This window comes from Quercus suber, unplaced genomic scaffold, assembly GCF_002906115.3.
Source record: "Quercus suber isolate HL8 unplaced genomic scaffold, Cork oak 2.0 scaffold_205, whole genome shotgun sequence".
NCBI lineage: Eukaryota > Viridiplantae > Streptophyta > Magnoliopsida > Fagales > Fagaceae > Quercus > Quercus suber.
Genome location: NW_027069663.1, coordinates 476,323 through 545,339, shown reverse-complemented (window position 1 = coordinate 545,339; position 69,017 = coordinate 476,323). Strand labels below are relative to the sequence as shown.

Here is a 69,017-nt window from a genome sequence, read left to right as displayed (position 1 = left end):
TTTTTTTTTTTTTTTTTTTTTTTTTTTTTTTTTGAGAAACTTGATATATTATAAGTTTTTTTTTTTTTTTTTTTTTGAGAAGCGATATATTATAAGCTGGTTGTTTTTTTTTTTTGAGAGGGAAACACATCAAGCTTTATTAAGAAAAACCAACAATATCATCTCGAACAACAGAACGTATGGGTGGTGGAACATCCTCCATCCACACAGAAAAATCTGAAATATTAAGAGCATGTCTTGCCAACTTATGCGCAACCTTATTACCTTCTCTCTTTACATAAGAGTAAAGTAATTGATTAAAAAAATTAGCATTAAATCTAATATCCTCCATTAGCAAACCATCCGTGGAGAGGTAGGGGTTGTTCTTGATCAACGCCGTAATCAACACCATTGAATCAGACTCCAAGATGCCGCTGTGAAATCCCACCTGTGTTGCAAAGGTCAAAGCTTTTGAAGCTGCCATGGTTTCAATCTCCAAAGCCGTGTATAGCTGAGGAACCTGTTCAGCCATTGAAGCCAAAACCATACCATTCTCATCTCGGATCACCACGCCAATACCTGATTTGTTCTGGTCTTTGCAAGTAGTGCCGTCACAGTTAATCTTCACCAAGCCTTGTGAAGGAGGACTCCATCTGGTCTGGGAGGGAGTGGCTGTTACCCGTGGAACTGAAGAGGGTGGTCTAGGATTAATCTGCACAAACTCAGCTATACGTTCTCTTGCCGTTGCAGCAATCTGATGAGAGCCAATGGTTGCTTTGTTCAGACGTATCAGGTTCCTTTGAGTCCATATAAGCCAGGCCGAAGTGAAGAACAACTCCAGGTCTTGCTGGTTGGTAATGAGCCAAGATAATAACTCTTTGAAGTCCACAAAGTTGTGGGTTCTTCTGCATTGCCACTGCCTATCCTCCTCCCAAACCACATCAAGCTGGTTGTTGTAATTGGTGTTTTCTATATGAAAAATGCTCCATTACTTGTGAAATCATATGGTATATAATAAAATTTGGATTTTAATAGTAGTGGTCGCACTAAGTAGCTATTTTTTCTCCATGACAAGTGGTTACACTTTCATTAATTATTAAATTTGTTTATCTCATTTCTTGTTAAGATAGTTTAATTTAGTTAAAACTCTATTACCTAATAAGTTTTAAGAAATTAAAAATTCTTCCCTAACTATAAATATCTATTTCTTAAAATTTCAAGATATTAAAACTAAAATTTTATTTTGTTTTAATAATCTATCATAATCCTATATTTGATATAATAAAACTTGCACACTACATATTGTAAGTGGGTCAAATGAGTATGTAGTAGGGTAGGTAATTTAGTTTCAAGTGACTCACTAATTATTATAATAATAATTTCAATAATATTTGTAAAATATTTTTTTACATAAAATTTTTGATTAATCAGTCACACGAGCATACTATTAGTATGATTGTATCTCTTGTAATACTTTGTCTTTGCACTTCTAGTGTTATATATATGGCTTGAATTTTAAGGTATGTGCACGAATTGCATCTCCATTTCTACCAAAAGATTGTTGCATCTCCATTATTTGGTTTTGTCCGTTACTTTCTCGGCATTGAATTCACGCCTTACGTTTCACTTGTTCGATCTTTAGGCAAGGAATGAAGGAAAGTACATACTACATATATGATTTGTTGACTAAAAATCACATGTAGGATGCTAAGCTTGTGTAATATGTTTGTTTATAGGTATTTAAAAAAAAAAAAAAAAAAAAACTGGACTGGACAGAATCTGAAGAGAGTGATTTTTGATTGAGTTCGTTTGGTTAAGGTGAAATGGGGGTGAATAAAAAATCAAGGGAAAAAATGCATGAGGTTTTTAAGTTTTCCTTTGTTTGGTTAGATTGAAAAAATAGAGGAAAGAAAAAAAGGGGGTAATTGGACGTTATTTCTTGAGCCCATCAAAATGTATTTATCCGAATTGGAAAGAAAAAGAGAGTAAAAAACAACTGGATTGGGAAAAATTAGACCCAAACTCATTAACCCCCAGAATTTGAAGGAATATCATATATATATATATATATATATAGATAGATAGATAGATAGAGATTTTTGGACCTGTGAACAAAAATAGGTCATCCTATACCCAAACCACTAAAATGGCTAGTTGGGTCAAGTTGCGGGTCACATGAGTTGAAACTTTTTTTTTTGGTAATGCATGATTGGCTACCTAAACTAAAATCATCATAACATTTTACCCCCTTCCATTTGTTTTGGGGTTAAGTTTCTAACGAAATTGAGCATTAAAAGACCAATTTACTCCTCCCTCCAAATAGATGGTGTAGAAGACTAAATTTCTAGTTTGAAATTTGAAATAAATCAAACAAGTAAAATAGTTTCACAAATGCGAAGCTGTATTGATGAATGTGTGGTACAATTCTCTGAAATTACAAAAGAATGATTCTCTGATTCGTTCTCCTTGAAAGACTTGTTGATTGGAATTGTAATAATGTAATTTTGACTCAAACACAATATATTCTTCAATTTGGTTGGAGGATGGATCAAAGACCCTTGAAACAGAATCACAATGAATCTCTGGAAGTTCTTCAGTGCTTTAGAGGCTTGAATCCATAAAGTTTCATTGATTTATGGTTTGTTGAGGTTTATGGAGACTTTTGAGCTTGATTTCAACAAACTTTAGGATCTAGGCATGTAGTTTGGATAATTCTGCTTCGAATGTTCTTCGATTTTGAAGTTGAAGTTCTTGAAGGCTTTGAGGCTTGATTCCTACAGAGCTTCTATATAGTGCTTTTGAATATTCTTTGATGCTGCTTATGCTCTAGAAGGCTTTATCTCCTTAAATGTCTTAGGAAGGCTTCTATTTATAGGAGTTTGGGGGTGGGTGAGTGACATGTGGCAGAGTCTGATTGGTGACACATGTCACAGCTTGATTAGTTCGCTTATGTCATCGCTTACACGTGCTGGATTGGTTTTTGCATGACACTTGGCAAATTTCTGTTGGTTTCTAAGTAGTGATAGCAAAACCTAGCAGCAGTACGTGGCGCTTTGTGATTGACTGTATTTTGTGGACTTGGTAGTATAATGTGTTAGTTTGTGATAGGTTGGAAATTTTCCCTCTCTACAGATGGTTGAGGATAAATTGATCTTTTAATGCTACATTTCATTGGATTTAATTGAGAAAGTGACAGGAGGGAGTAAAGCATTGCAGGTCACATGAGTTGAAACTTTTCCAAAGCAATTTTTATTTTTTTTTCCTATAATGCATGATCGGCTCCTTAAAGTGAAATTAGCGTAGCATTTTAACTCTTTCCATTTGTTTTGGGGTTAAGTCTCTAATGATATTGAGCATTAAAGACCAATTTACCTCTCCTTCCAAAATAGATGGTTGAGGGTAAATTGATATTTTAATACTACATTTCGTTAGATTTAATTGAGAAAGTGACAAGAGAGAGTAAAGCGTTGCACGAGTTTTAGTTTAGATGAAAAAGTGCATTTTTTTCATAAATAAATAATAATAATAATAATATCGCAACAAATACAAACACACCATGAAAACACTACTTTAAACCTTTAACTATGAGGTGGATTGCATTATTATTACAGCTGAACAAAACTATAATCATCTTTAACTAAAAAAAAAGGCAACATAGAGATGGCATGGCCTCTCTTGTCTCTATTGCTTTCAGTGTGCTTTCGCAATCAATTATATGTTAGTTTTTTTTGTTTAAATTATCTATTGTTTGTGGGTCTCACACTACCTTTTGTCTTAATTTTATTCAAATAATCTAAGTTTCAGCTTTTTAATAATAAATTAATTTTTAACTTGTTGTCACACATTATACAAATTAGCTACCAAAAATAAATAATTTTCAAACATGTACTTAATTAGAGCCACTAATATATATGTATATATCTTTTTTGAGAAGGAAGTCTGAACTTTCATTTAATCGAATACAAGCTAAATCAGATGAATCAAAAAATCAATTTCTGGGGGAACATCCTCCACATTCAGACTAAATATCATAACATAAATTTGCCCTCTGTGCAAGCACAAGATCTACTACATTTCCTTTTCTCTCTACATGCTTGAAGCTACAAACCTTCACATCTTGAGCTAAAACCATAGCATCATCAATAATCTGCCCAAACTGTGTAAACAGAGCCGACCCTTTCTGCAATGCTGGAACAATGAAGAATCGCCTTCAAAAAGTACTTTTGACAGTCCGATCTCCCTATAAAACAAAATGGCACGACTTCGCCGCAAGAGCTTCCACAACATCCACATAGTGAGGTAGAGGGATTTTTTGAGTGAGTGCAGCAATAACCAGACCTTCGTGATTGTGGACGACGACCCCAATACCTGTCATGTTGGACACTTCAAACGTAACTCCATCAAAATTAATTTTGGAATGCCCCTCTACCAGAGCAATCCATTTCACATAACTTGGATGAGAATTAGGAACCACCTGAGAGCAGATAATGTGATCTTGGAACTCCAGAAGTCGCTCTTGAGCTTCGTTCACCGGTACCACAGCCTTATTGTGTATAATATAATCGGCAAATTCTTCAATAGAGGTCAGGAATGGAGCTTTTACATGCACAATGTTTAGCTCCATATATGTTTGGAGTTTTGAGTTCTGACAACTAATAGAAAAATTACATTTGTTCCTAGTGGCGGAGTCAAAAATTTATCATTGGGGGGCCATATATAAATTTTTTTTTTTTGTGTATATGAAATCTAAAATAGTAATGTACATTATTTCATAACTCAATATGTGCTATAAGTAACAACTAAATACATGTTATTTTTTTTTTGAAGTGCTAAATATATGTTAATATAGTAGTATATATTGTATATTTTAATCAAACTAATCAAGTACATTTATAAATTATAATTCCATATGGTATATAATATATCGATTATTACAATAACAAATAATATATTATAAGGAAAATAAAAAAGAAAGCAAATGAAAAGTAAAGTAAAGAAATCAAAAGAAAACAAATGAAAAGAAAAGTAACATAGGTGCACTGTACAGGGTTGATGGGCCTATAAAAACTTTAAGCTTGTCTTTCACTCTTTTTTGTCTAGTCTAGTCACATAGAACTTTTACTTTTATATTATAGACACAAAATTGCGGCAGTAGTGGGAAAAGGAAAGAACTGAAGAAAAAAAGAAGAAGGTAAATGCTAATAGAGACAGAGAGAACAAGAGAGAGAGTCACTTGTGAGAGCATTGTAAGCAAAATTTTCTACAATTGTGTGGGGACTTGGTGGTGTAGCGAATCAATGAAGCTACTGAAAATTATAATTTTTTTCCCTTTTATTTGTTGAGGTAATTGTTAAAATACCTATGTGTTCATTTTAAAGATGCTGAATGTTTAATTATTGTAATTTTCATACACACACACACACACACACACACACACACACACACATATATATATATATATATATATATTTATGGATAGTATTTTATTTTACAATATTTTACAAAATGTTGATGTGACTAACCTTTTATTGGTTTTCATCTAAACCTACCATTAATACCACATTTTTATTTACCAATAATCACTCATTACATCGACAGTTTGTAATATTTTTTGTAAAATAGTTTGTATCTCTAGTGTGGGGGGAAAATGGCCCAACCCACATAATGGGCCGAAAGCCATAGGAGAGCTATTTTGCAACCGAGAAGAAGAAGATGGAAAAGGCAGGGCCATCTGGAAGTGGGACCCTCAGAAGGAAGACTTATTACAATCCGAAGAGGATATCTCTTGTCCGAAGAGGTTGTAATCTCTGACGCAAATATTATAAATCAATTGAGTGTGTGAAAGGCAAAATGACCTTCCGAGGACTCTACCTGATCAAGAATAAGTTCTGAGTATGCTGTGAAACGATAAGGATGGAGAAATATCTAAGGGGAAAGATGCTATCACCGCATTTAATACTCTGCAGCCAACTTTTCTGGCCGCATTTATGTGGAGAAGACCCTGAACAGTGCATCCTAACCTACGCCACTCACACAGAGCTAAAAAAGATGCTTGACGTGACATGTACTCAAGCAATTCTGGATGAGGAACAAGTGGACAAGAGATGAGGAGAAGGGTGGCTATATAAAGGAAGGAGGCTCCTAACGAGAGAGAAAGAAGAACAAAAAGAGAGAGAGAGAACTTGACTGTAACCCTAAGACCTTTGTTCATCAGATAAATAATAATATAGCTCTTTGGATTTTCAGGTTTTACGTGTAAATTCATGTTGGCTTGTGTCTAAAAGCTGTGATTCGTTATTGTTAATCCAATACTTAACCTAGCTCTTTCACCCATACTCTACAAATTTATTATTTTGGGTTTGGGCCACAAATCCTAACCCTACAATTGGCGCCGTCTGTGGGGAGAGCTTGAGTGTAAGGGGAAGTAGCAGCAGTTGATCATGACTGAACCAGGGCAACAACCGGCAGAGTCTGGGGCGTCCCAACATATCGATCCTTTTCTCAATTTGGAGCGGAGGCAAGACCGTGAAGGCAGTGTGCATACTACACACACTGAATGAACTCAACCTCGTGGCGAAAGTCATGTTTCTTATGCAGAGAAAAACAGCATGCAAATAGAGATTGAAAGGTTAAGAAGGGAGCTGCGTCATGCGAAAAGAAAACGTGCTGCCTCGCATTCTGATGATGACTCAGATGACGGACAAGACATCACCTATGAGCAGAGGTCTCGAACTCCAATCAGCGAATCTTTTTCATATGAGGATGAGCACCCTCGTAAGAAGCAACCTCAAGGGCCACCACATGGAGGGGTGGGCAATGATGCCATGAGCAAGACTTTGAATCAAATCTCCAGGTCACCTTTCACGCGTAGGATTGAAGGAGCGAAGCTTCCTCGGCGTTTTAACCAGCCAACCTTTACTATTTACAACGGTAAAACTGACCCTGTGGAACATGTGAGCCATTTTAACCAAAGAATGGCTGTCTACTCCAGAGATGAAGCTCTGATGTGTAAGGTATTCCCTTCTAGNGATGCAGGGAGACCTTTAGGACTCCTTGCATTGTTCAGGCTAGTTATTCAGTAATAAATGCAATTATGCAAGGCAGGTGGGCTTCATTAATACAAAGGTGATTGTAGAGCCACCAAGAAGCTTCAAAAGGTTTCTTCAAATAATTTTGTGTGTCCTAGAATCTATCTTCAACACCTTGGGCAATGCTTCATCCTGTGTTGCTTGGTAGAAACTTATCCTCGAAGGTTGTAAGGATAAGGACCCAAAATTATATATTGGGCCTTGGGCCTCATCTAAGGACGTTGCATATCCGAGGAGGGACAAATAGGTATAAGGAATTCTAGTTTAGAGTCTCATAAGTAAGAAATGAGTAGAAGGGTCCGAGGAGGAATTCCTCCTCGGCTATGACAAATATAGCTTAGACACATATTCCAACGACGAAAATGACTTCTATAGAAGCTCCAATGTTAGAAACGTGCCTCATGAACACGCGAAAAGGTAGGGAACCCAAAAATATCTAAGGGAAAGCTGTTACCTCCGCATTAAATACGCTGCAACTATTTTTCTGGCCGCATTTATGTGGACAAGACCCCTGAACAGTGCTTCCTTCGCTACCGCAACTCACAAAGAGCTAGAAAGGGTGTCTGTTGGGAAGGCACTTAAGTGATGGTTTGGACGATTGACAAATGAAGGGCCAGGATCACCGAGAATGAGATATATAATGTAAGAGACCCTTGAAGGAAGGAGGATCGGAAAAATAGAGAAAGAATACTATAGTAATCAAAGTAACAATTTAATTAGTTTTATCTATTTATAATAAGATTTGCCTCGTCAGACAGAGAATTCATTCAATCTTATGTGCCTTGTTCTTGCCTGATCATCTCTTGAATCCATACTAGTTGTTGTCAAATTCATTAGGGCCTAGTTCTCCACCCCCTCTCTACATATTTATTGTACTGGGCTCACTGGGCCAAGACCTCATACATTTTGAGCTTAGACTGCAAAAAGTGTCCTTACAAAGGTCATCTCAGATAAACCATGTCCTCAAATAGAGGGCAATGTATCATTCTATCCGTAGTCCGAGGTTTTGATTTAGACCTTATTGTTAGGGCTTGCATTGGGCTTTATTTTCACATACAGTCCCAGCGGCCCAAGGCTGTTTGGGCCTTAAATGAAACCTTCCCCTATAGAAATATTTTTGATTGTCATAATCTTTTACAAGTTTTACACATATTTTCAATCAATGAAAAACATTTTACAAGTTTAATCACATTTTACTAGTAAACAAGGACTCGAAAATGCAAAAAATGTTTTCTAAAATATAATTTATAGTAAAATTAATAGATCGTAAAATATTTATATCATAGTTGATTTTTTCATATATGAAAAATGTGTTTTTTTATTTTATTTTATAGTTTTTATTATTGCTATATTTTTGTTTTATTGACTTGTATATATTTAGATATACAAAGCAACTTTATTATTTAAATTATTTAAAATTAATTAATTTTTTATATATTTCATAATCTTAAAACTATCCATATAATCTAAATGTGTAATCTCTATTTTTTTTTTTTTTAAATCTTGATCTAAAATTTAAAAAACATATATAAACTATGGTCAATATGATTTAAAAGACAATTCACATTTTACAAATTGATTGGCTGAAGAAAAAAAACACTTTAAATAATGTAAAAACTAACTTGATGTGAATATTTTTGTTATACATGAGAAAACAACATATGTGCTAAATTCCCATTAAAAAAACATATGTGTTAAATTTCTGGCTCCTGTCAAGAAATTCAAGACTCCTCCAAGCTTCGCTTCACAGTGTAGTAATGTATTCTCAATTTCCCGTTTGATGGCTTTGAATTTTGATTAATCCCTGCTCAGTTCAAAATAAGGCTTCCCCGTTCGTACGTTGACCATTACTTTCAATTTGTTATTAACAAGTAAAAACAACAAACAAAAAAGTTCGTTGAATGCTATCCGAAGGACCAAGTCAAATTTTCAGTTTCTTTTATAAATATATATATATATATATATATATATAGACACACACTAATATCATAATTTTTCATTCATCTCAATTTTTAGATTATAACCCAACCAACAAAAAAAAAAAAAAAGCCTTAGAGCTATCATTTAATGATTTCATCTCAATTTTTTTTTTTTTTTTTCATTCTTGTCGTTACTTATTAGTGCAAAATGAGCAAGATGTTTGAAACTCTTGGCCCTCTTGGCCTGGAATGGTGTTGCAGCAAAATCGAAGATTCAAAAAAAACTAATATACGAATTAAAAATAAATAAATAAATAAAAAAGGAGAAAGTAACCAAAAAAATAAGGTGCCCAGCAAAAACCATTATGAACCAACCATGGAACTCTTATCTTCTGTGTGAGAAAGCACCCATTTATTACAGGTAAGCGGAATTCTTTTCAAAATTGAAGAGTATTGAAAGAAAAGAAGCAAAGAGAGATATATATTTGTAAAGTTGTGATTTTCAATTTTGTCATTGTTGGCTTAAAATCTGTTTTATTTCCATACCAAATTTGATTGTATTTTTTCAATCATTTCACTATATGTTTGTGGGATTCAATGTAATGGGTTAGTGCGTGAAATTGGTGAAGAATAGAGGATCTTGCAACTGACTCATGAGTGGAGCAACCCGCGAAAGGTCACGTGAGAAGCACATGCTGGAAGTTGAAAAGTTTTAAGTGCTTGATGGCATCTCACAAGTGGCGCGGACCTGACTTGCGAGATGCACCGCCAGCCTATTTGTGTGCTTTTCCTTATTTCTTTACCCACACTATATAAGCCCACATTACCCATTGTAAAGAGATTTTCATAGAGAAAATCCTAGAAATCCATTTAAGAGTTAGAAATTGCACACCCACAATCTTCTACAATTTTTCTTAGTTTTCCTCTATTCCTATCTCTTAATTACATATTCTTTGAGAGAACCTAAATGCATACCTCACCCATTTTGAGTGTTGTGAGTTGTTTTTGTTAGGACATATATGTTTTACTTGTTAAGAACATATGTCATTATTTTATGTAATTGGCTAATCCTCTGACAAAACGCACTTTACTTGTAATTGGGTAGATCTAGGTGTTCTTAATACTTCAAGAAACTGTATTTCAAGATCAAGTGTTGAAGTCATCAAGTTTGTCCAAGAAACAAGCTGAGAAATTTCGAGGAGAAATAACAATATTAGAGACCCCCAATTCACATTCACATGTTAAAATAGTAAGTGGTGGAGAAAAATGGATGACCCATATACCTATTAATCTATATATATATATATATATATTAATAGGTAAAACTAAGAGAAAATCCAATTAGATTTCAAATTGAACTTCAATTAGAGTCTAATTTTGTGCTATGTGTCTCATTTAATATAATCTTTTAAATTTTTGTACCAAATGAGCTAATTTAGTATAAAAATGAAAAGTCTAATATAAATAAATCTAGGTAATATATATATATATATATTTAAAACCAAAGCTTAGAGAAAATTTGATTAGAATTAAAATTAGATTTTGTCTTTGTTAGCTTTTCATACAAATTAAATTGTTTAGATTTTGTTTTTGTTTTTTTTAATACTGTTTCTATTTACATATTTTGTACGTGGAAATCTTGAATGTAACAAACTATAATTGAGCCAAAAGATCCCATGCACCTATCCCCATTCAATTTAGGAGATACTATTGAACCAATTTATTCTCTTATTTTGTGTTGAATTTAGTAGAATTTCATGGACAATGATAGTGAATTGATATTGTATATGTAGTGTCCAATAGTGATTTTCATTTTTTTTTTTTTTTTGTAGTGATTTTCAAAATTGTATACATAACAGTAGTATAATGAGAAACTTAGTGTAACTAATATCATTAAATTGCAAAAAAAAAATTATTTTAATATCTCCAAATGTCCTAGTCGAACCAATGTCAATCACCCACATTCAACAACTTCAGCATATTGAAAATTTTTTATAGGAACAAATTGTAATAGCGAATGTGAAATTGATCCCTGAATTTATTGAAAGGGATTATATTAGGTATACCAGAATGATCATGTCGCTATAGTTCAGTGGTCCTCCAAACCAAAATTCAAATAGTTGGGTCATGTCTAGTTAGAAAAGCCGAGAAAACCCACTTTTTTAATGCTTACTGACGTTAGAATTATAAAAGAATTTCTTTTTAAGGAAATGTTAACAAATGTTTAGAAAATATTTTTATAAATTTTTTATAGTAAAAGAAAAAATAATTGATTTTTTTTTTTTTTTTTTTACTTCCTATGAAAGTTGTATTAAAATTTTTCTAAAAAAATTCATTAACAAATGCTCTAACAGCACCGGTTAACAAGATCTTTTTTTATTCATTTGTCAATGCTCACATTTTCTATGGGCATGAACCATAACTCGTAATCGAGCATAGCATCCGATCAATGAATGTTTACTTGAACCGGAAATCTCAATCAGCAGTAAAACAAATCCCAAAGCAATCATAAGCTCAAAATCAAGTCATAAATTATACAATAATAAAATATTTTAATCGAAACTAGGAAAGCAAATGAAAGAAATCAACGTCCCTTTTCTTCCTATCTGTTTGTTGATAGACATATGAGAAAAAACCTTGTCATTAATTTTCCCCCTCACCATGCAGTCAAAATGGAAATCGCATGGATTTGACGAGTTTGTCGACACTGCCTTCTAGCCTCTAAACTTTATAATGAACTACAAATCTTTTTGGGACTAATTTAAGGTCGAGACTTTTTTTTTTTTTTTTAATTTAATTTTATTTTATTTTAAAGACCAGATTGAATTGCCGACAATTATTCTCGCATGCTTTCACTAATTAAACGTGGACATCAATAATAATAAAAAATGTGTACATCCCGCGTGAAATTACGGACATTATAAACACAGTGTATAATAATAAGTGCTAAACAATATTTTCCATTTGGTTAATACTTAATAAAAATGAAAATAAAAGCAGGAAGGATGGTATGCACAATGATACAATTAAGTTGAGAATCAAATTCACTTTCTAGTCGTAAAGACTTTATGGTGCTGCAACGATGAGTTAAGATTGCTATGAGGGTTAGGGGGACAGGTTTGTTCTGCTGCTGGTGGGGATTTTAGTTTCAGTTACCTTAATCAGTTACTATGGTCTTTGTTCGGTTGCGGTCTTCTTCATTGACCGTTAGGGAGCCCTGGTTCATGTCCTCCTAGTCCAGGTGCACCCACCCAATAAAATATGTAAATGTGGAGGTTGATTCCTCTGCCAAATAGCCCTACCCCGTTTATGAATGGCCCAGTTGACACCCTCATCCAAGGTCATTATTAATTATTAATGCTCCAGAGACTATGTCCAACATTTTTTTATTTTTCAAACCATTATAATGCTTTTTATCACTTGGAACACAAAGTCAACACTCGCCGCTGATACAGACCACACAATGTTGTTTAATAAGAAAAACTCAAGGCATGGCTGGAGAAAAGTTTAAATATATTAATTTGTTTAGTAACAAGTTAAGTTAAAGCCAAAGTTTAGACTCGACTATTAAACAAGCTAAGTTCAAACATTATTATTTGTTTATAAACAAGTTTATGAACATGAAGCACAATTTAATTATATATAATATTATATTTCTATATGTAGACTTGTCTAAAAATACACTTAGGTAAACTTGAGATTGAATTATATGAGTCTTTAAATAGTTCCATATAATATCAAATTATTATTTCTACTTTATTTATAATATAATCAGTCTATAAGTCTATTCATAGTAAAATTCCATAAATTTGTAAAAGGGTAACAAATTTTAGTCACTATTTTCTATATATGAGAAAAAATAAGTTAATGAAATAACTTGTGAACAAACTTAAGCTTATTGGACAAGAAAATGAACCTAGTGTGAACATGTAATCTTGTTTGGTAATAGGTTCGGCTAGTTTATAGGTTTATTTATGACATAACAAAATCTCACAATATTTTTACAACTTTATTTTGAGTTGTGATTGGTCCTCATATAATTTTTATTTCATTGTATTTTGACCTATGATGACTATTGACGCTCATTTTCGTGACACATTTTTTACAAGCTCAATTCAACTGAGTCCAACTGCCTTGTGGGCTATATTCATGTATTATATTTTACTTTATTCTTTTAAGCATCACCCAAACTCATGTGACATATTGGGGAAAATTGAGGAAGTGTGATTTGGAGGGTATGAGTCAGTTTCTTTCAGACTTTTTGCATGAGCTTAGCCCATGCGTGCTACCAAGTGAGTAAGGGACACTAGTAGCACCTCAAGCTCAAGGGGGAGGTCTTGTACCCGAAATTTCTACCCCAAAACAACTTTTATACTCTGACTAACTGTGACCCAAATTTTCTATCCAAACCCATTTTTCCTTTTAAAAATAATTGGCTCTCATTGGCCAACTCCTACTACTAGCATTCACTTAGATGAGTATTCCAATAATCTGAAATGGCTAACCAAAGGTTGCCCATTAGAGCAAACCCCTTTTATTTCCCAAATCATGTTAAAAGCATGTCAAACTCTTCTCTAAACAAAAGTAACCCAAGCCAAGACACCAAATTAGTGTCATGGGGGATAAAAGCCTCTTCTACTACCAAAAAACCAGTAATTAGCAACACTCCAAACTCTATATAAAACTCTCTTCAACTCAAAAATCAACCAACCACGTTTTCCTCACAAAGTTGAAACTTTAGAGCAAAAGCCCATTCAACCAGTTAACATACTCACAATTCTAAAGTTTAGGGGTGGAAATATGGGTACGAGGGAACCTTCCCTCTCTTCCTCACAACATCTCTCAATTTTCTCATCCCGCTAACTATGGGCTGAAATTTTGGACCTATTGTGTACTTTTTTGCATTTTCTTGTATTTCAATTTTGACATTTTGATTTCTCTCTTATTAAAGCACCATTAACCTTTTGTTTATTATATACATTTGGAATTTTGGGCTTGATTCTCTACAAATAAATATTTCTAAAGAACCCAAGGGAAGATTTGGGTCAATCTTGCATTTTTGGCCCTTGTTGCAAAAACGTCCCCGACAATGACCTAACATCTCAGCTTGTCATTTTAAATTTTATGAAATTTTGTTGTGTATGTTGGATATGTTTAAAATTTTTAAACCCTTTTCTTAGAAGCCCAAGTACGTGTTTAACTAGCCCAAGCCTACATAGTAGAAACAAATCCCTAATATCATCTATTCCCTTTCATAAAACTTCTGATTTGGGCAGCTCCGGTGTCAAAGGAATGAAATCCCTCAAATCACTCCTTTGTTGGTAGAATTTCCTAAGTCCACCATCCTTTTTCTTTCCTTATTCACTCTTGCAAAATTCATTACTTTCAACATCCAGAAAACTACTTGCTGCAATTGGGGAATTCTCTATGGAAAGTAAATCACAAATGAAGACAGTCAATTGTGCAAGTTTGGTTATTTTTTATTAGCTCTTCTATATAACCAAAAGGCCATTCCTCTTTTCAAATGGGTGAGAAAAAAGAAAAAAAAAAAAAAAAGAGTTCATCTAATATACCATTTCCTCTATCTTTCTTCAATCTTTATACTGGGCATCACATGACAAGTTCGAAATTCTATTTATGAGTGCATACTAATAGAGTTGCCATTGTATTTTGGAGAGCGACCGCCTGAACCATTTGCACCGACAAAGCTATTCTAGTGGGGGCAAAATTGCTTCTTTAGGACAACAGATTAAGTTCCGTGCCTCAGCTCAAATCAATAAATTTATCTCTCTCCACACTCATCTTATATCTCTAATCTGTTTTGTATTTTGTTAATTAATTTGAACAATCTTCAAACATCATTTCCAACAGTGTAACCGTAAAAATAAAATTATTAAAAAAAAAAAAAAAAAAAAACCTTCATTGGAGTTTTCGGCTTTTGTTTAGTTGTAAATTGTTGGATTTTTCCAACAGTGTAACCGTAAAAATAAAATTATTAAAAAAAAAAAAAAAAAAAACCTTCATTGGAGTTTTCGGCTTTTGTTTAGTTGTAAATTGTTGGATGGTCTCTTGGATTTTTCCCACCCTTGAATGGAAATTGTTTTTCAAATTTGGTTCAACATCAGGCCCACACCTCCTATGAGAATTGAGAAGAGGAAGGAACTCCTCCAGTAAGAGTAAATAAATTCTCCAAAGGTAAGGGATAAAATGTAATGCCCCACATACTTTTATTTGAGGTTATTATTAAGTTTTTCCTTTAAATATAATTGTTGGGCCATAGGTATTATTTTATTAATAACTATAACCTGCTACCCCACTAAGCCCACATCTCTAATACAAACTATAGGGTAGAGGAAGAGATAGTTAGGGTTTTCATAGAAAGAGTTTTATCAAAGAGGCTAAGAGGAGTTTTCCTTGGAGTTTAGAGCACATACAATTGAAGGAGCAATCAGAATGTTGAAGGTATGATTTCTCATCGTTAGAAACAAAAATTAAGGAGTTAGAATTTTATCATGGAAAACTTTAGTGATGTGTAGATTGTGAGATTGGTAATTTCTTAGATTACGATTTTTACACTATTTCAATTATTCTTGAATCTTAGAATGCCACTGTTCAGAGTCTAAAAGAACATCCGAAATTATTTAAAGCATGTATAAGGCTACATCGTGTTGTAGGACTATAAGGGCTTTAAGGTCTATAAGAACTTTTGGGCTGTTGATCAATGTCGTGGGGTTAATTATGAATTGCTGGAGAAATTGCAACCGACCCCACACATGAAATCTCATTTTGTCAAAGTCCAAGTCCTTTGATGGATGATTAATGGCCTTGGTAGTCTTTGCCTAGACTTTGACTATTTCCCTACCACAATGAACCATTAGAAATCATCACGTCTACAATTCTTTAAAGGATAATGGCAGACTTGTGTCTTCTATCAAATTCTAATTTATCTCAAAATAATGCTTAGATATTTAATACATTAGGGTCATTGATATTAAGTCCATGAACAAGTCATATTAGTTTTGCCCCACGGTTTTCATTGGGATATATATTAAATCCTAAAGTATTGGCTACTGGGTCAGAGTTTTGATAAATTCAAGGAAACATATTCTTGGGTAGAGATGCTTTGCATTAGTGTTATCATTTAGTTCAGTAAGTATAATTTTAGTGAGTCAATTTGTACAAGTCAATAAGATTTATATTTTGTGGAGGATATTAAGTAATTTTCATGATTGATTATAGGTTCTATTTAAGAGTATTTTGAGACTATTTGGAGGGTGTTTCAGCTGGACTTTCAGAGTGATTCAAGTGCTGTAAGTAATTATGCATAATATGCACAAGTTTTGTCCATTAGGTTCTTAGAAGTTAAAAATTTTCAAAAGTTTTTTTATTTTTATTTCAAACTTATATTTTCTAATGTTTGTCAAAAGTATTTTTGCATCATTGAAAGATAAATTTCGACTATTAAATAATGTTTTAAAGAGATACTTCAAATTTTAAATAACGTTTTGAATGTCCAAATCTTTTTAAAAGATGATTTCTAAACTAAACTACTTTCCGAAAATAATTGAGCTTCAATGTAAGTTTTCTAAAAAGGTTCTGGTTCTTTAAATTTGTTAAACCAAGTGATTTCAAAGTCATATTCCTTATCTCCAAATGGTATTTAAAATGTTTCTTTTAACAAATTGAATTTTTAGATTTACTCAAGAATTGTAATATATTTATATAAATTCCTCAGTTTCTATTCGTTCCCCATGAGAGTCAAGCATCCTTTAATTTATGTTCTATTCGATATTGTGATCTTTGATATGCCTCTGTATTTGGAATAATTGTTAATATCAAGTAAATTATTATATTTTGTATAAACTTTGTTTTTGTGATATGTGACTCAAAATAAGTGTTTTTAGAATTGATTAGATAAATCAAATATATGTGTAAATTCACTCACAGGATTGTATGTGAGAATATGTGTTGATCCCTCACCAGTAGGGTTAGATGTTGGTATCCGCTCACAGAATTGTATGTGAGAATATGTAATGTGTATATGTGACACTGTGCTCTGATCAATTATATGTATGTGATTTCAAATGATTTTAAGATGTTATTGCATATGTATTAAGTGATTCATTATATGTTTTGGAATAATTATTTTGATATCATTGAATGAGTTTGTGAAAAATCAAAATACTCGTGCTTTACTTGACTCTATTCCGTTGTGTATTCTGTATAATTACTTACTGGATATATGGCTCACCCATCAATTACAATTTTCAGATTAAAGTTTAGTTGGAGAACAGAACCATTGGACTGTTTCGTAAGGTGCAAGGTAGAGCGTGGGAGTTTTTAGGCGAAGTCAATAATACTTGAAGCCTTAAATGATTATTAGTTACTTCTATTCCGCTTTAAATTTTACAGTATTTTAGAGATTATTCTAAATTGAGGATTTTAGTATTGTAAAAGATTTATTAAGAGTATTGTTTACTTGGAGTTTTATTGAATTATGTTTAATTTTTTTTTTTTTTTTTTTTTGAGTTATGTAAGCTGGCCGTGACACAAAACCCTGATTTTCAAGACATTACAAGGATACAACCAATGATTTTCTTTCTCATTTGGTTCTATACCTTGTTTGTTTCCCCAAAAAACAAAAACAAACTATTTATTCTTGTGGCCAATGATTTCTTCAAGGCACACCAACGAAACCTTTCCATCACCTGTACATGCTCTCAATGCCATGGTACAGCCAAATTATTTTATATCCTTGCGGTAACCATATTCTTCATTTTGTCTTTAATGTTTTGGCCAGACAACTTACTACAAGCACTAAAAAGTACAAATTCTTCTATCAATTAAATCCAAATCTTATGGCTAGACAACTAACTACTAGTACTAAAAAGCTAAAAAAGGTACAAATTCTTCTATGGATTAAACCCAAGCAATACTGGGGCTATTCTTAGCAAAGGCTCTAGGGTTCTTGGTTGAAACTTCCTGGCGAAAAGAAAGCAAACTGTAGTTGTGATACCATTATAAGTACAATTAAAACCTTGTCTCACCCGATTCAAAAACGCTTCAGAGACATCCTTCCTCTCAAACTTTGTTGGATGCGAGCCACCTCTGGACCAATCAACCCAAGTAATGCTCCTGTTGGAATTCATGCTCGGTTGAATTTTGGTCACAAGGGTTGCCAAGTAGTGCTCATCCATGTAACATGGAGGCTTGCAATGGTTTTCAAAAATGGGGTAATACGTGACATCTGACACTATCTCTATGGCTAGCTTCCGGTGAACTTCAAACCATTGGTTGCCTTTACGCCAATCCGACAATGATACCATTGGCCACATATGTTTATTGTAACGGCCGCGGCCCATCTTTCTTGGATCATCAATTGAGCCTACAAAACTATGGTTAGAGTTGATCAGGTAGTTGTAAATTGTTGTAAAATTGAATAAAGGAATGCATGTTTCAGAGAGTAACACAAATCTCTCGTTGGAGAAATCAAGTAGGGCATTAGCTAATAGGCGCCTCTCTGCATCTACCATTGTGGCTTGTCCCCATTCCACTTGCTGCAAAATACAGTTTCAGTCAAGATGAATGAAGGAAAAAACTTGGCTTTGTTCATGTCTTGGTAGGTTTTTAATTTGAGATAGGGCAATAAAAATTTCTAACCTCGCTTGGTATCCTGCGCTTATAGAACACTGAGGATTTTGGTGGTTCTTCAGTGAACTCTGGTGAAGTATGGAGGTAAATTGAGTAGAGCCCTGCATGTCCCTTGAAGAACTTTTCCCATAATGGTCCCAAGGGCAATTTTCCTCTAGTTAAGAACATGAATGCCACCTTTTGCGTCCGATTGTAAGGGTATTTTTCGATATTTGGCACCATTGAGGCTAGCCACATTAGCTCCTTATCGCTCATTAAATGTGAAAGCTCATTGGGAGCAATCCAATCTCTCAAACCTCTACTCCCATTTGATAATTTAAATGGGTGCAAGGAAGGATCAGATGAAGAATTGCAAAGAAAATTAGAATATGAAGGCCTGGGTGACTTTGGATAAAATGCAGACAGTTGGGGGAAGTAAATCTCATCTGAGGATAGGAATTTCCTAGCACGATTGTTGATGAACATTCCTAGTGTCATTATGAAAAACGCCAGTGACAAACATAAGAATATGGTGGTTGTGATACTTCCCCTAACTCTTTTAATACGTATGGAAAGTTGTTCTACAAACACAGTGATCTTACACTGCTTCATCTCTTTCTCTAGCCTACAGTATAAGCAAAAGCTCGGAAATAGTTTTCTTCATTTATGCAAGAGGAAGTCTTCAGAAGTGTTTTTAAGCTATGAAGCTAGACAATGGACAGGGTCTAAAAAAGGCTTGATTCGAGCAAGGTTAAGCAAGGGCACATGGGAAGTGCCAGGAATAGTGTGAATGGTAAAGCCCTAAACGTTATGGTATGGAGGAAATAATGGGCCTTGGAGTTCACAAGCTCACATACACGAGAGAAATACGCGGGGGGGTGGGCGGTGAGGGAAGAGAGAGATCACAAACATCACGAGTTTGGTTGCAGAAACGCAGGTTAAAGAGACAATTGGATAACTTCCAAGAATTAAAGATCAAGCTTGGAACCCGTTAAACATAAAACACGAGTCTAGAAGAGAAAAAACAGAGAAAGTTTTTCGTGTTGATTTTTACCTCTTTTCATTTTCTTTTCTTAGAGAGAGAGCCTGCTCAGTTCTATTCTTGACTTTTCACAATCTAGTCTTATTATCAATGAGCAACACTCCTTTATTATGAGACGGGTGTCAGTCCATTTTAAGGAGCTCTAAAATTTACCACCAAGCCAATTACATATAAATTTTCACAATCTTATTTATATCACCTACGGACTCACTCTTCGTATATGCTTCACAACACAGCAAAACAATGAAGGTCATCTAAAGTTGTAAACACCAATGACCTTTACCATAGCATCATATCAAGTATAAACCAACCATTTAGACCCTGTTCCACTAACTTCTGGAAAATCCTCCTCTACAATACAATATGAATAGAATAATTAGTAATTACTGATATATACTTAGATTACATCTGAAACCGAATTCCAGATTTTATGCCCTTATGGGTCTTATTTAGCACTGAACTTATTAACTGAGTACAGAACAGCAAAGCTAGCCACTGCACCAAATACAAATAATGTAGATGTCCATAGCTTCTGATAATTTAACTGGAGACCCTTACTAAGGTATGCCCAAATCCATCGGGCAAGGAAATACAGACCACAAGTTTTCTGGAACTTCTGAATCGAAAATGCCTACACAACAATTCAGCAGGCTCTGTCAGCATTACTAGAAATTAAAAATCACAATCACAAACATTTATTTGTTCTTAGAAAATGTATACCTGGATCTACAATGAATATATTATAATAGAATTAAAGTTTTATGTTCTGGGGTCTTTGTAATTGGTTTTTTTTTTTCCCATAGTGCAGCAAAGGAGGTGCCATTTGACCTAGAGCTCATTAGTTTTTTTTCTCTTTCATTTTGACAAGGTATAGTTCACTGATTCAATAAAATTACATATAAAGCTTTTATAAATTCCAGGGAAATTGCAAGGGAAGTGAGTCCAAACCTAACGAGTGGCCAAAGAAGCTTTCCTCACTTGGTTTCAAATTTACCCACCTTGTCAGCAAATGCAGCCAAACTGCAACTAAAAGTTTCTAAAGAGAAGCCCTGCACACTCTTTCACCCACCTTGTCAGCAAATGCATCCAAACTGCTATTAAAAGCTTCTAAAGAGAAGCCCTGCACGCTCTAAGATGAATTTTTGGAATTTCACTTTTTGTCACTAAAATATGTATGCTTGCCAAACAATTTGTAATCATTTCAAACATACATAGTGAAATATTCACTTCAAATTATTCCACCATACGGTATAAGTTATTTCAAAATTGCCTAAGACAGAAGGTACAACAGCAACTCCATGGATTGCAGGATGCAGGGCGCCCAGGCACCAAGTGAGAATGGGCAAAATTTTCCCATCCTCCAACCCACTACGAGGCTATGCAAATGAATATCACCATATGCTTTTACTCATATAACTATTAATATTTAATAGTTATGTAACTTGTTTAAATGACTTAAAATTAAAGTATATACAGATAATTATTATAATGGCAATGAGTTGAAGGAGATTCCTCCAAACCGGAGGAAAATTTTATCCTCAAGAGAAAGGGGAGGAGAGAATAATCAATCATAAAGCAAATGCAAATATGCAGGGAAGATAACACAAGCAAGGTAATCATGTGTGCTTCATTTACTAATATTCCAGTACACTCTTACATGGTAGGGTCCTCAAATGTAAGGCAAAACTTGATTCCTTCTCTCTATTAAGTCAAAATTACAACATTTAATGGCAAGACTCTTTCATGGCAAGGGTTGACTGATCCTTTTAAAGGTTGGCCCAAGATAAAGATCAATTCCATAGTAAAAAAGGTATCTTTAAGCAAATCTAGCATTTTTCCAATAAGGAGATAATACGATATTATAATGACTTTATTTGTTTCTTTGTTAAAAGAGAGAGAGAGAGAGAGAGGGGAAATTAACTTTACCCCTTTCAAGAGTAATATATGGGAACTACCTAACTAAAACATTTATATTCAAGCTAATATGTGTTGATGTATAGCCATGGGAAATGCTGGTGTTGAAACAAGCAAAAGTTACCTTTGGTAGCTTATCTTGCTCAGCGAGATGCTCCACATGAAGCCTCACATTTGATGCAGCAGGAATCCATACACTACGATCAAGTTCAGAGTATACTTCTGCAACTATGTCAAACAAAGTTTCAGCTCCATTTTCTATAGCTTTCAAGATGGATGTTTCTCTACTTCTGCGGTTTCTGAATATAGGAACAATGCCATGTCAGGATTTGGTAGACAATATCGTTACATATAGTGTAAATCTTAGATGTAAGAAGACGAAGCTGGCAGAAGTCAAACTCTTGGGCCCAACAATACCGATAATAAAAGAGTTATTGCAGATAAAGGTGATGGGGGATTTTTTTTTTTTTTTTTTTTTTTTTTTTTTTTTTGGTGTTTGGGGTGGGGTGGGGGAAGTGTTGTTTACCTGCAAAGGAGTCATTGTCTAAGATCCCATGATGGGTAAAAAGTTTGTAGGAAATTTAGCCTAAATTAGGAAAGCGAGAAATAGAGAAAACGACATGTGCATACTTGAGATATCCACAAAGCATGTGCTTTGGCCACAGGTTAACTCTCCCATGCATGGGAATCAAAGTGTGTGGGGAAAGCTCCATGAATTTGTAAGTTGTTTGGAAGTATTGCTGCATAAACAAGCAAACAAAATATTCAGCAATCTTTAAGGTTTTTTGAAACAGCAATTACAATTACATGTATAGAAACACTCAAATAATTAAACCACTGTATTATCATTATTGGTAAAGTATGAGTATCTATATGTCTGATTGATTTATGCATTAATTTATCATGTGTTAGTTGTGCCATTTTTGGTAATTAAGGTATGCTAGTTTCTAGGAGAATAGCTGAAATAGTTACTCCATATAATAGATTTAGTACATATGGAGTTTGCAAATCAACTTCATGAGTTTTAGACAGAAGGGGGTGGGGGAAACCGATAATTTACTATGACCTACCATGTACAAATGTGAAGGATGCAGTAATGACTTTCTTTTCTTCTTTTACCAAACCTTGTTTCAGTGTCAATAAGACACAGGAACTGCACTCAAAATAGTGCTGCTTAATGCAAATAGAAACTGAAACACGGACCTAATCTATGCTAATTATATATATTGTCATCATATAACCAAAATGAAATCCAACTACCAGGCTATGATAATTGGAAGAAATTAAAAAAGATAATTTAACATCTCCAAAAAGAAAACATCTTTAATACTAAAATGATACATTGGGGCACAGAAATTAATACACAAATAATTTCTTCAAAACCATTGATCTCTAAGAAATTAAAATCTCTTACAGGGTGCAAGGATCATTAATTTGGCAAACCCCAACATATAATGCCACTTTATATGAGACAGAGGAAGGGTGACAATACAAAACCTAAGATAGACCAACTCAGACCTTTTAAAAAGATGGAAAAATATCAAATGGTATTACTGATATTTGTCAATTGTATTTTATTGATTACGGAATAATAAGTAAATCTGATTATGGAAGGTCCAACTTTAGCCATATTTAGTGTATAGGAAATAAAAAAGAAATGCAATAGCAATGAGAACACTTTAAACTTAAACGTATAGCACAACAATATTGGTTCATAAGAGTAGTCCATAATGGAAAGGAGAGTAATTATATATCATTATTAGGACTTTCACATGAACTTACAGTCATATTTCCACCAGAAGTAATGTCCAAGACGGCACTTCCTTGACTGAAACAAAGCACAGATAAATTAGCAGAGCACTTTAAGTCCAGCCCAAAAGAGGAATTAGTTTGGAGCTTTCCTGTTGATTTTAGAACCAACATTAACTAGAAGAATAATAAGCAGATGCATTAATCCATATTAGAAGTGTTACCACACTTATAAGAAAAGAAGTAGGGAGGTGTGATAGCCCCAATAAATAGAGTGGTAAAGCCTTTGTAGGGTGCATGAGAATTAGAAAACTTTTTCCAATGAGAGAATTAAAGACTAAGCTTTGGTTTCAGTTTTTCTATGTTTGTGAGGTCTGTGAGAGTTAGTGAGTGTAATTGTAAGCTTTATCATTGATAGTGGATTTTTTTTTCTGGTTGGCATTGCCTGTGAATATAGCATAGAGTTTGCCAAACCATATTAAACTTTGTGTCTTGTATTGTTTTTCTTCTATTATTTTGCATGTTTTTCACAATAAATTGATACTAGCGTTTCCACTATCACAAAAAATTGGTAACAAAGCTATTGGTTTGGGATCCTAGGGATTTCGAGCACAAAGTTTGGAGTAAAGCCCTTTTGCTTCAACAAAATAAATACCAAGAACAAAACCAAAATTGATGGTTAATAACTGAGTTAAGAAGAAGAAGTTAAAACTAAGTTCTTTAAATTTTCCTCCAGCCAAAAGCAGGGCTTTGTTCATAATCCAAAATAAAATTTACTGTTGGAAAAAAGAAGCTGCTTCTTTCATGCATTTAAGTTGATCTACATCCATTAAGCCTCCTATCAACAATTTCCTAGTGAACATCATAGGGTGTTGTGGTTCTTTGAACTGCATTCAACTTCACTCATTTGAAAGAGTGGTTCTCTGAATAGCATTCAAATTGACTTACTGGAAAGTGTGCATTGGGATATAACAGAGTAACTAATCAGTTTTCTCCACATGCTTACCCCCCCTTCCCCCAACCGCTTCACGCAGACATGGAAGAAGTTTTCTAATCATCTTAAACAAATGCTTGTATCATGGTAACGGTTGGATCTTAAATATACGTGCTATAGAATTAGCACTGTATGCATTTGGAGGTTCTAAAATCTTGTTACAATATTTCACCTTGTACTAAATCAAACAAAATAGTAAATTAGCTGAAAAAAAAACTCACTTCTTCATCAGACATGTGCCAACACGAATTTAAACAATTCAGCTTAAAAACTCTACAATGTATAAACATATAGTTGTACTCATTTAATTTGGAAGTCAGACTGCAATCTCAAAAAATTTCAATCATTTAATTTGGTAGCTTAAGTTGTTAGTCCATGAGCCAACCCCCTGCCCCCTTCTTTTTCTCAAAAACCTCTAGAAAGTAAAGGTCTTAACATTGTTGCCAGGACACACCAAACTGTTGTGTTTCTCCCTCTAGCCATTTGTTCTTAAATATAATTAAGAAATCAGGATAATAATAGAGCGTAGTCCTGTTTACAAAATTTTGCCAATCAGATTACATGTAAAGATGCCATAATATAGTAGAGTAATTATCTTAAGAATCTTACCCAACACAATGATCACCAACAATCAATGAGTGAGTACTCATATGAAGCAGTGCCATGTGGCCATCAGTATGACCCTGTATTAAGAAGAATCTTTCATATTCAGACAACAATATAATGCTGGTTTACATTTAGAACTTCATTTAAAGAAACAAAAGGCTAAAATTAAATCAGTATAAGATGATGAACTCTCAAAATTCATGTGTTTGTTTCTCCAAGAACTCTGTGCAAGCTCCCCCCACCCCACCCCTCTTTCTGTCTCTCTCCCCTCCTCTTTTTTGCTTAAGCACATTGAGAACTGGCTCTTGGCTGTAGTGAACTACCAGTTGATAGGGTAATTTGAGAATCAATAATGTTAATGTGACTTGGAGACATAAGCAGCAAGCTGATTAAGGAAGCAATACCAAGACAGAAAATCAAAATAAGCCATAAAATCAACACATCCTTAAGAACTGACAGTGATAGGTCTCCATTTATGATATTGGTTCACTAGCCTGTAGGCTGTAACACTATACTAACTAAAGAACCTACTGGGAAATTGTTCCTTAATTTTTTTTTTTTTTTTTTCCATTATCTCATTGCTATTGTTTAAATGTATCATGATGGATGATGATAATAATGTCTGTAAGGAATAACAAAGTCATTTTTTGTTTAAATCACTTCTTGAATTTGCAAGACCCATGACCAATAACTTAAAAGGTGCATAATAGTATGGAAGAAGCAAACATGACATTTTGGTCATGATCAAACAGTCATAAATACTGCATAAAGCCACATGCAAGCAAAAACTGAAAATATCTATATCATTCTATAAAGCACCAATGTGCTTAGTGATGCTCAAACTCTTATGAAATCAATTTGTTATTTAGAGTTACCCAAACTCATGAGAATTCAATTCATGAATTCTTATCAAGTTATTGCTCAGTTTAGGGATTGTTAGACCTAAGAACTTGAACCCACAATTAGGTTGGACAATCAAAATTAAAAGGAAATTGGTATTTGCAAGATTCTTAGAAGGATAAAGTATTCAAGATTTCTCGTACTAAAAGGACTAAGTCCATATGATGGAATCCCCCTCAAAAAATTAAACATAACTTTTTCATGTAGGAAAAAATTATTAAAATAGTAATTGTTAGGAGGGTTTCATTAATGTATACCCTTAAGCCATCCATTACTAAATCATTTTAGAAAATTTTTTATGGGAAAATGAAAAAGTGACTAACTTTTTTGATAACGTTTTCAATTTCCCATAAAAATTTCCTAAAATGAATGATTAATGACCCTTGTTAGAATACAATACTCTATACCATAGATACCATAAACCATGGTTTTGTAGAATACTATAGGCTACAGTAGTTTTACAGTACGACAAGATACTGTGGTTTTAGGGTTACCATATTATGCCTAATATCTGCTCCTATAAATGCCCTTCAATGAGTTTTTTTTTTTTTGGGTGCAAATGATTCAATATAATAAAGATGTAGCCATTCAGAACTTATTGTTGTGAATGTAAGCTATCAGGCCAAACTAGGCTTTCCTTTCTTCAAGTCTCTATTTCTCTCTCTTCTCTCTCTCACTCATAGACCCAACAACATTTTTAACATGGTATTAGAGCCAACCCACTATCCGATTCCCCTCTCTCACTCTAACATCCTTTACCTAAAGCAATGCGCCTTTTTCCAACAATTTCACCACACTTTAGCACTGTGTTCTTCACATATAAGCCTTCCAAGAACTCTTAAAACCAAAATCCATATCATTTAAAAATCAAATGCCACTCTCCAAGACACCATCAGAATCAGCTCCAACGACCACTACATGCGCCCTCAAGCATTGTCCAAAGGTTTTACATATGTTCCCACTCACCTTCTCCAGCCTTCATGCACCCACATGCAACGACAATAGGTTTCCACAAACTCTCATGCATCCAACATGCTATCAGTCATACTACCTTACATGCTGTGGGCTAGAATGTGTGATATATGCGCCAGCCACATGCCTGCATACATTACAGCCATGTAGTCCCAAGCAGCAATTGCCATGTCATCACAAGACTCCACCACATGTCTTCTCCTTCATCTACCACGTATTAGTGTCCGAAACATGCCTAAATCAAATTATGTCACTCATCTTAACTAATGCTAAAAATGTGTCCTTATCTAAAGATGACATGTCAAAATAGTCCACGTCTACCCTAAAAGTCAACAGCTACATCACCATACCACATCGTTGACTTTGATTGTTGACCAACATTGACCACATCAATTGTCTTGTGACAACCATTTGTACTCTGACAGGCCTTTTTTGCCTAGATTCCAATTTTTGGATTTGTTTTCCCATTTAAGGCTCCCAAATAACCCAAATGACCTATCACTCATTATTCAAGGGCCCAATTTATGCAAAAATATTCCCAAAGACCGCCAACTCACTCATGAACCTCTTAGGGATAGACACACCCCATGAACCAATCGTCAACAATCACCAGTGATGATGTCCACAGTCAACATCATCATTCTCATTGTCAATATCATCTTGCCATTCGTGACACTTTCATTTCTAATGTCATCATTCCAACCACCAGTGCAACCATCATCCAGGCATAGCAACCATTCGTCACCAACCGCCGACGTATATCTTCTCTGTCTCACCCATAATCCAATCATCAATTCTGACAGCTATCAATTTGCCAACAAAATATGGACAGATAATTAGCCTGACCACATCTGGAGTAAGAACATGCAAGTTTGTAATGGCTTACACCAAATGTTACTTAAGCTTCCAACAAAATGAAAACTATCATTTATATTTGTGTAGTAAAAAAAGATGAGGAATACCGGTGCAAAAATGACCCTTAATCGCTGACCGCCAATGCAAATGTCTTCTGCTCCAGAAACTGAGGTATAGCCAAGAGACCAGTCACCTGTGATTATATAACATCAGTTAAAGTTTTATAGATAATAAAATTGATCTCTAATTATGATGGGTGAATCAACTAAAGGTCTAAACAACCATGTCCTAATGAAGTAAAAATTTACCAACCCATGTAGCCAAGTGGCAGTTTTGCATTGTAGGGCTAAGGGCACATTTGGTACAATGTAATGATGATTACAATATATTAGGAATTAGTATTATAAGGAATACAATAAGCTGTAATGGAATGACTATTACTATTCATTTGTTTGGTGACAACACATGAATAAAACCTTAAATGAAATTATATTTAAGTTCAATTTACCAAATTACCCTTATTTATAAATTTATATTTACACTTTTTATAGCTCTAGCTTAACAATTTATTATGTGTAAATTGAAAAAAAAAAAATTTATATATATATATATATGTCTCCTTTGTTCAAAATTTGTAACTCTATAAATGTTTAAATAGCATGATGTTCATGATATGATAACAAAGTTTCAGAATATTATTTTTTTATTCGACATGGAACTATAATAGTCTTGAACTATTTTATAGGACTGGGCTTTTATTTTATAGAGGGTTTGGCGAATAAGAGCTCTAGAATCTACCAAGAACAATTGCTTATCATATGAATATGGATAGTTTTAAAGCATTTTGGAGACTTGAATTTTGATTGATATATATGGGTTTTATTCTAGAAATTCATGGATGTTAATCCACTGTGGGTGATCTTTGCAAAATGAACATATTTTGTTGGAAATTTTATGTTTAATAGGTGGAAAATCAGCCACATAACTTTACATACCTGTTAATTTCTATATAAAGAGAACCTAATTTAGCAAGAAGCAGCGGCAGTTTTTTGTGTGGGCATTTTAGGAATTTTCTTTTAAAAGAGTACTGAATAGGTTAAGGAATAGTTATTACATAGCTTTTGATAAGAAATAGTTATTCCTCATTTTAAAGAATAGCTATTTATTATAAATGAGTATTCGCTGTAATAAAAGCATAGCCAAACAATTGAATAGCTACTCCTTAGGAATAGCTATTATATTACAGCATCTATTACGGTGTACCAAATGTGCCCTAAGAGTTTCTCCATTTTTTGAGATAATAAATTTTTACAAATAGACCTTAACAAGAAGGAAACAGAGACCATAACATATATTTTTTACTTAAAGGACATAAAATGCTAAATCATATTTTTAGTTTTACAAATTAATATAAACATCATCAAAGACACATGCTCTAAGCTATATAAACGGAAGCCAGGTTGTCATCCAAAAAAACAAAGTGCTAAATTGGTTAAAATAAAAGCTACACAGTCAAAAACCAAACCATTAGACTGTTAATATGGTAAAAATATTTTAAAAAGGCAACAGCAACACCAAAGATATCAAAGAGCTAGGAAATAGACTCACAAGCACTGGGTTCTTAAATCAAAATTACTTCTTTTGGTTTTAGAGAAATGGACTGCTTTTGCGCTTGATATATACTCAAGAAAATGATGAAGAGGTTTGTCATCCAAAACAACCATCTTTTTCCATACTTTAACTGACCATGCCCTTAAGTTAAAGTTCTCTTAAATCAAAATCATTTCTTTTGGCTTTTGAGAAACAGACTGATTTTGCCCTTGCTATATACTAAGGAGAATGATGAAGAAATTTGTCATCCAAAACAAGCATATTTGCCACACTTTAACTGACCATCCACTTAAGAGAATTACTGCATTCATTGTATGACACGAGAATCTCCACACCTAGCAAACTTTAGTGTTCAAAGCTTTTACGATTGATTTAAAAATATTTATGGTTGTTTAGAGTTTATGGTTTGCAATGAAATTCTAGAGACAAAAAGGGCTAATAATGATACAAGAGTGCAGAGAATTAAATATAAGAAAAAGAAAGGGGATGAATTTCTAGGCATTCTATCAAGATTCCTTAGGTTTCACGGCCAAGTTAAAGACTACATCATACAATTCTCAAAAAATATAAATAAAAAAAGCCCTTTGGCTTCATAAAATATCCTCCCAAACATATTCTCCCTTGAATTAAACTAATATATATATATATATATTTCTAGTAAATCTAAATTCTAATGGGGCATATAGTTCAGATTAGAAAGTGTAAACAAACAGAGTTGTAAACCACCAAGTACCAAGATAAGGACAAAAAAGCACAACTTGACTCAAAAATAAGACCCATGAACCACAAAAACACAACCCAGGTCCAGAATTTCTCGGAATTACAAAAATTGCCTCAATACCAAAAACTTTAAGAACAGAAATAAAACAAGGTCAGAAATTTACTATTATGAAGAATGATAAAATAATAATAATAATAAATAAATAGTTTGCTTTTCCATAACCTTCTAGTTGCTAACCTCACCCTCAAACAACAACAACAACAACTACAATCAAAGCCTTAAAGGTCTTACCTACTGCACAAATCTCCCACTTTTGTTGGGTTTGGAAGAGGCATGGTAGGTAGCTTGGAGAGGTTGATTCCTAGACTCAAACACACAACTTGTTGCTTTTGGTAAAAGGCGCAATCGCACGAAGGCTCGACCACAACAAAAATCAAGTCTTAATCTCAAAATTTAAGGATCAACTATATATCCACAACAGACTAATCAAGGTCACATGTATTTATTTCCACCATTGTATCCAATATTAAGACATGCTCTCAATTACCTCCTTAATTAACACGTTCCTTTTAATTACTTCTACTAATAAGAGTTTCTTATTTTTTACTACTTATACTAATGATACTTTAGGTCTTCCTCTAGGGTTTTTTGTTCCCTCAACTTGAATTAACTCACTCTTTCTTACTGTTGCATTAATCGCCCACTTCTACACATGACCGAACCACCTCAAGCGACTCTCCCTCTTTTTTTATCAATGGAAGTAACTCCTATCTTTAAGCAAATTCCTTTATTTCAAATTCTATCTTTCCTTATATTTTCACTTATCCATCTTATTGTTCTCATGTCAACTACACTCATTTTATGAACGTTCCTTCTTAATAGTCCAACATTCATTACCATAGAGCATAGCTAGTCTCATAGTCTTAACAAGTATTCTATGATCACATAATACTTCTAATGTGCTTCTCCATTTTATCCATCCTGCTCTATCCTATGATTCACATCTTCTTCAATCTTTCCATCCTTACAAATTATTGATTTAAGTTATGGAAAGCTCTCACTCCTTGGTGTCCCTTGACCATTAAGTCTTCCAACCCCTTCATCTTTATTTTTTATTTTACTAAGCTTACATTCCATTGTGTCAACATCAAACCAAAATTCTAAAAGGAAGCCTTCTCAAAAATTTCTCACTTTGACTTTTGTGTAATATCATGAAAAGACAATGCTTTCATGTTTGTTCTTCACATAATTGAGCTAGGAGCATTCTGGCATGTCATTACTTTTGATTGAAAAATTTCCTTGCTTGAATGTTAGTATGTCGCCATTCTATTGCAGAAATATCTTTCAATTGTGTGCCCCAAATTAAAAGCAATAAAGGACAGGAAGATTACTAACTGGAAAAATGCAGGAAAATTCAATCAAGCAAGGTGCACTGGCAGCTGGCAGTAGCAGCAAACACAGTTTGTTCGGTCAAATTCCTTTAAGTAGATACAGCTGCACAATTTTTTTTTTTTTTTTTGATAAGTAAAGGAAATTTTATTCAAGAACTTAATGAGTCACCCAAGTATACAGGAAGTATACAGCCGGGGACGAGCATAATCAAATACATAAATTACAAGCATCCATCAAATCATAGACTGAAAAAATAGAATGACTTCCTATGATAGACATCCAATCCGATACAGCTGCACAATTAGCATCTAAGTCAAGTATATTCAACTTAAGCTTCTCACTGTAGCTGGTTTGAGTTTACCTGTACAAAGAATATTTTTTATTACATACAACTTATCTCAACTAAGCCTTAATCCTAGCAAAATTAGTGCCGGGTTCATGCTTTAAATCCGTGAATTTGATAAAACTTTACCTCTTACACAATTCTTAACTAAGACCTCATGTATTGGACCCTCAAAGGTTGATATAGGCTTTCTTTAAGTTATGAGATTATTTTAGGATTATTACTGCAAATCCACACTGCTCAAAGAGCTTCAATATTTGAAAAGAATCTTTCCAGGAGCCGTAATGCTCGGGCATGGCATCTACTTCTTTTTTAATTGATAGATGCAGTTAAAGATTCTATGAACACTGGTCATCAATTTAATACACCAAAATAATGAGTAAAGATAGAAGATCTAAGAAATAACATTATATCTTTAAACAATCAGTAATCTCAACCATTAGACACAAAACTATAATGTTAGGAATCATAACCTTTTCCAATGCGCCGCATTGTATTTTCATGCACTAATAAAGTAGCATTGGGGTTGCACTTTTGGACAATTGAAAGGCCTGAAACAAGCCAAGAAACAGAGAATTACTACCCAGTATAGCATCCGGTTAAAAAAAAAAAAAAAAAAAACACATTAATCAGAATTTTAGAATGCAGATATCCAGCTAAAAGTAATAGTCTGAGAGAGCACCAAATAAGTTTTATAGAGTAGAGAAGTTTTATTAGAGTAGAATTACTCCAAGAGATTAAGGGGAGGCTATTTTCTTTAGTTGCTTTCCCCCTTTTTTTCTCTTTTTGTTTGCTTTGATAGGTAAACACAACTTTAACTCACTGTCTTCGTTTTCTACATTTTCTTTTCAGAAGAAAAGCTAAGATTTCTTGTTTACTGACTCAATTACCCGGCCACCAATGGTCCATCCCTCCCCAAAACAAAATAAGTATGATTATTATGGCCCTACTTGGTTCTTGTTGGGTTTGTTTTCATTTCTATTCTCATTTTCTCTTCTCAAATCTTGTACTCATTTTCAGTTTGGCACCAATTTTCGGGTCTAGGTTTTTTTTTCCCCCCTTATATCTTTTCAATTAAAAATTCACCACCACACCTACACCAATGGTAAAACCAAATTAAAAACCAAATCCATCAGCAGCCACCTCCATCACCACCACATCCCCCACCACAACTAAACCGCAATAAGTGCTCCATGAAATTTGCAATAATGGTGTGGCTTCCCACTGGCACCATCCTTTCAATTTCATCTTCCTTAGTTAATAGCCAGTGAAAAGGCAACGCTAGGATTACAAACAATTCCCAATTCATCAATTCAAACAATTTACTCAAAACATCAACCAAAACAAAAGTTCCACCCATTGATCATCACAAATCAGAATAAAACCAAAATTTCAAACTTGAAAAGAAAACATTCCCAATTTGTATATCCCCATAAATTAGCTAAAAAATATGAATTAGCAATCAAGTGAGAGAGAGAGAGAGAGAGAGAGAGAGAGAGAGAGCTGACAGACAGGGAGTCAGAGAGGAGTGAGAGAGAGAGAGAGAGAGAGAGAGAGAGGGTGAAGGAAAATGAGAGTGAGCCGTTGGGTGTGATTTTAGTATTTTACACAGGTCTTGATAGTGACAGATGGGTCACACTCTTATCCATTTTATTACAAGAATGCCACTGACTTCATATTTGCCGAAAATGAAAATGCCAAAAAGTTGTTTTCATTTTTTGTAATCATACCCACATTTTTGGATCTTAAAAGTGAAAACTAAGAACAAAAAACAAACTCAAACAAGTTTTTCACTGGTGAGTCCCACAGAAAACAGGAAATGAAAACAAAATACACCTTGTTTTCAAAGGAACAAAACATGGTACATCCTCCACAGAATCGCAAGAATTATTTATTCTTTATCAGATTAATAGCATTTTATACATAAACTATTTTTTAGTAAACCATTTGGAACTAAATTTTGTAGTCATCTCCTAATTTTCATGGTTATACATGCAAAAATAATCTGGTGTTTAACATGTGTGTGATATATCATATCTCCTTTTTTTTTTTTTTTGAGAAGAATATATCTCCTTACTTATGTGTAATCTACTATTGTAATTGGCATTTAAAAACACAGAATTAAACAAAAAATAAACCTTTCCTCTCAGTTATGTTACTTAATACTATAAAAACTTACCATCCACATGATCCCGATGATGATGGGTAACAAAGACAACTAACTTCCGTGGCAAAGCAGCAACTATTTTTTGGAGCTGACATGTAAACAACAATTTTATCAACACCGTTACAAAACCCAGAAGAAAAAAATATTTTTTAAAAAAATTAGAAAGCAAGCATCATCTGCTGTAAGGGTGACTGCATATCACTTCATAGGCACGTACAAGGACACATCTCTAATGGGTTGTTTGGATGGAGGGAAAGTTGCAGGGAGTATAGGGGAGGGGATGGGAGGTGTTTAATAAACCTTGCTTGGATTTTTTTTCAAAGGGAGTAGGAAGGGGTTTGTGGGGATTTGGAGGGGTAAGATACCCCTCCAAACCTCCCAGTTTTTAATTCCCCCAAACTGGGGGAACTTGGAGGGCAACGGAACGGGAAGGTAACCACTTAGATTAAAAAAAAATTAAAATGTCAATTTATACCTATTTCTTTTCTGTTATTTTTTTTTTTAGAATTTATATCTACTTCTTTTAATGAACATAGAGGGCTATAATTGTTAATTTATATGATGTTTATCATGTCCTCCTTCCCATTCAATTTTTAATACATCCAAACAAAGGGGAGGGGTATAGATATCCGTCCCCATCTTAATTTGTAAAACATCCAAACAAGGGAAGGGATAACCATTCCCCTCCCCTCTCCTCTACTTACCCCCCATACCCTCTACTCCCCTTTCCCTCCAAAACACTGTAAGACTACTGATCATTTTAACTAATGAATGTAAATTAAATTAAATAAAATAAATATGAATTAATCAACAGCAACATACATCATCAAAACTATGTCCGATTAAATGATTATTCATATTAAAAAGTTTTAATACATAGCAGAAGAGAACCAACATTTCTGTTAGTTAAATCCTTAATTTTGTCAAATATAACAAAAAATAAAAAGAAAAGAAGTAAAGAAAACCTTAGAAAGCATGGAAACTACCAAGGATTTGATTACTGATCTCTTATTGTTCACAGCCTTGACAGCTGACAAGTTTTAAATAGGATCCTTCCTAGGAGAGCTCCAGATCCCAATTTACGGTTACAAGTCAACCAAAATGAGCTGAAGGACAGATACACAAACTCCATGGGAAGCCACATGACCTCTTGAAAAGGACCAATAGATTCTGTTGATGGCTAACATTAATATAAGACCAATTGGAGCTCCCAAATATCCAATAGCCGAATGGCATCCAGCTGATGTGAGACCAATTGATCCTCCAAGACCCACTAATGGCCTGAAAGCCACAAAAATGAGCATTAGGCTCCATCAAAAAAAGTTGTGATGGAATGTCAGGATTAATGTTCGTACAACCAAATGTCTGCCAATTAAAAGAGGAAGTGCATTCTATCCATACATCAGACAAAATAAAGGCTATATGGATTATTAGAAAGGGCAATTGATCACAAAAGGAATGCTCTATTGGATGGAGCTCTAGTAAAGAAGCTTATTCACAGCCCTACATGAAGAGTTGTATTGGATCAAAACTGTTAGAATTTATCCAATACCCTTCCTTTTCTTAGGCACTCCCATTTTTAAAGGGACACATCAAAAGCCTGCTAGACACAAAACTATAATTTGGTTCAGAGGTGGAGGAACTTATCCAAAAGCCACTAATTTTCTTTGACGCTTCCATTTTATAAGACAGCATTGTTACTTAGGAAAGAGCAAAGATAGCTTCCGAGGACATAGAAAATGTTGGAACTCTGCCAAGCAGGTAATCCACAAGAACGAGAACAGGATTCTTACTTTCTTTTATAATACAGCACTGTTACTCAAGAAAAAGCAAAGGTACCTTCCAAGGACAAGGAAAATGGTGGAACTCTGCCAAGCAGATAATCCACAAGAACGAGAACAGGATTCTTACTTTCCTTTTTTAGGCACTCCCATTTTTTATGGGACACATCAAAAGTGTGCCAGACACAGAGCTATAATTGGTTCAGAGGTGGAGGAACTTATCCAAAAGCCACTACTTTTCTTTGATGCTTCCATTTTATTAGACAGCACTGTTACTTAGGAAAGAGCAAAGATAGCTTCTGAGGACAGGGAAAATGTTGGAACTCTGCCAAGCAAGTAATCCACAAGAACGAGAACACGATTCTTACTTTCTTCTATAATACAACACTGTTACTCAAGAAAGAGCAAAGATAGCTTCCAAGGACAAGGAAAATGGTGGAACTCTGCAAAGCAGATAATCCACAAGAACGAGAACAGGATTCTTACTTCCCTTTTTTAGGCACTCCCAGTTTTGAAGGGACACATCAAAAGTATGCCAGACACAGAGCTATAATTTGGTTTAGAGGTGGAGGAACTTATCCAAAAGCCACTACTTTTCTTTGACGCTTCCATTTTATAATACAGCACTGTTACTCAAGAAAGAGCAAAGATAGCTTCCGAGGACAGGGAAAATGTTAGAACTCTGCCAAGCAGATAATCCACAAGAACGAGAACAGGATTCTTACTTCCTTTTTTTAGGCACTCCCATTTTTAAAGGGACACATCAAAAGTGTGCCAAACACAGAACTATAATTTGGTTCAGAAGCGGAGAAACTTGTCCCAAAGCCACTACCTTTCTTTGACGCTTCCATTTTATAAGACAGCACTGTTACTCAAGAAAGAGCAAAGATAGCTTCCAAGGACAGGAAAAATGGTGGAATTCTGTCAAGCAGGTAATCCACAAGAATGAGAACAGGATTCTTACTTTCATATAAATCGAAAACAATGGTTATAAAATTAGCCTCATGTTTCTTTTTTCCCATTTTATAATTTGAAAGTGACACAAGTTTTTCCCATAAATGTATTCAAGTAGGAAATCCTCGAGTATGTAAGAAGCCCACAGTATGGTACAACAATAAAATATCCTATTTCAAACATTATTGAGTTCACTAAATCCACAGATGGTATTTGAGAATGAGAATGTCAAGCAGAATAAAATACTAAAACTCATCTGTCAAAAAGACAGCAGCGTCTCAGCATAACAAAAGAGATTATACCTCTTCATGGAATTCAGACCTACATCCTGGATCCACTATCAATGCATCCCCACATGCAACAAAACTATTGTTCTCACTTTCATTTGAAACATTTTCAGGTGCAAATATGATCAAGTTTGTTGTACAGAAAGGCTTTGCTGTCTTACTTCCAATTGGTACAAGTTTAACACCAGGAGGATACTCCTAAAAAAAAAAAAAAAAAAAAAAAAAAAGAAAAAAAAAGAAGAAGATATATTAACATTATGCATGTGGACAACTATACAGAGGAATCCCCTTACAATGCATTTGGATAACAGGATTTGGATTTGGGTGATTAAAATCTAAATAACTTGTTTGGATGCTTTAAAAAAAAGCCAAGGATTTGGATTTGACAAATCCAACAAAGATTTTAAACATTTAAAATTCTTGGATTTGAAATGATATCTAAAATAAATGGATTTGAAATCATGGCATTTCAAATATATTGATTTAGAATCAAAATCCAATCCAAATTCAAGTTTCCAAATGCAACCTTATGTTTGAGTAGACGTCTAAATGTTAAAAATGACAACACTATCAGTATTTGAATATGGTATACATCTTGATTCAGAATCTGTTTCTTGAACATCATCTTCAAAGTTTAGCCAGATAGGTATTAGATTTAGGCAAAAATAGAAGCAACTTTATGGAATAGAACTTGCAATAAAGCTCTAGTCAAGAACTTTTATATTGAACATTAGTATAAGAATTCTAACTTACAATTAGAATACCAAGAAGCAACATGAAATCATCGTTTGTCGGAAAGGGGGAAAGGGGGCAATTCTTTACGTAATGGCAAAGGGGTGTAGACACCCCTAAAATATAAAAAGAACTACCAAGGGGTTTCAGACACAATTCTGTTGGAATTTAATTGTCTAAGCACCAAATTTCCTTTCCATATTTCTGCCTCCAAAAAATTTACCGAAAGAAAAAAAGTAAATTTATGGGCCATTCAAAATCATTCTAATGACCCTCAAAAGTCAGGGTCATATCACTGCTTCCGCATTCCAGATTATCCCTGAACTTTTAATACGCAGTGATTTGACAGAAGATCTTTCCTTGCAACTGAATGTTTTATTTTTGCTCCATCTAGAAATGGCACTAATTCACAAGAAGGCAAACCTGATGCCGTAAGATGGATGGGACTTTCTGATCTGCAGGTTGAATTGAGTCATTTACAAGACCAACAACTGTCAGAGGCCCCACACGATCACTGCTTGGTTTCACTTCCAGAAGCCAGCTTAGGCAGCTTTGGACTGACATCCACTTGCACCGCTCTGCTAATGTGTGCTTCATATTAGTTCCATATCACATACAAGATATAGCATTTGCTATAAAAGTAATAAACTGCTTAAAATGAGATTCAAATATTCACATCAAGGAAGGATGGCAATTATTTATTAGAAATACCAAGACTGTGATCAGCAAAACATGCTAACTTGTTTCTTCTTTAGATAAGCAATAAAATTTTGTCAGCAAAGTCCGATAACACAGAACAGATGACATAATTTCTCACTAAATTTCTACAAATCTTTACTCAGCTCCAAAATTCTTCATGTGATTAAGAAATTCTCCCAATTAAATTAAGATATAAAAGTGTCAAAGACCCAGAATTCACATGAATAGACAAGCTCTTAAAGCACAAGCACTAAAAAAATTAGTTTGTTTCTCAAATGTGTTTAATGTCAGACCCAATGAAGACATCCCCCATATTTATCATTGCAAAAATTATTAAACTTGTATCTGATAATTAAAAAAATTAATAAAGCATAGATATATATACACAAACCTTGTAAATTTCGATCCCCTGCCAGCAATTTTCCCATAATGAAAACAGTATGAACCGGCGGCCCTGGTCCAAACTCAGCTTCCTCCACATACTTCCAGAATTTCCATTCCCCACCATCAGTTACCTCAAACCCCACTTGTTCCAATACCTATAAATACCCCAAATTTGCAACTGTAAAATTCAAAGCAACTCACATCTTCTCTGCACTGTTAAAAAATCAAATACAGCTAAATTTTACACACATAAGGTTTAACTTCTTACTAAATACTAACCCAAAATCATTATAAAAAAAATTTAAAAAAAAAAAAAAATTGAGCGCTTAAATGGCTTTATTAGAAACGTAAACTCAAAATACAAAAATTACATGGTTACAATCTGAATCACATTATGGTGAAAATATAACATTTTGAACACAGTTTCCAAATAAAATTTATAAATAAATAAATAAAAAGGAAAAAGGGTTTACCTTTGTGAGAGCAGAATGGAGATCGAAGTTGGTCAAATTGATGGATTGGGCGCCTTCGACGACGATCGGAGACTCAGAATTTCCGCCAAGAAGGTTTAATTGCGTGGAGGGCAAGTCCCAGAGATCAGAATCCACGTAGGAATCGTACTCCTCCTCGTCGAACTTGGGCGGGCGCGTCTGTTTGACGAGAAGGAATTCGGCGTCGTTTTGTGGTTGCGGGTGGTTCTTCAGGATCACCGCCAGGTTGTGAATTGCTTCTGCCATTGGAGAATTGGAGAGAGAGATATTTGGAAAAATGGGGTTTATAACTTTAAGTGAAGGGTTAGGTGGAGAAGAGTAAGTAAAAAAAATAAGGGGGTGGTTGTACCACCGTACGGGAGTTTTATGACCTTTCGGCACTAAAACTGATCCTGAGCGACCGTTAATATAAAGGGAGAGAAGGAACAATTGAAGAAAGCATAGCGGTTAATTATTTGCCGAAGAAATCGATGGCCTTGCGCGGGAAAAAAGGATACGGATGTTAATTTAGGTGCCAAAAACAGTTGAGGACTGTTATTCTTCAAATTTCTCTCAGTTGAGTTGAGGATGTTATTCTTCCTTCTTTCTTTCTTTCTATCATTCTTGGCGCACGTGGAAAGAAGGTCGGAGTTCAAATATAAGAGGAAACTTCACGCACAGTATGTTCTTAGATTAAGTAAAGTAAAATTTCTATCTCGAATTCAAAAAACAAATAAACAAACTGTGAAAAAATGAATAAGTTAAAATAAAAATTTTATTTTATGTTTTAAAAATTGGTTCGGTTAATATATGCATTTAAGGTATAGATTAATCATTCATTTTAGAAAAATTTTTCTTAAAAAGTTGTCAAAATTTGACAATTTTTTCAATTCCCAAGAAAAATTTTCCTAAAATGGTTTACTTAGGGCATATGTTAGTAAAATCTTTTAAAAATTTATAATATATATTATAAAATAAAACTTTGGATGAAAATTTGTTTTTCATCTTAAATTTCAAAAAGTTGATTTTTCTTGTTTCCCAAGCTTTTGAAGATGTTTCAAATTATGCCATTTTGTCGACCTTTGTTAATTTTTAAAGTAATGTTAATACCATCGAAATGACACACATTTACTAATCACAACTCGCCTAGTGGCGAGTTGTGACACAAAATTATGCTAATTTTGGTAGTACTAGCATTACTCTAATTTTAATCCTATGTGATCTAATGAGATGATGAGGTCAGGTGGACTAATTTTTTATTTTTTTTTATGTGAAATAGAATAATATTATTCATAACAAGACAAAAACATTATATCCTGGGTCACCAAGTTCTCAATACAACCTGGTGTCTCTTCTACCCAAGCATGCAAGGACGTTAAGCCTTTGGCATACTGTGCTAACGTGTGGGATACTTTATTTCCAATGTGTGGTATATGACTGAATTGGACAGAACGGAACCTATAGAGATGGGACAAGGCACCAGCTATAATATTGGCTATGGACGAGGGTGGGTCCGTAAGGCGAAGCACTGCATTCGTAACTACTAGCGCATCACTCTCAAACACGCAGTCCCTAATCCCCATATCCCAAGCAAACTCAATTGCTTCCTCCATTGCCTTAGCTTCCACCTCGAGAGCACCCAGTGAAGCTGTAAACTTCTTACTCAAAGCCACCATACTGCACCATGGTGATCCCAGATAACTATTCTGACACCGGTTTTCTTTTGCTGTTCAAAAGTTGCACCATCCATATTCACTTTGTACCAAGGAGGTTTAGGGAGTTGCCACACTTCTTCCACAGATTCTTGGTAAGGTCGAACTTCATGGTTGGCTATCAAATAGTCCTCCAAGTAATTCTTTGTCCACCGAGCAAGTACAGAGACCGGCTTTCTACCCTTCCCATGTCGGACCTCATTCCGGTTTGTCCAAATACCCCATGCTGTCGTGATCATCAACCCGATATCCTCCTCTGACCACTTTTTTACATTTCGACCATACCACAGCAGATCCAAGAACTAGGGGCAGTTATCCATGGTATTATCCTTAACAAGACCCACCTCATTCCACACCTCCTTAGCACGATGACAGTGCCAAAGCAAGTGACCCGTTGTTTCCTTTGAATTTCCACACACCTCACACTTGTTGTCTTGTGCTACTTGACGATGAAACAAATTAGCTTTTGTGGGCAAGATGTTCTTGCATGCCCGCCACGTGAAATTCTAGATTTTGTTTGGAACTCGCAAGCGCTAATTGAACTTCCAGAATTCCTTCATACACGTAGCATTAGAGCTTTCCTCATGTATTTGGTCACTCCTTTCTTGCAAAGCAACCTTTTAAGCTGACTTCACCATAAATTTTCCAGAAGAGGTAAGAGCCCATATAAAGCGATCATCAGGCAAAGTTGGGCTCAGAGTAATGGAGAGGATAGACTCTACATCCAAAGGCAAGAAGTTGCGTTGAAGGGCCTCCAAATCCCACCCCGTTTTCCAGTGGTTAATAAGCACGGACACTAGCACGTCAGAGCCAGCTTCTGGGCAAGGTGTGACTACTCGATAGGTAGAGGACAGTGGGAGCCATCGATCACCCCAGACTCGCACATTTGCACCATTTCCTATCCTCCAATGACTTCCTTTTTTGACAATCTGTTGTGCGGAGAATATACTTCTCCAAGCATATGACGGCTTAGATCCCAAAGATGCAGAGAGGAAGTCTCCATGAGGGAAATATTTTGCTCGGAAAATACGATAGAACAGTGAGTTGGTGCAAGTTTGGAGTCGCCACCCTTGCTTAGATAATAAGGCCAAGTTAAAAGCTTTTAAGTCCCTGAAGCCCATTCCACCACTTTCCTTAGGTGTGCACATCTTCTCCCAGCTAATCAAACATGTACTGATTAGTTTTTAGAATAAAAATTGGACATGTGACACCAAATAATTACACAGGCGGTGGTTTATCAAAAAAACATATAGTTCAAATATTAGTGATGTTGATTTACCACCCCCAAAAAAAAAAAAAAAGTTTGGTTAACGAGTATTTTTAAAGTATTTATTATTGTACCATTTAGGAAAATTTTGATATAATTTTTATGTGGAAATTAAAAAAAGAATCAATTGTTTGTTTATTTTTCTAATAAAAAATTTCTAAATATATCGCATAAACCAATACTTTTAAGTAAAAGTGTTCGCGGTATAGTGCGATGCGGTTTTAGGCCATTTTTAGCATCGTACTTGGCGAAGCAGTTTAGCCAAAATCATAACCATATCACACCTCATTTTGCAATCACATGTGCAGTGCGGTCCTTATTTTTGCAGTCGCGGTATTTAAGATACTATTTGAACGGTTTGAAGTTGATATATTTTTCAAATTCTGGGATTTTCTTGCTCAATTCAAAACTGATTTTTCACTTTGTTTTAAGCCAAGTTTTAAACTATTAAGCTAGTTTTTCTTTATTTTGAGCTGACTTTCCTAATCAACACTTGTTAGGGTTATTATTTTTTTTTTTTTTGAAAACTAGGGTTATTGAACTATTAATAATATATTTAATATTAAAAAGATAAATATATTAATATATAGAGAGGGTGCAGTGCGGTTTGTGTGGTTTTCTTATTATAAAACCGCAAATTGCACTACACCATGTGATGCGATGTAGTGCATTGTTACTTTGCGGTGCAGTGCGGTTATGCCATTTTGCAAGTAGCTTGTACAGTTTGATGAACACCCCTACTTTTAAGACATCAATTAACCTTTTTTCCAAAAAGAAAACTCGCTACTGTGTGCGCTCTAGCGCTTTAAAAGACCTCTCCTATAATCCTTTTTAAGAAAACACTAACCTCTCCTATAATCTTACGTATGTGTTTAGATGCGTTTTGCTAATGGCTTTTTTGTTTTGTTTTGTTTTTTGTGTTTTTTTGTTTTTTGTTTTCATAAAAAGGAAATAAACTTACAAACACAAAACAAAGTTTAAACGACAAAACAAGAGTGACCCTTGATTTAAGGTACATACCAAACTAAAAAGAAATAAAAACACAACAAAAAACAAACAAAGTTAAACAACACAAGCTAACCAAGAGACTACAGACATAGACTTCACCACACCAAAAAGTAAGCCAAGCTTATTTGCAGCACACTGCACAGGTTGAAGCAAAACCCATGAAATCCCAAAAGAAGCATTGTAACAAAAATGTGGGGTATGTATCATTATCATAGAATATCTCTCTCAGACTAAGAAGTAGGAACCTCCCTTTTTTGCCAACATATATGCGCAATATTTGTAGGCTTCCCTCCATATGTGCTCAACACGAACCGCCCAAGGTTTGGGTAGGAGTCACCTGCAATCTAGAATTAATGGCTTTTTTGTTGTAATTACGGTAAAAAATGAGTATGCATTTTTCTTGGTGTAGGACTCGTCAAAATGAGCTCATAGTTAAAACCTTTTATATATAATAAAAGACAGAAATTGACTTATTTTTGGGCTTAACAAACCCACTATTAATTATTATTATTATTATTATTATCTTGTGCTATTTCCTATTTAGAATAGCTTCGAGTTGGGCTTGAAATGATAGCAGGTTACACATGCTTCCCCAGAGAAAAACCTTTTAGGATTTAGATCTTCCAAACTTGGGCCCAATGTATAGTTGTACATTAAGCACTGGTGTTTTTTTTTTTTTTTTAAGTACCCTAAAGGGGATGACTGATGAGTCTAAGCATTGGGATCAAGGATGATGGTAATTATGTTAACTAATGGCAAGGATTTGCTACAAACTAAGTTGCAAAATGCACACATATCAAGTGGCTATTTGGTGAAAAATTCAATATTGACAAGAAAGTTTTCGTTTAAATATAAACCTAGATAGGTGTTTATTTGAAGCGTTGACACATGTAGGGTTGTCCACGGGTTAGTTTGGGTTGGGTTTGTGCCCAACTTGCAACTGACCTAATCAAATTGGGTGGAGAAGTTCTAGACCCGCTGTCAATCGCAAAAAGCCACTGGTCGAGTCAGATCGGGCTCGGGTGGATGGCAGTCGGCTTTGATTTCGACCAAAAATAAAAATCAAACACAAACCTAAAGAACAAAACCAACGATTCAAAATATCTACAACTAAAAACCCAAAGAACAGATCAACAAACCCAAATAACAAATTGATAGACCTAAATAAAATAACAAATCTACAAACCCAAATAACAGAAAATAGAGAGATCAAACTTGAGAGCTTGAACTTGAGAAAGAGAGAGAGAGAGATAATCATAGGTCTGAATTGGTGAGGGTGAGTGGGTGATGTTAGCAATGGAGGCAAATTGGAGACAAAGATGACCTGGCGACGTTGTTGGTAAAGAGTAGAGAGATCGAGTGACTGAGAGTAGAGAGATCAAACTTGAGAGATGGAGGCGAAGACGAGCTAGCAATGTTGCGAATGAAGGGTAAAGATCGACGACGAAGAGGCAGAGATTGACAACGACAAGCAAAGATCGGCGACGAGCGAAGATCAGCAAAGAGCAAAGATCAGCGAAGAGTAAAGATCGGCGAAGAGCAAAGAGTGAGAGTAGAAGAACTGAGTCTGAGGGTGAGTTCTGAAAAACCTTTTAACCCATTTATAGTCTAGTCGGGTCGGGTGGCTCAGGTTTTGGAAGAAGAGACCAGCCGCTGACCTACCGGAATCAGTTTTGGAAAGTAAGGACTCGTCGCCGACCACCGGAGTAGTTGGATTGGGCGATGGACGATTCAGGTCCGGTCAGTTTGGCCAGGTGGGTTGGTTCTGCGAGTTGTTTGGACATCACTAGACACATGTGCATTTTTACAAGAGTTGCTGCAATTTAGTTTGCAACAAATCCTTACCCATTATCTAAACTACATAATTTTTCTAAGATGAACTTGAGATTATCATTGATAAACCTTATCCAATTCTCTCATTTTTCAGAATACTTAGCCATGGGTATTTTAAACTCCTAGCCTCTTCTAAAAAAATAAAATAAATAAAATAAAAGAAGAAGAATAAGACACCTAATACCATTATGGGAGAGGCATTCCAAGCTTATCATGTGTCCAACATATGCTAGCTTTTCTCAAACCCATAATATGAAATCCACTTGAATCATTCACAGTGAATCTGTCCTAGGACTCTCCATTAGTAATGCCAGAAAGAGCCTTAGCAAGTGGCTCTTCAAATTATAATTTTGATTAAAAAAAATGTCCTATGGATAAATATTTTAATATATGGGACCAAAAGCATGAATCAAACATATTGTAGAATTTAATAATAATAAAAAAATACTAAGATTCAAGACTAAATATACTAGGGGAAAAATAAAACTAGCATCCAAATGTTAGCAAAATATAAATAAAAGAATAGGCACAAAAAAAATTGTTTTTCAATATATTTTAAATTGATAATTTATTAAGATGTCATTTGAGTTCTCTAAATCCCAAAAATAATTTATGATTATTTAAAAAGAAAATCATTTATGATTGACTTTGTATTAAATTCGAAGTAATTTTCTTTTTTATGTAAAAAACCAAATAGTCATTTAGAAAACCAAATTCCCTTTTGTTGGCAGACCTAAGTAGAAAGAGAAACAAGGATAATACAAGTACAATCCCCATTTTACATAATTCATATATATATATATATTGATAAACACAATAAGACACATGCTCACACACATATATAAGAGCAAGAGCAAGAAAGTAAGTTAGAATATAAATAAATGAATAATTTTGTTTGAAGGACCTTATTCTCTTACTTTTCATTCTGCCCCTTATTTTAATTATTATTATTTTTTGTTTATTAAAGGATTAGTTGCATTAAACACACAAAAATAATGTAAAAAATAATTTTAAAAAATATATATATGTATGTTAAAAAGTTTTTTATTTTATTTAGAGGAGGACCACAAGTTGTACACTATAGCTAACCATTTCTTCTTATTCTTCATTTTTAAAGCCTCTTTGAACTAATTAAATCTTAGGAAGAATTTTTTTAAATTATTTATTATAAAAGTTGAATTGAGATGAAGGAGCATTGGGGTAAAAAATGATCTCTTGCTACAAGCATACCAAGTCAATTATGCAACAAGTCAATGAGGGAATCATACCATTCAATTTTATAATCTTTTATTAGAGATCGTCCCACCAGTTTTCCATGTGGTATTCAATTGTTGACTAATTATATTAATTAACTCGATATACCTATAACAAGAGATATTTTCCCGTTGGGACCAAAGGGGTCATGGTTCCCTTGTTCCAACCAGGTTCATCACCACTCCTAACCCCAACTACTAGTCCCTAAGGACCCATTCTTTATGCCAAGTGATCTCTTAATACAATTTGAGGCCTTAGCCGAAAACTTTAAATGAGCCTTTGTGTATTTAAATATTATTTAAATAATATTTAGTTTATTAACCATCAATTTAGTTAATGTTCTATACTAAAATTTTTTATTATTTAAAACTCATTATTTCTAACTTTTTTTATACGACTAATTCACTTAAGCAATGCGATACTACAAATTTGATCAAATAGGCCTTACAAACTAATGTTTTACCAATAAAAAAAAAAAATTTCATTCAAACATTTATTTATTATATTGTTTAAGTGGCACTAGTCTATTATTACCACATCAATTTATAAGTATTTGGTAGTAATTTTAGCATTTTTCATTTACTTAATGGTGATTTAGTTGGATTTCTATTAATCTAGATTTTTTTTTCCTCTTTTAGGAAATACTAAAGCTACTGCAAAAAGTTAGCTTACAAAATGATATGTAAAAAGAATGCAATTTGTGGCACTTCAACAAAGTAATAAATGAATATTTGAATACCTTCTCATCATTGGTGAGGAAAAAATTGGACTTTGCCTTTTTTTTTTTAAAACAATCCAGCATTTTGCTCTTTTTTTCAAACTAATTAGGGAAATGCCCCTCTTTTGAAAATCGATTTTCTCAAAATCGAGTTTAGCCCTATAGCGGCATTTTTAAGGAGCCTATAGTAACGTTTTAAGGACCTATAGTGACGTTTTGTAACTCGATCTCCATGAAATCGAGTTATAGGTAAAACAAAGAAGAAAAAATTGCATGTAACTCGACTTCCTGGAGATTAAGTTACAAAATGCCACTATAGGTCCTTAAAACGTCACTATAAACTCTTTAAAATGCCACTATAAGGCTCTAGAATTTTTTTTTTTTTTTTTATAACTCGATTTTGAGAAAATTGAGTTTTAAAAGAGGGACATTTTCCTAATTAGTTTGGGAAAGATGGCAAAATGCTAGATTTTTTTTTAAAGGGGCATTTGCCCATTTTCTCCTCATTGGTGATACAACACTTTCTAAAACTTATTTAATAAAATTTATAGTATTTTTTTAGTATCAATTATTTTTTCGGGCTTTCTTAAAAGTGGAGGAAAAAAACGCACAACTAACATTATGGTTACCGATTATTAGTGAAATTTCCCTTCATTTTTTTTTTTTTTTTTGGGTCTCTAGATGCCTCATATTGATGGAAATTATGATGCTTGCAAAATATTTTACCATTTGGGGAAGGATATTTCATCATAATCAAAATTAACACATTTCCCTAGAAAACTTCTCAAATCAATAATATATCGAACAATAAAACTGGAGTCATTAAAAAAACTTACAACAATTCCGATCCACATCTGTAATTTTTCCTTTTTTGGTTGAAAGGGGGTCAACTGAATTAATATAAACTAGCAATAAAAGGCGAAGTATTGGCAGTAAGCCTTAGGGAATACAACCCCGAAGCATCCGAATTTAAAATATTACAAAGTTCTTCCGAACAAGGAAAGTCTAAAACAGCAAAAGTCCCAGCAAAGGAGTAGCCTCCTTTGGCGAGATAATCCGCACCCCTATTCGCTTGCCGACAGATATGTCTAATCCTGGCTTGGTGAAACTGACGGAGGAGGTACCTACAGTCATTGAGTAGAGAAGAAAAGGAATTAATGCAAGTTTTGTTAGATTGCATCAGATCAACTACAATTTTTGCATCCAACTCCACAAGGATTTGAGAAATGCCGAGTTGGGATGCTAGCTGCAAGCCATCCTTAAGTGCCCAAAGTTTAGCAGTCACACTAGAAGCAATCCCGATATGTCTCATGTATCCCTTTATCCACTTCCCTTGATGATCTCTAATTAGACCACCCCCACCCGCCTTGTCGAGATTCCCAAGTGAAGCACCGTCTGAATTAAGTTTAAACTAGTCAATAGGAGGTCTAATCCAGCGCACTTGGATAGCAATTCTGCGTCTAGACTTCTGAGCTTTACTCACACAGTAAAAGTGCACTCTAGCAACCTGAAGACACACATGATGCAGCTTTGGATTGGGGGGGGGGGTGGGGGGAATTTTCAAAAACAATCCTATTTCGATGTTTCCACAGCGACCAAACAGCAAAAGGAAAAAGGGAGCACCAAGGAATACCATTTGCATGAATATGGTTGCTGCACAAACAGTTCACCTTGAGCCACTCTAGCAAATCAATATTAAGAAAGTCAACAAGAGCTTGAGGCACTCCAATACTCAGCCAAAAACTCCTAGCAACAGGGCAATCTCTAAGGGCATGAATAATAGACTCATCTTGCATATGGCATAAAGCGCAATCCATAGTGCAATTAATTCCCCTCCCCTTGATGACTTGTCTGACAGGAATGCTCCCATGACAACACAACCAAAGGAAGTGCTTAATTTTTGGTAAGGTGTCTAACCCCCAAATCCAACAACCCGAGAATTTTTTTTTTTTTGGGGGGGGGGGGGGGGGGGCAGCTCGGCAATGGATAATTGATAAGCCGAGGCCATGTTGAAATCCCCATCTGAGGAGAACTCCACATTAAAGTATCTTCCTTTTCACCATACGTTTGGATAGGTATTGCATGGATTTTTTCTGCCACACTTCCAGGTAGAACAAAGGAAATTTTTCCAAATTCCAAAAACCATTCTGATGGACTTCAGCAACAGTCCACCCTTCCTCCTGTTGGGTAAGAGGCCCTCTACTTACTCATGCCTCGGCCCACTACAATCTACAATTTTAATTTATTTTTTAATGACCATGTGTAAGGTGGTGGACAAAGTTGGCGTGTTACTGTGGTTGTGATCCTAACTTTATTGATGTATTAAATTAAAGCAAGCAAAACTACCATAAGGCCTAAATTGATTTTTTTTTTTCTTTTTTTTTCTTTTGGGATGAACCATGGAGTCATATATATTGACACTTAACAAAAGAACACTCGTCCATGAAGGGTACTAGGGTAGAAGGGGTGGGTGAGAGGAAAGCGAGCGGAAAAAGACATGTATCATAGAATATTTATTCCATGCTCCTGTTCATTTTCTCCTTTCGTGGCCGAATGATAATCAGCACATCTATTACCTTACACGATAGTTATTCCTAAGCATTACTTTTCATGGCCACACCATGAGAACCCTGCAGTCAGAGAGACAAGGTGCTAAAGGCAAGATAGTCCCACGAGTCACAAGGAGCTTAGTTGCTCATCTAGTTGTAAACCAACTCTTCTTCTAAGGGTATGTTTGGACGTACAACTAAGATTAAACAAGAAACCTGATAAGTGATATCCAACGTCCATCAATATTGTCTCTAATGATCCTCTTGCCCTATAAGGCCATGGATTCCCTTGGGAGCTTCCATTAGTGTTTAATTTGATAAAAGATTGGGTTGGAGGTGTTTAGCAAACATAAATTTTTCTTCCATTTCAAGTTGTTTTCTGGGATTTAGAGCCAATGTAAAAGAATTATCCTGTATGATTGAGAATTAAATTAAGAACTTTCGATGGGTGTATAACTTCATTTCTAGAGCTTTCAAGTAAACCCTATAGTCCATGTGAGAAAGAGAAAAATATTGGCCATGGTACACCCAACGATGGAGCTAGGGGATCAAAGGTGGCAATTGTCCCTTGGCCTTGACAAAAACAGCCCCCATTTATTTCATAATTTAATTATTTTATTTTCTCTTTTATGTTTTTAATGTATCTTTTGTCGGTATATCTTTTTTCTACGTCAAAATTTATTGAAAAAATAGAAAGAAAATATTTTATATTTTATTAATGTTTTTTAAAGTTCAAAAGTTTTTGAATAAGGAATATAAAAAACTAAAGAGGAAAAAAAAAAAAAAACCATTACCTTTTGAAAGTGTTAAAAGCTCAAAATTTTTATGTAATCATAATAATATATATATATATATTTTTTTTTTTTATAAAAATGAGAGTATTTTTCAAATTTGTTATGTACTTGTAGGGACACGTTTTACGGTCCAAGTCCAAGATATATGGGATCTTGGCCAAGTGAGCTCAGTACAATAAATTTGTAGAGAGTGGGTTGGAGAACTAGGCCCTAATGAATTTAACAACGACTAGTATGGATTTAAAAGATGATCAAGCAAGAACAAAGAAAATAGAGCTGAATTAATTAACTGTCCAAGGAGGTATTTTGTTATATAAATTGATAACAATTGGGTTCAAGTACAATTTTGATTGCTACAGTATTTTTTCTCTATTTTTCTCATCCTTCTCTCATAGAGGGTCTCTCACATTATATAACTTCCTTTGGACCATCTTGATCCTATATTTATTGATCATCTAAGCCCTTACTTAAGGGTCTGTCCCATCAGACACCCTCTTTGGCTTTTTGTGAATTGTGGTAGCCAAGATAACACTGTTCAGAGGTCTTCTCCACATAAATACGGCTAGAAAAGTAGCTGCAGTGCATTTAATGCAGTGGTAGCAGCTTTTCCTTAGATATTTCTGAGTTCTCATCACTCTTATATGTGTATGATGCACGTCCTTATCGCTGGAGCCTCCTAGAAGATCACCTTGATTGTTGGAATAAAGATTTGAGCTGCATTCATCATATTCGAGGATGAGTTCCTCCTCGGACCACCTTCCATTCGTTCCTTACTTATAAGACTTTAAAATTGGAACACAGCATAACTATTTGTCCCTTCTCGGACCATTTAATGTCTTTAGACCAAGCCCAAGACCCAATATATGATTCTGGGCCCTTATTCCTACAATACTAATTATATAATAAACTCCATAATTTAATGTTGTTTTCAAGTTATAATTTAAAGTTTGAGACTAGGCTTGTCCAAATCTAATTGAAATCCACCAACCTGCCAGAACTGTCTGGCCTAGAATTGAGACTCGACAAATTCGTTCATTGTAGCGGTCAGCTATGGACACAAAGGGGAGTCGCCGCCTAATAAACTCCATAATTTGATGTTGTTTTCAAGTTATAATTTAAAGGTTGAGACTAGGTTTGTCCAAATCCAACCAAAATTCGCCAACTCGCCAAAACTGTCTGGCCTAAAATCGAGACTCGACAAATTCTCTCAGTGCAGCAATCGGCTGTGGACATAATAGGGAGTCACCATCTAGTTTTTGCTATGGTCTAGGAACCATATATATAGCGTTCTCTCGAGGAAGGGCCTTTTGAACTTACTACCAGAGATATGGGTTCAGAGTTAAGATACGGTCTTTAGAAGGTGTTAGGCACCCAATACCGCCCAATTCTAAGGTTAGCTTCCTTTCATTGTGTCTTGTGTCTTATGTCTTATACCTATTAAAGGCACACTCAATATTGTTATTCTAGACTCACACACACACACACTAGCATACATCTAAACACACAACATGGCATTAATCATCCCTAACCATACATCTATCATGCTTTTTAATCAAAACCTAACATTCATCTAATATGCATATCACAACCTAAACCTTGCATACATCTATCATGCTTCATCACATCATATCCTAACATACATCTATCATGTGTATCATCCACCTAACATTCATCTAGCATAGCATCTCATATCGAAGCATAAACCCTAGCTAGCATGGCAAAACATGTCAACTCATAAATCCTAGCATTCATCTAGCATTATATCTATCCAAGGCAGCAAGCATACATATAACATGTTAAGGCAAAAATCATATTATCCAACCAAGCATGTTCATACCAATCATCAAAGCAAAATCATATTCAAAGATGCATGTTCATGTGGATGCATGACTTACCTCGCTGCATCACAACATCTATGGCATCAATGCATGAACATGTGAATGTGTGTTTATAGCATTTAACAAAGAAATGAAAACAAACCCTAATTTAAACATGTGAAAGGCAAATAAATGAGCAAATATGTGAAACAGGGACTCAAACTTATATACATATAAAAAGAGGAACAAAACAGAAGCTTCATGTGAGACAAACAGAGAAAGCAAAACAAAAACTCGATTTAGGGTTTCTCGGTAGGTTCATGCGTACACATGAACAAGCTAACGTATGCATAATTCAACCTACGTGCGCAGGCTGAATTATGCGTACACGGGTTCAGCCCAAACACCCTAGCCAAGAACACAGCAACACATAAAATAGAGCAGAACTTCAAAACAAAAAAAATCTAACAACCTAAAATGTAAAAACTACATAGACTTGACTAAACAAACATATTAAAACATATTAAAACATGTAAAAGAAAAAATTAAAGCAAACAAAAAGATTAAAGTCAAAAAAGAAAAAGAAAAGAAAGAATACCTCAAAACAAAGCCCTTCAAGCTTGATTTTTGATTGTTCCCCTCAGTCAAATCTATTCACAAATCAATAAAAATGTGATTAGTAATCTTAAAATTCAAAGATCAATGCTAGAAAAGGCCCTAATCAAATAAATTTGACTTGAAAATGTTTTGTGAAAAACTCCCTATTTGACTCACTATTTCTAGTGAATCGTAGTGTTTTCATGTGGGATTTCTGTGTGTTTTTGAAAAGCAGCATGTATGGCTATTTATATTGTGGAAATGAGGGTTTGGAACTACTCCCAGAGGATATGGGATTCGTTTCAAACCACAGTCTTTAATACAAAAAACTTGTCTTTCATAGGTTTCTAAAACCCTACCTACGTGTGCAGGCTTGTGTGCGCACGCAGGCTTTAAGGTTGTGTACACAGGTTTATGCCTACGTACGCTGGCCGAGGGTTTCTTTTGGCCTTTATTTTTCAAAAATAGATTTTTTGCTCATTAAAAAGTTATATTTTCCATTTCAACACCTCTCAAATCAATTTGTAATTTGATTGGGCCCTAAACCAACCTTGGGTCTTAGAATTTTAGCATCATTGGGGAACGAGGCCTGAGTCATAAATGGTACAAAATGCGGTGTCTACATCGGCAGTAGTTGAGGAGTTTGAAATCCAACGAGTAACGGGTAGAGTGGTGGCTTAGGAGTTCGAAACAATAAACTGATCTGACTAACCCAAGAGCATAAAGCTCGCCAAAAACCTCTACTTTCCATCAACCATCGCCCTCTTTCTCTCTCAACCTTAGATCTGGAGAGATCTCAACTAGATCCGTTGAGATCCATCAATATCTCTTTGAGATTCAGTGAGGTCTCAACGATATCCAACTAGATTTGACAACCAAAACGACCATTGACTTACCGCTACTCATTTGTCAGTTTGGACCAAAACCGACTCGACTTGCGGTTAGTAGCGGTCGGTGGTAGGTCTCTTCATCAACCACTCAATGTAAGCGGGTTGGTTTTGGGTTGAGCACTCAACTCGTGGACAACCCTATTTGAGATGTACAAATGGTCACTATATTTTTTTTATAGTCATTTTATGAGTTCAACAAAAATCGAAATAAGCTATATTTAGGTTGATTTAATTATTAAAAAAATCATTAAAACATGAATTAAGTGAAATTTTGACAATAAAAAGCTACAACAGAGCTTGGTTATTAAAAAGAAAAAAGAAGAAAAAAAGCCCCAACAAATAAATACAATAGAATAAATGTTCTATCTTTTTAATTATGTACTCATTAAAATACCATTCAACATTCTAATTAAGAGTGGCATTATATTGTCTAGATTTGGTCATATATATATATATATATATATATTGTGTGCTATGCACAATTAATGTGTATCTATGTATATAAGCAAGTGTATGCAATTAGATCTATGATATTTACATTCTAAAAAAATGATATTTAAATTCTCTCTCTCTTTTTCCTATTGCTTAAAACCACACTCTATTATTATAAAAGTTTGGCCCTTTTATAGTGGTACTTTGAGTTAAGTAATGAGTTTGAGTTTGGTGAGAGAATGTAATTATAGTGTGTGTTTAGTAGTTAGTTTGTTTCTAAAAATATTATTATAATAATAATAATAATAATAAAAAGAAGAAGAAGAAGAAGAAGATCTATGACATTTAAATTCCCCTTCCTCCTCTTTGAAGTCAAATCTTGACTCCACCGGCACCAACACCTTTACAACCTTACTATTAAACATTAAACTTCTGTGAAAGTGCTGAATTTGCACTAGCAGTGCATCGGGCAGGAGAAAAAGTCTAAATTCATGGGCAGTATGGTAGCCATATGTGTTGTACCAAAAACCAGAAGTCTCTTAAAACATGGAAAGGATATTCTAATAACCCACATCTAAGACAGGCTTGAAGATTTGCTGGGGCATGCTGAAAGAAAATGCTACTGGTGTGGTGGCTATTTTGTTAGGACACACACACGCACTTACAGACGAAAACAAGTAATTGTTGGTGGTCCAGGAACTTTCCATAGCCATGTGTAAGAATATTCTTGCACTAAAGATTGGGACTTGGGACATCAGAAAATAGTAAGCTGAGTTTATTAAATGTGAAGGCCATAGTCTTTTATCACTGTTTGATGATGAGCTTGAGGAAGAAGTATTATAGCTCAAAGAGTTTCGGTGATGTTTTGAGGTAGATTAAAAGGCAGTCTTCGGATATCCCATTAACATTGAAGTCATGTGCAGTAAGAGGTCCCTCGATACAATCTCTTATAGGATGACTTCAAAGTGTGGGAATTATTGGTTATTCTCCAATCCAAATTGACTAAAAAGGTTTGTTCTTTTGTTTTTAATGAAGTACTTTCAGATTCCCAATGCCATAAATATCGATCATGGAATTTAAAGGTTTGTCCTTACCTAATTTGGGCATCCCAAATGGCCTGCAATGTCAAATTAAAGTCACTGTTTCTCCAATGCTCTAAAGTGGCACCTAACTGGAACATGCATTATCTAGTCATCTCTGCATACCGCATGCCTTATCTATCATTTGATTTGAACACCACGCATTTCTCATTTGAAAATTTTTTGCCTACCACAGAAACTAGTGACATGACTAACTAACTGCAATTGGAATCAAGCTCAGCCATTTATATACTGTATCACTTCAATTGCTATGTTTCACACATATAAGTTCAATTAAATTGCAATAATGCCCACAAGTACGTAGCTCTATAGGACTTCCTTTTTTAAGGGTAAATGAGACTCCGTAGACCTTACTCTTACACGTCGTAAACTTGAAGAACCTAAAAATCTATAGGGGTGAAGAAATACGAAATACAAATCTAGGTCACTACTTGCAAATACTGTTAATGAAACAAAAGTGCGTCTGCAATAGAACCTTTTAAAATAAATATACGTTTAGTTTTCAAAGATCAATTTTCATTCTCAATTTGATAAATTTCTAAAACCGAGTTTGATATGTGGAAATGAAATTGATAAAATATAGGAAAGTGCCCTTGAAGTAATAAGAAATAATTGGGGGCCCTTTGTTCTTTGGATTTTCTTAATTACAATTAAATTCTCTAGTTTTTGCAGACAGATGTGTTCTGCACACAAAAAGTGGAAAATCAGCATGATATACTATCGCCCCTTCTTGACCAGAGAGTAGCACACTACACATAAATATATTGGAGCGTATATATTAACAGGTTATGCTTTTGTGCCCAGGGTGTAAATTTCAGCTCATCCTTTTTCTTTTTTCTTTTTCTTTTTCAAAAGGGTTCCATAATTAGACATTGGACCTATTTCATACTATGGGAGTTGTTTGAACTACTTTTCATACTTGAAAATTGCCTATATATTAGGTCACGCTATTTAAAAGTTGAATTCTTAACTATGGAATTAGACCTTCTGTATGTTTAGAGACATAAAATATTTACACAATTGTCAAGATTGAGATCAGATCAATTGCATCTTGTAATTGAAAATCATTGGTTGAAATTAAAAGTTAAATAACCCACTTTTAATTTCAATCCTTAGATTAGAATTTTTTTTACCATTTTATTTTTAAATTTTTTTCCTCTCACAATTAAGAGCAATTGCAATGTGCAATAGTCCCAACTATTACATTAAACAAAATCCAAATTTTATAGTTTAAGAGCGTCTACTCTCTTCTCTCTCTCTTCTTTCTTTTTCTTTTTTACACATTTTTTTTTTTTTGGTTTTTTCTGGTAAGGAGTAGCAATCTACTCTCTAACATTGCCCAATGCACGTCATATATAATATATAATAAAAGTTAAACTTAGAAGCCATGATTGCACCAAGTGGCTTCACCAAATTGTATAAATTTTTTTAGATAGAATCCTCTTGATACTTACACCAGTGTTTGGGTAAGGGTGTTTATGAAAGTTTCCTCTCCGATAATCCTATTTCATTATTTCTATTAGGATATTTTATCATTTTTATTGGTGGTGTAAGAGCTGGTTGCGTTTTATTCCTGATTTGGATTCTCAATTAGGCTAAGTTCATTTAATTTTAGCCACATAAGAAAGTAATTTAGCTGCTTAAGAAAGAAAGAAAGATAAAAAAAATATGAATTATGGTGCATTTTTGACACAAAATTATGCTGCTCGATTCTATAAGCATCTCCGACAGTTCTGTTCTCTAAAATTTGAACTTCTTCTTCTTCTTCCTTTTATTTTTTTTATTTTTTATTTATTTTTAATTTTATAAAGTAACAATTTTACTATCTTATGTTAGTATTTTTTTTATATTTTTATTTTGGGATAAACATTTATCCTACATTATCTATTTCCTAATAATAAAGTAACAAATTTAAAACTATTATTTTTTCTTCTCAAAATTTTTTTCTTTTGGAATAAATAACAAAAAAATAGCTAATATATATATATATATATTAACTTTAAAAAAAATTCTAATAATAATTTAATAACATTAACTATTTATAGAGACTGGGTTTGGGCACTTCTACTACTAGATGAGTTAACTCAGGCCCAACTAGCCCAATACAATAAATTTGTAGAGAATAGGTTTAAGAACTAGGCCTTAGTGAGGGTTATAACAACTAGACATGGTTATAGGCTGATTTGAATAACAAGGACATAGACTAAAGTATGAAATTCTGTCCTCGGCCCCCACTTGAGGAACTTGTAGTTCTTATTATTTCTTTGGTACTCTGTTGCAAAAGTTTCAAAGATGATACAAATGGCTACTATGTTTTCTGTTTCTAAATTCCCGATCCCCCTTTTCCTGTAGGATTTCTTACATTATATATTCTCTTTCAGTTGATCTTGGCCTTATATTTGTTAATCATATAGGTCACTACTTAAGTGCTTGTCCCATCAGCCGCCTTACCAAACCTTCTGTGAGTTGCAGTGACCAAGGTAGCACTGTTCAGGGGTCATTTCTTGATTAATGCGGCCAAAACATTAGTTGTGGGCATTTAATGCGAAGGTGACAGCTTCTCCTTGAATTGCTCCTCCACCATGCTCTTATGGCTGACTCATCGCACTTGTCCCTTTCCTTAGGATGCTCTGGGAGGCTGCCTTTGGTGGCGTGCCGCTTTTTCCTTCTATGATCTCGGTTTGCCGAGAATAGGATTGTCCTCGGCAACGTCTCCTGGCAATTTGGACCTTTTTCGTTCGTCCTCGAACATTTCTTCCTCCTCGGCGTGGGCCTTGGGCTTAATATAAAATAGGTCGGGGTTGCCAAATTTTTTGATCTCACAATAGCCCCTCAAAATCCTGCTGTCCGGCTCCTCGGACGGAGAAGAGGGTTTTGATGTCCTCGGGCTTTGGTCATGGCTTGTCAAGTCTTGTCCTCTGTCACTGCCAGAGTCTTTTCACCTGTCCAAGGCACGTTCCTGGTGCTTTGGTATACGAAGCGCACCCTCATTAAATTTTGGCGGCTCTGTGCTCCTTACGTTCAACAGTGTGATGGTAATCTAACGATGGAGATTTCTTCAACCTTATGGGCGGGAGAACCCGAACGGTTATTTTTAATTGGAGGTATAAATACCCATTTGAACCAATTTGCCTCTTTACTTTTACATTCAAGAGTTCTTGCGCACATATCCTGAGTTCAGTCAAATCTCTAACCAAACTCGCGTCTCTTTTCAACATAACAAACCTGTTTGAGAAGCTTTTCCTCATTTTTGTAAGTTTTCTTCTCTCTCTAATTCATGCTTTCTTTCTTCTAAGTTTCTTTTCCCTTTATTCCCCTCTTTCTTTCGTCCTTCCTTAAGTCTTTTAGCCGTTCTTAGGGATGGGTAGGTTTAAAAAGTTGGTTGAGTCTGAAGAGGCGATGGAGAAATTCATCGCCGATTATAGGGTACCCAATAATGTACGTTTGAGGTACTGTAAAGAAGGGGAGTGGTATTTTAGGAGGCAAGATGGGGAAGTAGTGATTCCCATAATCGCCTTCCTAGAAGGTGGTATGAGAATCTTTATGGGGCCGGTGATGAGGGATTACCTTAAGCATTTCTAGTTAGCTCCCACCTAGTGCGCCACTAATGTGTTTAGGATCCTGGGTTGTGTGGACGCCCTAAATGAGAAGATGGGGTTAAGGTTAACCCATCACGATATAAACTGATGCTACAACCTCCAACACCTAAAGGGTAAATCTTACTATATGAAGATGAGGGATGATAAGGTTTGGCTTATTTAGAACCTCCCTGAGTCCAGCAAGGGGTTAAATAAGGATTTTTCTCATCGTGTTTGGGGAGTGGCACGACGGCCTGCATTGTCTGACAAAGGAGGGGGTACTAGGTGGGGTATTCAGAGTAGAAGAGGGTTAGTCTTTCATGTTATCACAATTTGCACCGTTCAGTTGCTGACATGAATGTGCTTTCTTTTTTATAGATCCACACGCCTTTGAATGACACTTTCACTTGGTCAACCAGGAGGATTTGGAAACCACCCTTAGGGCGAAGGTCTTTGTGAACGAAGCTAACAACCAAATTAGAGCCGCTCATAAGATCCTCGGGTACAATCTCATCCAGAAGTTGTTCTCGGCTCCCAAGTACGTGATCAGAGCCAAAGATCCTCGGCTTCACAAGATCACTATAGTAGAGCACGGGTTCTTACTTCCTAAAGGATCTCCCATCCCAGAAGGTATTCCGTTGGTAGGCCCTTCTTCATCCCATCAAGCTGCAAAGGCCGAGGGAGAAAGTGTAGAAAAAGAAGAAAAAGTTGATGATTTAGGTCCGTCCGAGGACAAATTTGGTGTTTTTGACCAAGTCAATCCATCCGAGGATCTTTCTAGTGACTTAGGCAACCCCAATTTGACTGAAGCGAATCTCCTATCAGTGGGGATTTCTTCTCAGGCCGAGATGGGTTTCAAGAGAAAGCCTCAAACCAACTTGCTTGACCTAATTGAGGGCTAGCCGGGGAAGGACGCACCGGGGAAGCCACAATCCAAGCTTCCTCCTCCCCCTCCTCCACCCAAGCTTTAGCCTGTTCAGACCAAGTTATCTTCCACCCAGCCGACATTACCTCCATGGCTCGAGCCCGCCGATCTAAAAAGGAAGAAGGCTTCCACCAAAGGCAAAGAGCCAATGGATGGGGGGAGATCTCGCTCCTCTCAGGAGAAAGATGAAGCCCGATGAGCTTCAAAGCAACTGAAAATTGGGTACCAGGGCCAAGAAAAAGGAGTTGCTACATGGTCCGAGCCCCAGGCCTAGCTGCCTGCCCCAATACTACATGGGGAGCCTTTGATGGATGACACCTCCCTCAAGGACTTCCGTAGGGGTGAGGGCATTTATGTGGCCGATGCCCTAAAGAGGTCCCTGCTACTCCCTACCGATACAGCCAAGTTGGGGGACTTGAGGAGGCAAGAGGTCGTCCTCAACCTCAAGAGGTACTTGGGCATGGTAAGACTTTTAACACTTGTGACTCCGTTAATTTTTGTTCTTTGGTTTCCAACTCATCGTGTACTTGTTTCAATGGGCAGGCTATCTAGGCCACCTACAAGTTGGATGGCCAATAACCAGAGCAGTGCCTTGGATCTTGAGCGTGACAAGCACCTAGATGCCATACGGACCCTCAAAAACTCCAAGACTGATCTCCAGAAAGCAAGGGAGGATCCGAAGGAGATGACTAGGGCCAGAGAAAGCGCTGAATTCGGCCTAGCTGGCGCTCAAAAATAGGATGAGGATCAAACGAGGCGACTGCTCGAAGTTAAGGATCAGTCAAGGATTGCCAAGGAGCAAATCACTGATCTGAAGAAAAAGTTGGCCAAGGCAGAGGGGGCCAAAAATGTTACTGAGTGGGCCAGGGATGAAGCCTTGAGGGCTAAGGAAGAGGCTGCGTTCGCCAGGACAGAGGCTAAGACCTCTAAAGAGAAGGCCGAAGAGGCAGCTTTTGACTTGGGAGTGGCTGAGACCTAGGCCCTTCTCAAGTCTCAAGTACCTAGGGTATGCAGGCTCTACTATTCCCAAGTTTGGAATGAAGCCCTCAAACAAGTTGGGGTTGAGGCTTCATCCGACCTTTGGAAGATAGAGAATGTATATTACCCTCCTGCCATTCGAGAGCCAGGCCCTCCTAGCTCTGAGGTTGGTACTTCTTGAGGCAGGCCATCCTAACACTGCTCTTGCTTCAACTACTCCTGATAAGCCTGCCAAGGAAGTTGAGCCTTTTGGGGCAACTGAAATAGACAAAGGCCCTAACCAGGAAGCACCCCAGGGTGCTGCTAAGCCCTCAGCTAATGCCCAGGCTCCTTATGCCGAGGAGACAGCTCTCCTTGTGGTGCCTCTGCAAGCCATTCCCCCAGGTGAAAGCTTCGAGGATCTTGAGGCTGCTTCAGACCAGCCTCCCAAGGGGGGAATAAAGATCAAGTTGAAAAAATAGGCTGCCTCTATTATGCTTTTGCCTCATGTTTCTTTCTCTTCTCTTTTTTTAATTATTTATTTTCTCCTTTTTTTTTAAAGATATTTGAACTGCTGTAATGGAACACTTGGACTGAATGTATGCAATTCTCTTTTCATGTGTTAATTGTTGCTATGATGGGTTCTGCCATTTACATAACTTGTGCTTTGATTATTAGCTAAACAGTCTCAACAGTGTGACTCATTTTCCATTTTTGAAACAGCAACCAAAAAATGTAAAGTCCATAATAATAATTTCCACATAGACTTTGGTTAACAATTGAGCCACCTCATTACCACGACTTGCTTTTGCTGAATAGACTATAAAAGGCAATAACCTTATAATATGAATCCTATACCTCATGAATTGGTCATCATAACAGGTAAATAATGCTAAGCGCGCAGCACTTATAAAGATGAACCTTTAAATCCTAAGCTCAAATGCCACAACACAATGTGCAAAGGTACTCTTAGGTATGTTCTAAAAATTCATTGACCTCAAGGAAACAGTTAGCTATTAACTATGCAGGGGATTTAAGTTCAATGTACCTCAAAATGCTTTAAGTGATGCTCATAGGCTTGTGTTTGTTTACGTCTTTACTAAATGAGGACAGAGCAAGTGGTCTGAGGTGCCAGGCTCCCCTTTGGCTGTATTTGTAACTTAGATGAATGCTCAAGCTCGTTAATTTCCTCAAAGGTTATGGTCCAAGGAGTCACACAACACCTAGAATCTGTTTAACACTTAGGCCTTTGCTGAAAGTAGTTAGTTTCCCCACAGGTTTGAGTTGAGGACCATGCAAGACTTTGGTTCTATCTAGCACTTAGATCTTCCTTAAAAGTAATTAGTTTCCCCATAGGTTTAAGTCCGAGTACCATGCAAGACCTTGGTTCTATCTAATACTTCGATTTTTCTTGAAGTAATTAGTTTCCCCATAGGTTTGAGTCTAAAGACCATGCAAGACCTTGGTTCTGTCTAGTACTTAGATTTTTCTTGAAGTAACTAGTTTCTCCATAGGTTTAAGTCCGAGGACCATGCAAGACCTTAGTTCTGTCTAGTACTTAAATTTTTCTTGAAGTAACCAGTTTCTCCATATGTTTGAGTCCGAGGACCATGCAAGACCTTAGTTCTGTCTAGTACTTAGATTCTTCTTGAAGTAACTAGTTTCCCCATAGGTTTGAGTTTGAGGACCATGCAAGACCTTGGTTCTATCTAGTACATAGATTTTTCTTGAAGTAACCAATTTTCCCATAGGTTTGAGTCCGAGGACCATGCAAGACCTTGGTTCTGTCTAGTACTTAGATTTTTCTTGAAATAACCAGATGAATGCTCAAGCTCGTTAATTTCCTCAAAGGTTGTGGTCCGAGGAGTCACACAACACCTAGAATTTGTTTAACGCTCAGGCCTTTGCTGAAAGTAGTTAGTTTCCCCATAGATTTGAGTCTGAGGACCATGCAAGACCTTGGTTTTGTCTAACACTTAGATCTTCCTTAAAAGTAACTAGTTTCCCCACAGGTTTAAGTCCGAGGACCATGCAAGACCTTGGTTTTGTCTAATACTTAGATTTTTCTTGAAGTAACTAGTTTCCCCATAGGTTTGAGTTTGAGAACCATGCAAGACCTTAGTTCTGTCTAGTACTTAAATTTTTCTTGAAGTAACCAGTTTCCCCATAGGTTTGAGTCCAAGGACCATGTAAGACCTTGGTTCTGTCTAGTACTAAGATTTTTCTTGAAGTAACTAGTTTCTCCATAGGTTCGAGTTCGAGGACCATGCAAGACCTTGGTTCTGTCTAGTACATGGATTTTTCTTGAAGTAACTAGTTTTCCCATAGGTTTGAGTTCGAGGACCATGCAAGACCTTGGTTTTGTCTACTACTTAGATTTTTCTTGAAGTAATCAGTTTCTCCATTGGTTTGAGTCTAAGGATCATGCAAGACCTTGGTTCTGTCTAGTACTTAGATTTTTCTTGAAGTAACTAGTTTTTCCATAGATTTGAGTCTGAGGGCCATGCAAGACCTTGGTTTTGTCTAGTACTTAGATTGTTACCAAAATACAAGACATATAATCATAATAGACTTAAAATTTGAAATAGAAAAATGCTTTTATTAATAATAATACCTTCTCAGGTTATTTACATTCCATGGATGAGGTACAACTTTTCCATCTAAGTCTTCTAAGTAGTATGCATCTATTCCTGCTACTGAAGTAATTCAGTATGATCTTTCCGAGTTGGGTCCCATCTTTCCAAAGGATGGGTTCATGGCAGCACCCATAACTTTCCTCAACATTAAGTCCCTTAGTACTAATTGTCTCACCTTCACATTGGCATCATACCCCTGCTTAAGCTTCTGGTGGTAATAGGCCAGCAAGATCAAACCCTTTCTCTTCGCTCATCAATCAGATCTAGGCTCTTCCCTAGTAGTTCATTATTACCGTTTGGAGTGAAGGAGCTCATCCTCAGCGTTGGAAAGTTTACCTCTAAAGGGATGACAGCCTCTGCCCCATAGGTCATGGCGAAAGGTGTCTCCCCCATTGATCGCCATGGTGTAGTCCTATAGGTCTATAAGATGTGTGGCAGCTCTTCTACCCACCTTCCCTTGACGTCATCCAGCCTCTTCTTAAACCCATTGACTATGACCTTGTTGACAACCCCGACCTGTCCATTTCCCTGAGGGTAAGCTGAAGTTGAGTACCTGTTTGTGATCCCCAGTTCCCAATAGTATCTTCTAAAGGCTTTGCTGTCAAATTGGAGTCCATTATCCGAAATGAGGGTATGAGGGACCCCGAATTGTAACAATGTTTCTCCAGATGAATTTCTTAGCATCCACATCTCTGATGTTGGCCAATGGCTCAGCTTTGACCCATTTGGTGAAATAGTCTATACTAACCAAAAGATATCTCTTATTTCCTGTTGTCTTGGGGAAAGGGCCTACAATACCCAGGCTACACTGGACAAACGGCCATGGACTGGACAAAGGGTTGAGGACCCCTTATGGCAGATGAATATTTGGGGCAAACCTTTGGCATTGATCACATTTCTTAACATATTCTAGGGCCTTCTTCTACATCCTTGGCCACTAATATCCTAGGTAATGGCTCAGTGCGATAGAGACCTTCCTCCTGTGTAACTCTCACAGATCCCCTCGTGCAGCTCTTCAAGCAGTAATTCTGATGCTTCCGGGTGAATACACAATAAATATGGCCCAGAATAGGAGCGCTTATACAATTTGTGGTCCTCGGACAACCAAAACCGAGGAGCGTTTCTTCGTATTTTCTCAGCCTTTGACTTTCCCTCAGGTAGAATATCATTTTTGAGGAATCTCACCATAGGGTCCATTTAGCTAGGACCCACACTAACTTGATGGATATGAACCATGCCTTTTGCAACCTCATTTGCCCTATCCAGATGCTCGACAATAATAATTCAAGGCAGGCCCCCTACTGAGGAAGTAGCAAGCATAGCCAATGAATCAGCATGGATGTTTCCACTTCTGGAGACATGTGACAAGCTGAAAAGTTTGAAGTCTGACTGCAAGCGTTTAACCTGGCTTAAGTACTCTTGCATCCTCACATCTCTGGCTTCCAACTCTCCCTTTACCTAGCCCACTATCAATCTTGAGTCCGAGAACATCTCTACTGCTCTTTCTCCCATTTTTTGCACCATGGCCATTTCTTGTAACAAGACCTCATACTCAGCTTAGTTATTTGTGGCTGAGAATCCAAGTCTCAGGGATTTCTCTATGATAGTTTTCTCAAGAGATACTAGGACTAGCCCCACTCCGGATCCCTTTTAATTTGCTACCCCATCAACGTACACCTTCCAACATGGGGGTCCTGGCATAGAGATTAACCCAATGGATTTTCCATCCATGTTTCACCCATCGGCTACTATTTCTACTAGTGGTTCAGCAAATTCAGCCACCAAGTCAGCCAGAACCTGGCCCTTTATAGAGGTCCAAGGCATGTACTTGATATCAAAAGTTCCCAAAATTGTGTTCCATAGGGCAATCCTTCCAGTGTAATCAGCAGTCCGAAGTATAGACTTCAGGGGTAGTTGGGTCAGAACAACCACTGTGTGAGCTTGGAAATAATGGGGAAGCTTTCGCGTAGCATGGATCACAGCTAGTATGGCTTTCTCTAAGGGTAAGTATCTAACCTCAGCTTCATGTAGTGATTTGCTCACGTAATAAATTGGCTTTTGAAAGCTATTGTCATCCCATATTAGCACCAATCTCACAACATGAGGGGCTACAGCAATATATGCGTATAAGACCTCATCGGCCTCAGGACTGGAAATGATAGGTGGTTGAAATAGGTACTTCTTGAGTTGCTAGAAGGCCACAATATAGTCCTCGAACCACTCAGATCCTTTCCACTTGTTGATCAAGAGATAAAATGGCCTGCATCTATTTGCCGACTTGGAAATGAATCGGTTCAAGGCTGCAATCATTCTAGTAAGCTTTTGGACCTCCTTGGCATTTTGCGGTGGTTTTAAATCATTAATAGCCATGATCTGGTCTGAATTAACTTCAATTCCCCTATGAGTAACCATGTAGCCTAAAAACTTGCATGATCCCATGCCAAATGAGTATTTGGAAGCATTTAGGCATAGCTTGTGCTTCCTTAAGACATCAAAGGTGCTGCCATGGTCTCCTAAATGCTCGGACACCACTTTACTCTTCACCACTATATCATCAACATAGATTTCGATGATCTTGCCCAACTGCGACTCAAACATCCTCGTCATCATCCTTTGATAAGTGGACCCTACGTTCTTCAGACCAAACGGCATTACCATGTAATGGTAGTTCCCAATAGGTGTCTCGAAGGCTGTCTACACCTGATCCTCCAAGGCTAGTGGAATTTAATGGTAACCTTGGAAGACATCTAAGAAGCTCATTTGAGGATGGCCCGCAGTTGCATCCATCAGCTGGTCTATCCGAGGTATGGGGAACGAGTCTTTTGGGCATGCCTTATTTAGATCCGTGAAGTCTACACAAACCCACCATTTTCCACTTTTCTTCTTGACCATCACGGTGTTGGCCAACCATTCTAGGTAAAAAAACTTCCTTTATAGCCCCTGAACGCTTAAGCTTCTTCACCTCGTCCCTAATCGCATTAGCGTGCTCTCTTGATAGGCGCCGGGGTGGCTGCTTCTTGGGAGTGATGGACGGGTTGACATTGAGATGGTGACAGATGAAGGCTGGATCAATCCTTGGAGCATTACAGGCATCCCGTGCAAATACATCGATATTTCTTTTGAGAAACTCAACCAACTCCTCCTTCTCCTGAAGAGGTAGTTGAGCCCCGACCTGAAAGATCTTTTCTAGGTCACCACTAATGACCACCTTCTCTAGGTCTTCGCATTTTGCCACCTCGGCTACTATATCAAGAGGTGACACCGGGGCCTTTGATTGCTATAAGTTCCTTTCAGCAGAGGTCGAGAACTCTGCATCGAGCCGATGTGAAATGGCAGCCACCATACACTTCCTTGCCGTGGATTGGCAATCACAGATTTCGAGAACCTGGTCCCCTAACAGGAATTTCACTTTCTGATGCAAGGAGGAAGCAACAACCCCCAAGGAATGGAGCCAGGGTCTACCGACAATGGCCGTATATAGAGAGTAGGTGTCCACCATGATAAAGTTCACCTCTACTATCTTCAAGCCAGTCTGGATGGGCAGCCTAATCATGCCCTTTGGAATAACAAGCTTCCCATCGAAGTTCATCAAAGGAGAGCTATAGGGCATCAAATCTTTCGATTTTAACTTCAGCCCCTTGTAGAGGTCGGGGTACATAACTTCGACTCCACTACCATTATCCACCATCACTCTTTTTACATCATAGTCCCCGATTCTAAGAATGATCACCAACGCATCATTATGAGGCTGGATGGTTCCAATCTTGTCTTCTTCTGAAAAACTCAGGATTGGGTGAGACTTCATTCTGGCCCTCTTCGGTTTTGGTTGGGACTTCTCCGTAGGCAACTGAGCCACAGATAACACTCGTGAAGGGCGCATGCTTGTTCTTCCTGGCGCGGCCAAGATTACATTGATCATCCCTACGGGTGGCCCTAGGGCAGTATCTCTCTGGGGCTCTTGATGGGTCTGGCCCTGATAACCACTGGAATGATGTAGAAGATGCTTCAACTTTCCTTCTCGGACTAGTTGGTCTAGATAGTTCCAAAGGTTCTTGTAGTTCTCCGTGGTATGTCCGTGGCCCTGGTGGTATTGGTAATAAAAGTTCTGATTGTGTCTCGTAGACTCTCTCGCCATCTTATTCCAACACTTAAAGTATGGCTCGTTCTTGATTTTATCTAACACCCGATGTACTGGCTCTCAGAATACAGCATTGACAGTCTGTGTGTTGGCAGCTCCAGATTGTCCTACGAAATCTCTCCTCAGGTAGTTGCTGTTATATCAGTTCGACCTAAAATCCTTCCTCTCCTGAGGGATAACCTTCTCTTTTCCCTTGCCTTGCAGCTAGTCTTCCTCTACTCGTTTATAGTTATCGATACGATCCATCAATTGGCGCACACTGGTGACAGGCTTACCAGTCAGAGATTTCCTCAAGCCGTGCTCGGCGAGGAGACTATTTTTGAAGGTGCTGATGGCGATATCGTCAAAATTTCCGTCCATTTCATTATACATCTCCCAATATCTATCCGAGTAGGCCTTTAGAGTTTCTCTATCATACATGGATAAAGACAATAATGCACTCAAGGGTCGAGGAGCTCTGCTCTTTGTAACAAAATGGGAGCTAAAGGCTTGGGTTAGCTACTTATACGAATCTATGGAATTCGCCTTTAAGCCATTGAACCACCTCATCGCCACCAGTCCCAAGCTAGATGGGAAAACCTTGCACATCAGCGCCTCATCTTTAGAATGGACAACCATCCTTTGGTTAAATTGGCTCACGTGCTCCACGGGGTTTGTTTTGCCATTATAAATGGTGAAGGTTGGCTGCTGTAACCGTCGAGGAAGTGTAGCTCCTTCTATGTGGTGTGTGAAGGGTGACTTGGAGAGTTGATCTAGTGCCCTGCTCATGGCATCGTTTCCCAAGCCCCTAGGGGATGGGCTTTTACGTTTACGCCTCCGGTAGTGCTCTTCTTCGTGAGAGAATGTCTCACTTGGAGGATTTTTCAATCTTTGCCTACAGTCATCATCGTTTTCATCATCGGAGGGCATGTTAGGGCTAGAATGAGGCTGCCTTCGTTGTGCATGGCGCAGCTTTCTCTTCAAATCTTCTATCTCTTGTTGCATGGCCTGATTATCATTCTGTCTTTGGGATACGTGGCTCCTAACTTCTTCTTGTTGCATGACCCAGTTGTCATTTTGTCTCTAGAGCACGTGACTACCCACACGAGAGTGGCTTCTGCTAGTTTGAGTGGTGTGCACACTTCCCTCTCGAAACCTTCTATTCTCTTAATTTCGATCACGCTCCTGGTTAGGAAAGGTTGATGGGAGCATGCTTGATGAGGGCTTGATCCTACCATGCTTGATTGTTGCTTTTACTAACACACAAGTTCTTCCCACAGATGGCGCCAATTGTAGGGACTGGGTTGGTTACTTCTACTACTAGATGAGTTAACTCAGGCCCAACTAGTCCTATACAATAAATTTGTAGAGAATGGGTTTAAGAACTAGGCCTTAGTGAGAGTTACAACAACTAGACACGGTTATAGGCTGATTTGAATAACAAGGTCGTGGACTAAAGTATGAAATTCTGTCCTCGGCCTTCACCTGAGGAACTTGTAGTTCTTATTATTTCTTTTGTGCTCTGTTGCAAAAGTTTCAAAGATGATACAAATGGCTACTGTGTTTTTTATTTCTAAATTCCCGATCCCCCTTTTCTTGGAGGATTTCTTACATTATATATCCCTTTTCAATTGATCTTGGCCC

The 69,017-nt window shown here is 36.0% G+C and overlaps 3 protein-coding genes across 9 annotated transcripts; all 3 read right to left on the bottom strand.

Annotated features, from left to right (window-relative positions):
- Positions 1-17,744: 17,744 nt before the first annotated feature.
- On the bottom strand, positions 17,745-19,807 carry LOC111997885 (glycosyltransferase BC10). The gene is made up of 2 exons (XM_024030012.2): positions 18,647-19,807; positions 17,745-18,543 (listed from the first exon to the last, which is right to left on the bottom strand). The coding sequence occupies exons 1-2, from the start codon at positions 19,226-19,228 to the stop codon at positions 17,899-17,901; spliced, it is 1,227 nt and encodes a 408-aa protein (XP_023885780.1). The 5' UTR covers positions 19,229-19,807; the 3' UTR covers positions 17,745-17,898.
- Positions 19,808-19,913: 106 nt separating this feature from the next.
- On the bottom strand, positions 19,914-39,818 carry LOC111997893 (uncharacterized). Of its 7 annotated transcripts, none has more exons than XR_010631266.1 (13): positions 39,193-39,817; positions 38,727-38,874; positions 38,060-38,217; positions 36,920-37,102; positions 33,895-33,970; positions 32,189-32,266; positions 27,756-27,841; positions 24,925-24,998; positions 23,355-23,400; positions 22,203-22,312; positions 21,697-21,871; positions 20,607-20,787; positions 20,128-20,289 (listed from the first exon to the last, which is right to left on the bottom strand). XR_010631266.1 is itself a non-coding variant. In XM_065779337.1 (13 exons), the coding sequence occupies exons 1-12, from the start codon at positions 39,454-39,456 to the stop codon at positions 20,633-20,635; spliced, it is 1,482 nt and encodes a 493-aa protein (XP_065635409.1). In that variant the 5' UTR covers positions 39,457-39,817; the 3' UTR covers positions 20,128-20,289; positions 20,607-20,632. The 7 variants fall into 7 exon arrangements, 5 of the variants coding, with proteins under 5 accessions (XP_065635408.1, XP_023885791.1, XP_065635411.1 ...); XR_010631267.1 differs by having other exon boundaries at positions 20,607-20,778; XM_065779337.1 differs by having other exon boundaries at positions 20,607-20,716.
- Positions 39,819-66,533: 26,715 nt separating this feature from the next.
- Positions 66,534-67,391, bottom strand: LOC111997887 (uncharacterized). The gene has a single exon (XM_024030016.1). It carries the CDS (start codon positions 67,389-67,391, stop codon positions 66,534-66,536), a length of 858 nt encoding a protein of 285 aa, XP_023885784.1.
- Between the last annotated feature and the right edge of the window lie 1,626 nt (positions 67,392-69,017).

Excerpts from the sequence above, each read along its gene's own strand:
- LOC111997893 (XM_065779336.1), bottom strand. The coding sequence starts at position 39,456 with ATGGCAGAAGCAATTCACAACCTGGCGGTGATCCTGAAGAACCACCCG. Across the intron at positions 22,313-23,354 it reads CTTCTGGTGGAAATATGACT|CAATACTTCCAAACAACTTA; the intron begins GTAAGTTCATGT and ends TTGTTTATGCAG. Across the intron at positions 20,290-21,696 it reads AGCAAGATAAGCTACCAAAG|GCATTTTCGATTCAGAAGTT; the intron begins GTAACTTTTGCT and ends ATTGTTGTGTAG.
- LOC111997887 (XM_024030016.1), bottom strand. The coding sequence starts at position 67,391 with ATGGCGAGAGAGTCTACGAGACACAATCAGAACTTTTATTACCAATAC.
- LOC111997885 (XM_024030012.2), bottom strand. The coding sequence starts at position 19,228 with ATGAAGCAGTGTAAGATCACTGTGTTTGTAGAACAACTTTCCATACGT. Across the intron at positions 18,544-18,646 it reads AGCGCAGGATACCAAGCGAG|CAAGTGGAATGGGGACAAGC; the intron begins GTTAGAAATTTT and ends TGTATTTTGCAG.